The 70,445-nt window shown below is 48.7% G+C and overlaps 2 protein-coding genes, 1 long non-coding RNA gene, 1 other non-coding gene and 1 pseudogene across 8 annotated transcripts; 1 reads left to right on the top strand and 4 right to left on the bottom strand.

Annotated features, from left to right (window-relative positions):
• Nucleotides 1–3,908: 3,908 nt before the first annotated feature.
• TRNAE-CUC lies at nucleotides 3,909–3,981 on the bottom strand. Its single transcript has one exon. It is a non-coding gene; the product is annotated as a tRNA-Glu (tRNA).
• Nucleotides 3,982–14,126: 10,145 nt separating this feature from the next.
• LOC102392687 lies at nucleotides 14,127–19,930 on the bottom strand (annotated as a pseudogene).
• A 150-nt stretch (nucleotides 19,931–20,080) lies between these two features.
• On the bottom strand, nucleotides 20,081–48,273 carry SLC2A1 (solute carrier family 2 member 1). Of its 4 annotated transcripts, none has more exons than XM_006068311.3 (10): nucleotides 48,079–48,273; nucleotides 36,462–36,557; nucleotides 25,666–25,826; nucleotides 25,249–25,489; nucleotides 24,104–24,266; nucleotides 23,833–24,020; nucleotides 23,467–23,571; nucleotides 22,921–23,022; nucleotides 21,548–21,751; nucleotides 20,081–21,168 (listed from the first exon to the last, which is right to left on the bottom strand). In XM_006068311.3, the coding sequence occupies exons 1-10, from the start codon at nucleotides 48,094–48,096 to the stop codon at nucleotides 20,968–20,970; spliced, it is 1,479 nt and encodes a 492-aa protein (XP_006068373.1). In that variant the 5' UTR covers nucleotides 48,097–48,273; the 3' UTR covers nucleotides 20,081–20,967.
• On the bottom strand, nucleotides 45,213–48,072 carry LOC112585700. Its single transcript, XR_003110239.3, has 2 exons — nucleotides 46,776–48,072; nucleotides 45,213–45,671 (listed from the first exon to the last, which is right to left on the bottom strand). It is a non-coding gene; the product is annotated as an uncharacterized LOC112585700 (long non-coding RNA).
• Nucleotides 48,274–48,419: 146 nt separating the features above from the next.
• LOC102392042 (histone H2B type 1-C/E/F/G/I) lies at nucleotides 48,420–58,099 on the top strand. Of its 2 annotated transcripts, none has more exons than XM_044945150.1 (2): nucleotides 48,420–48,749; nucleotides 57,599–58,099. In XM_044945150.1, exon 2 carries the CDS (start codon nucleotides 57,708–57,710, stop codon nucleotides 58,086–58,088), a length of 381 nt encoding a protein of 126 aa, XP_044801085.1. In that variant the 5' UTR covers nucleotides 48,420–48,749; nucleotides 57,599–57,707; the 3' UTR covers nucleotides 58,089–58,099. The 2 variants fall into 2 exon arrangements, with proteins under 2 accessions (XP_044801085.1, XP_025145140.2); XM_025289355.3 differs by lacking the exon at nucleotides 48,420–48,749 and adding an exon at nucleotides 51,008–52,234.
• Nucleotides 58,100–70,445: the final 12,346 nt, after the last annotated feature.

Genomic DNA, 70,445 nt, shown 5'->3' with positions numbered 1-70,445 from the left:
TCACACCATCGTGATTATCTGGGTCATGAAGATCTTTTTTGTACAGTTCTTCTGTGTATTCTTGCCATCTCTTCTTAATATCTTCTGCTTCTGTTAGGTCCATACCATTTCTGTCCTTTATCAAGCCCATCTTTGCATGAAGTGTTCTTGGTATCTCTAATTTCCTTGAAGAGATCTCTAGTCTTTCCCATTCTGATGTTTTCCTCTATTTCTTTGCATTGATCGCTGAGGAAGGCTTTCTTATGTCTCCTTGCTATTCTTTGGAACTCTGCATTCAGATGCTTATATCTTTCCTTTTCTCCTTTGCTTTTCACTTCTCTTCTTTTCACAGCTATTTGTAAGGCCTCCTCAGACAGCCATTTTGCTTTTTTGCCTTTCTTTTCCATGGGGATGGTCTTGATCCCTGTCTCCTGTACAATGTCACAAATCTCATTCCATAGTTCATCAGATACTCTGTCTATCAGATCTAGGCCCTTAAATCTATTTCTCACTTCCACTGTATAATCATAAGGGATTTGATTTAGGTCATACCTGAATGGCCTAGTGGTTTCCCCTACTTTCTTCAATTTCAGTCTGAATTTAGCAATAAGGAGTTCATGATCTGAGCCACAGTCAGCTCCCGGTCTTGTTTTTGCTGACTATATAGAGCTTCTCCATCTTTGGCTGCAAAGAATATAATCAATCTGATTTTAGTGTTGACCATCTAGTGGTGTCCATGTGTAGAGTCTTCTCTTGTGTTGTTGGAAGAAGGTGTTTGCTATGATCAGTGTGTTTTATGAGCAAAACTCTATTAGCCTTAGCCCTGCTTCATTCCGTATTCCAAGGCCAAATTTGCCTGTGACTCCAGGTGTTTCTTGACTTCCTACTTTTTCATTCCAGTCTCCTATAATGAAAAGGACATCTTTTTTGGGTGTTAGTTCTAAAAGGTCTTGTAGGTCTTCATAGAACCATTCAACTTCAGCTTCTTCAGCATTACTGGTTAGGGCATAGGCTTGGATTACTATGATATTGAATGGTTTGCCTTGGAAACGAAGAGAGATCATTCTGTCGTTTTTGAGATTGCATCCAAGTACTGCATTTCATAGACTCTTTTGTTGACCATGATGGCTACTCCATTTCTTCTAAGGGATTCCTGCCCACAGTAGTAGATATAATGGTCATCTGAGTTAAATTCACCCATTCCAGTCTATTTTAGTTTGCTGATTCCTAGAATGTCAACATTCACTCTTGCCATCTCCTGTTTGACCACTTCCAGTTTGCCTTGATTCATAGACCTAACCTTCCAGGTTCCTATGCAATATTGCTCTCTACAGCATTGGACCTTGCTTCTATCACCAGTCACATCCACAACTGGGTATTGTTTTTGCTTTGGCTCCATCCCTTCATTCTTTCTGGAGTTATTTCTCCACTGATCTCCTGTAGCATATTGGGCACCTACTGACCTGGGGAGTTCTTCTTTCAGTATCCTATCATTTTGCCTTTTCATACTGTTCATGGGGTTCTCAAGGCAAGAATACTGAAGTGGTTTGCCATTCCCTTCTCCAGTGGACCACATGGACTATACAGTCCATGGAATTCTTCAGGCCAGAATACTGGAGAGGGTAGCTGTTCCCTTCTCCAGGGGATCTTCCCAACCCAGGGATCAAACCCAGGCCTCCTGCATTGCAGGTGGATTCTTTACCAGCTGAGCCACCAGGGAAGCCCTTAATAGCTTAAGGGAGGAAAATTATATGATTGTTACCCTCCATGCAAGGAAAGCATGCAATAAACTTCCATGCCTTCTCAAAAGTAAGAAACTAACTTCCTTAATGTGAGAAACAGCATTACAGCACAACCTCTATCAAACCTCATATGTTTAAGTACGAGTATCCTTATGGACCTCAGAGGCATTTCCTTTAACACTGGTAATGAAGGAGACCAATAAGATGGGGGGGTACCTCTATCACCACTAATGCATGATGTTGGAGGCCCTGACCGATATAATAAGACCAGAAAATGAAGGAGTAACTATAAGGACTGGAAAGAGAGAGATATATTTGCAGATTATATGATTATTTGCATAAAAATAATGATAAGAATAGCTAACATGCATTGAGCACTTAATATATGCAGAAGCTGTTCAGTAAGCATTACATGTATAAATGCCACTTCATCCTATTTTAAAACAACCCTAGGAGATAGGTATAACTATTATCCCCATCACTGCAGATGGTGACTGCAGCCATGAAATTAAAAGACACTTACTCCTTGGAAGGAAAGCTATGACCAACCTAGATAGCATATTCAAAAGCAGAGACATTACTTTGCCCACAAAGGTTCATCTAGTCAAGGCTATGGTTTTTCCAGTGGTCATGTATGGATGTGAGAGTTGGACTGTGAAGAAGGCTGAGCACTGAAGAATTGATGCTTTTGAACTGTGGTGTTGGAGAAGACTCTTGAGAGTCCCTTGGACTGCAAGGAGATCCAACCAGTCCATTCTGAAGGAGATCAGCCCTGGGATTTCTTTGGAAGGAATGATGCTAAGCTGAAACTCCAGTACTTTGGCCACCTCATGCGAAGAGTTGACTCATTGGAAAAGACTCTGATGCTGGGAGGGATTGGGGGCAAGAGGAGAAGGGGACGACAGAGGATGAGATGGCTGGATGGCATCACTGACTCGATGGATGTTGAGTCTCAGTGAACTCCAGGAGTTGGTGATGGACAGGGAGGCCTGGTGTGCTGCGATTCATGGGGTCGCAAAGAGTCGGACACGACTGAGCGACTGATCTGATCTGATTATCCCCATTTTACAGATAGTGATACTAAGGCATAGAGAAGGTAAGAAATTTGCTCAAGGTCAACCTAAGCGGTCTAATTTTAGAGCTTTAAGTTTTAACCACTCTTTGATAACTTTACTGTGATCAACACAACTTTCGACAGACAGAGGTATTCAAGAGCCAATGTGATAAAATTAACATATAGTCTTCCAGTCTTTATAGCTGGAAGAGAAGGTGCAACAGTGATTTTCAATGTTGGCTGCATATTAGAATCATTCCGAGAGCTTTGAAAAATCCTAATGCCCAGGCTGCACCCAGAGCAATTACAACTGAATCTTGAAAGAATGGTGAAGTCTCAGGAGTTTTAAGGAACAGTTGCACTAACATGTCTTAAGAGAACTCAAGAATCCACTCAAATTGTGGTGTAAATTTCCTTTCTTGCACCCTTGCACCTTTCACCTTGGGTGAAGCTGCTTACTCCAAGCAGATGAATTACAGAGGGGTGTAATTTGAATCCAGGAGAAGGACAGGGACTTGAAGTGCCCCGATGTAGTGGAGACTATAAAAAGGGCTCACTGTATCCATATGTGGCTCAGGTGGAGTCATCCTGGAAGGAGGTGAATTTGGGTTGTAGTCCCTAGGGTCAAATCTCAGACTGATAATGACCTTATTGGGCTAATAAATTGTCAACCCAATAGCATTGACTTCTTTAAGGTATCAACCTCAGCCAGATCCTAAGAAAGTAACTATATCATGGCCTGGATTGTTGAGCCAGTCACCTCAATGTTGCCCTGCTAGATGCTAACTCTATCATGATTGTGAATTGTTGACTCAGTAATCTGAACTCCCTAGAGATGTTAGAACTTCTTTCTTGGTGAGTAAGTGGCTTTTCAAGTCTGAAAAGGTTTAGAATTAAATTTAGACATGATAAATAAATCAAACCCATCATTTAAATACTTCTGTGTTTAAAATAATTTTGAGTGTCTGGTACTTAAAATGTAATTTTGAAATAATGTGACATATTGAAAAATCGGAGAGGTTAACCTAATTTGATAGATTAGATTTATTAAATGCAAGGGAATTTAATTGTTTGTAAATAATATTATTAAAAATATTTTTTTTGGCCACTCCACATGGCTTGTGGAATCTTAGTTCCCTGACCAGGGAATGAACCTGGGCCCTTGGCAGTGAGAGTACAGAGTCCTAACCACTGGACAACCAGGGAGCTCCCATGTAAATAATGTTAGAATACTAGATTATTTAAAGAGCCTCTTGATGAAAGTGAAAGAGGAGAGTGAAAAAGTTGGCTTAACATTCAGAAAACGAAGATCATGGCATCTGGTCCCATCACTTCATGGGAAATAGATGGGGAAACAGTGGAAACAGTGGCAGACTTTATTTTGGGGGGCTCCAAAATCACTGCAGATGGTGACTGCAGCCATGAAATTAAAAGACGCTTACTCCTTGGAAGGAAAGCTATGACCAACCTAGATAGCATATTCAAAAGCAGAGACATTACTTTGCCCACAAAGGTCCATCTAGTCAAGGCTACGGTTTTTCCAGTGGTCATGTATGGATGCGAGGGTTGGACTATGAAGAAAGCTGAGCGCCGAAGAATTGATGGTTTTGAACTGTGGTGTTGGAGAAGACTCTTGAGAGTCCCTTGGACTGCAAGGAGATCCAACCAGTCCATTCTGAAGGAGATCAGCCCTGGGACTACTTTGGAAGGAATGATGCTAAAGCTGAAACTCCAGTACTTTGGCCACCTCATGTGAAGAGTTGACTCATTGGAAAAGACTCTGATGCTGAGAGGGATTGGGGGCAGGAGGAGAAGGGGACGACAGAGGATGAGCTGGCTGGATGGCATCACTGACTCGATGGATGTGAGTCTGAGTGAACTCCGGGAGTTGGTGATGGACAGGAAGGCTTGGCGTGCTGCGATTCATGGGGTTGCAAAGAGTCGGACATGACTGAGCAACTTAACTGAACTGAACAAATTTTTGTTAAGTACTTGGGAAGAATTTGCTTATTAGAAATGAAACTTGATTAAGCATGCATATGATAGGTATAAAATGAAAAGAGAATATATGAAATTTATATTTGGTTTACAATACTTAATGAAATTACATTTTATAAATTTTAAAATGGGATTAATTGTTTAACAGAGTTTATATTGTTCTGCCTGAGTACTCTGAACAATAAGATCCTCTTAGGTCTAATCATTAGTTTTATATAAATATAATCAATTTATAAGTAGAATAATACATTTATAAGTTGAACTTTCAAGTCTTAAACAAAACCAAAGTTTTGAGTTTATAGATGAAAAATTTAATATTGATTTAAATTCAAGATGCTGTCATCTTTTGTGGCTCACAAAATCTGCCTTTAGACATGGAAAAAAATATACCAACACTATTATTATCTGCATTTAAGTGATGCAGAAATAGAAGCTCAGAAAGGTTAAGAAACAAGGGATCCACTCCATGCATGTGTGTGTTTAAAAACCTGTGCTCTTAACCAGTATGCATGTGGTTTCCTGATGGACCAACCTCCTAAAAAATCAAGTGACTTCAGAATAATTAAATATTTTGAAGTGACTTAATCAGTGTCTGCTTACGTACATTTTAGGTCGACTTCACAACTAAGAGTCAGATCAAGGAAAGAGACTTTACTGGCTCATATGACAGAAAATTCTGGCTTCAGGCAGGGCTGCTACAGACTCAAACCCTGCTTCTCTCTGTCCATCTGTCTGTGTTGGCTCCTTTCAGACACAGGCTCTCTTTTTCCTCATTGTGCAAGATGACTGGCACTGTACCTCTGGGCTCAAGGATAACTAGAAAATGTGGCTGCCTCTCTTCCAATGTTCCCACAAAGGAACCAGGGCATCTCACTGACTCCGATTAGCTCATAACTATTTTGGAACTAATTACTGTGACTGAAGAAATGTGATGGTTTAACTGACTATGCCTTAGGTCTCAGGTTGACCACAAGAGTTGGAGGTGGAGTCAGATCCACCACAAATATGTGGGCTAAGAGTAGGGAAGGGGCAGTCCTCCTCAAGAAGGCTGAATGGATGACAGGCAGCAAAAACAGATGTCCACGGTGGCATCTTCTTAGTTAAGTACTTCACTATATCATTCAGAGGTACTGCTGACATAGACTCTTCCTTTCAACCAGGAATCATGATACAACATTATAACTAAAGTGGGCATCCTTTATTCTGCCCATTATTTCAGTTTTCAGGCAGGGATCTCTGTCTTGCTTTTCTTCAGTGACTGACATAAAAGTTGTCCAGGGACTCGTCTAAATGAATGAAACCCAGATTACAGAAGCCTGGGTTTGTTACCCCAGAAAAGAAATAAGGAAGATGGTAACATGTTTTTATGGTATTGTGGGGTGGCTTCCATGGTGGGTCAGATAGTGTAAGGAGGTAAGTACAATTCACCAGACACTTACGATAACCTCTTTGTGTTAGGCTGATCCCTACTGGGGACAGTGTTCCAGTGGCCCTCAAGGAGCAACCAGTCTAGAGGAAGAGACACGTGGAAGGTGTTGGTTACTGTGATTTGGTTTTGGCCCAGATCCAGGTTAGAATGGGCCACCACAGAGCCCTTGGTAATGGGTTGGGGTTATCATGTGTAATGTTGGTTGGGTTTAGGGTTTTTAGTTTCCATTTATTTGAGCCCCCCCTATTAAGTTCCTGCTATCCAAGGCCTGGCACTTGGGGGTAGGCAGGTCAGAATCTCCCAGAATAGGCCCAGATCCTGGCTTAGGGTTAAAACAACCACTTCAGAGTGTGAAGAACCTAGCCACAAATGGACCCAGATGCCCACGAAACCACAGACATGGGGGGCAAATTGGGCAAAGCAGAGACCATGCTTCCAGACACCCATGGGAATGGAGCATTGTCCCAGAGATGGCATGTCTAAAGATATGGAAATGGTACTGACTAGTTCCAGAGGGAGGGTGTGCAGGGTGCCTGAGCTTGAGACTCTGTGAAATGCAGTTGGTTACACTTTTCACCTTGGCTGTTCAGAGGAAGGACATCTTTGCTAAACTGCACCCATTCAGAAAACCTGACTGTGGTCTTTCAGAAGCCAAGGCTTGTTTAGGAAGTGTGGGAAAACGGGAGCAGAGCTGGAGAAGGAGTCATTAGGCTCTATGAGAGTGTAGCTCATTCCTTTGCCCTCTTACTTTCCTGGAGGGAGAGGCTAGTGATAAAAGGCCTACCATGATACTCATTTCTCAGTGTCTGTGGGTCTGAAATAAACACGGAGGGCTTCTTGAGAAGAGGGAGTAGCCTGTCCTCCAGGTCAAATGGAAACCCTGCTGTTGCTACACATGAGCCCAGGACAGCTACCCAACACTCATCACTCGCTGCCAGACACTCCCTTGATCCAGATGCCCCAGACAGAGGATAGAAGAGACCCTGGATAGGGAGCTGGCACCCTGTTGGCAAAACAGAGGCAGAGTTAGAAAACAAAACAAGGGAAGCAGGGGAATACTAATCTGGACCCTCCAGAAAAGTGGTCTTCAGACTTGGTATGCATACTCCTGGTGGTTCACAAAAACTTTCCATGAGGATGTGAGCATATTTAGTTTAAAGGGAATCAGTGTAAAGATCCTCAGCTTCCAAGTGTACTCTTTACAAAAATGGATCTAACAGGAGTTATGTTAGCAAGATGGTATAATTGGAAGCCCATTCTTTCTTCCCCAACAGAGACACTGACTTAAAAACAGTATTCAGTCCAAAAAGCCTTTATGAGAATTCTAGAAACCAGTTAAGAAGTCACAGTACCCAGGCAAACTAAAAGCCAAGAACAGCTGCATTGAAACAGATAAGAGGAACCATTTCATTTCATTCACAATAGCCCTTCTCCCAAGCTGGCACGGCTTAGGACACTCAGGAGCAGAATAGAAATCATGGAGTGGGTGCTCTCAGACCACAGTGGAATTAAACTAGAAATCAACAGAAAAGTAGCTAGACAATCCCCAAATACATGGAAGTTAAAGTATTAAATAAACTTTAAATAACACAAAACTTCTAATGTGGGCCAAAGAAGAAATATCAAGAAAAACTTAAAAAATATTTTGAAGTAAGTGAAAAACACAACTAATCACAATTTGTGAGATGTAGCAAAAGCAATGCTTTGATGGCATTGAAAAGAGGAAAGATCTAAACTCAATAGTCTAAGCTCCACCTTTGGAAATTAGAAAAGGAAGAGAAAATTAAATCCAAAGTAAGCAGAAAAATTAGAGGATGAATTTGAAAATGGGATATCAACAGAAAAAAATTAACAGAGCCAAAAGCTGGTTCTTTGAAAAGATGAATAAAATTGATTAACCTCTAGCTAGTAATAAATAATGATAACTAATAAAATAGAAGACATAAATTACTAATATCAGAAGTGAAAATAGGGACATCTGATCCCATGGACATTAAAGGATAATAAAGGAATATCATGAGCAACTCCATGCCCACAAATTAACAGATGAAATGGACCAATTCTCTGAAGGACATAAGCTATCAAAACTCATGTAAGAAAAAACAGACAATGTGAGTAGGTTTATAGTTATTAAAGAATTCAATAAATATTTAATAGCTTCCCCAAACAGAAAGCATTAGATCCAGATGGCTTCACTGGTGAAGTCTATCAAATATTTAAGGAAGAAATTATATCAATTTTCTACAATTTCTTCCAGAAGATAGAGTCAAGAAAGACTATTTCCTAACTCATTCTATGATGTCATCATTAAACTAATACCAAAACTATACAAAGGCCTTACAAACAGAGAAAACTACTGAAAAATATCTCATGAACACAGATGCGAAAATTCTCAAGAAAATATTAGTAAATAGAATCCAACGATGTATAAAAAGAATTACAGAAGGAGGATTCTGGGAAGATGGCAGAATAGGAAGCACCTGGGATCTGTATCCCCACCAAGACAACAATCAAACTGGCAGAATTGGTCTGATGTAACTTTATATTGGGGAGATCTGGAGTCTACTGAAGGCTTGCAACTTCCTTGGGAAGGCTTAGGTGATAAATAGTTAATTTCAGTCAGTTTCAGCTCTCGTACAGCAGTAGGTTCTCATCCTCCACTCTAGCCTCATGGCAGGCAACACACACATTTCTTGAGTAACCTACACACAGCGAGTGGGAGCCATGGTGATCAAAAAGGACACTGTCCTCCAAATACTGGGGATCTGTGCTCTGATTGCTGCTGCTTCTTTTCATTTTTATTATAGTTGGTTTACAGTGTTGTGTTAGTTTCAAGTATACAGCAAAGTGAATCAGTTATACATATCTATCTATCTCGATATATATCGCTCTTTTTTAGATGCTTTTCCCATATAGGTCATTACATAGTACTGAGTAGAGTTTCCTGTGTTATACAGTAGGTCCTGTTTTATATCACTAGTGTGTATATGTCAATTCCAATCTCCCAACATATCCCTCCTCCTCCTTTACCCCCAGTAACCATAAATTTGTTTTCTATGCCTGTGACTCTATTTCTGTTTTGTGAATAAAATCATTTGTATCATTTTTATTTTTTAGATTCCACCTATAGCAATGTCATGATATTTGTCTTTGTCTGACTTACTTCATTCAGTATGACAGTCTTTAGGGCCATCTATGTTGCTGCAAATGGCATTGGATTGCAGTTTCTGCTCACAGAGGTGCAAAGAGGAGGGCAGCTTTTGTTGCTTCTTCCCTTACTATTATAAGCCATTCTCCCTCTGGCTCAAATGACTCCCAGGGGATTTAAAGGACCAGTACTCTTTTTCACACCATTTTTCTCTCTCTCCTTTTGGGGCCAAAACATTAAAGATTAGGACACTCAAAAACAACTGCATATATGGGGAAAATTAGAATGTGACTGCACATACCCAGGGAAAGATGAAGGCCCAGAAAAGACCTAAGGAGACCTTAGATTTATATCTCAGGCTGATGTTTGGTAGAGAGATAGCCCATAACAATAAAACAAACAAAGAAAGGAGCAAGTCCTGGGCAGGGGGAGAATATAATTTCCAAAGTTAAGACATTATTAGATTCAAATGTTTGGTTTTCAACAACAACAACAAATCACAAAGCATACAAAGAAACAGGAAACTATGGCCCATTTAAATAAAGTAAATAAATAAACTAACAGAAACTATCCCTGAAAAAAGTCTGATGACAACTCTGCCAGAAAACCCTTACAACAACTGTTTTAAAGATGCTTAAAGGAAGATGCGGAGAAAGTCAAGAAAATAATGTATGAACAAAACAGAAATATCAGTAAAGGGACAGAAAACCTATAAAGAAGCCAAAAAGAAATTCTGGAGCCAGAAGGTACAATAACTGAAATGAAAAATTCACTAGAGGATTCAAAGGCAGATTGGAGCAGGTGGAAAGAACCAGTGAACTTGAAGATAGGACAATAGAAATTATTAAGTCTGAGGAATAGAAAGAAAAAAGATGAAAGAAAAGTGAACAGAGCTTAAGGAACCTGTGAGACAACATCAAGCAGACAACATGGAGTATGCATTGCTCACAATGCATACTCTCAAGTCCCAGAATGAGAAAAGAGAGAGAAAGGGGCAGAAAGAATTATCTGAAGAATGTTAGAGTACTTTCCAAATTTGGTGAAAAATACGAATATAAACATCTAGGAAGCTTGATGAATTTCAGGTAAGATGGACTCAAAGAGGCTCATGTTGAGATACAAAAGCAGTGGGACAGAAGCAAATTATTACACACAAGGGATCCTCAATAAGATTTTTGACATATTTCTCATGAAAAACTTTGGAGGCCAGAAGGCAGTGGGCCAACATATTCAAAGAGTTCAAGGAAAAATATTGTGAACCAGAACCTTATAGCTGGCAAACCTATCCATCAAAAGTGAGGGGGAAATCAAGATATTCTCCAACAAACAAAAGCTGAAGGAATTTGTGATCTATAGACTTGACCTGCAAGAAAGTCTCCAGGGAGTCCTGCAATATGAAATGAAACAACATTAGACAATAACTTGGAGCACAACACATGGGCAATTACAAAAGCTAGCATTATTGTAACAATGGTTTGTAACTGCATATTTAGTTATCAACATGATTTGAGAGACTAACACATTTAAAGGAAAAAAACCCATTTATTAGTCTAAAAGCTAGTACTGTTCTAACTTTGGTTTGTAACTCCAAATTTTGTTTTTGACATCATTTGAGAGACTAATGAACTTAGTTTATGGTTTTTCCAGTGGTCATGTATGGACGTGAGAGTTGGACTATAAAGAAAGCTGAGTGCTAAAGAACTGATGCTTTTGAACTGTGGTGTTGGAGAAGACTCTTGAGAGTCCCTTGGACTGCAAGGAGATCCAACCAGTCCATCCTAAAGGAGATCAGTCCTGGGTGTTCATTGGAAGGACTGATGTTGAAGCTGAAACTCCAGTACTTTGGCCACCTGATGCAAAGAGCTGACTCATCTGAAAAGACCCTGATGCTGGGAAAGATTGAGGGCAGGAGGAAAAGAGGACAACGGTGGATGAGATGGTTGGATGGCATCACCAACTCAATGGATATAAGTTTGGGTAAACTCTGGGAGTTGGTAATGGACACAGAGGCCTGGGGTGGTGCAGTCCATGGGGTTACAAAGAGTCAGACACGACTGAGTGACTGAACTGAACTGAGGTATTCTTTCTAAAGTGTGCAGTCACTAAGGTCATCCAACCAGGGAGGGGTTTAATCCCCGACCTGAGTGTGAAGAATGAAATGGGAAGAGCACTGAGAAAGTGAATTTGGTTGAGATATTTTAGTTTACCTAGAGAACAATACACCTTTTCCCATAAATGTCTTGATATAAAATATTCCTAAATAGGGCCTGCCTCTGAAAATATGTCTCAGAGTTAGACATGATTTTTGAAAGTATATGATGAAAGGCTAAAGTTTGCCTAAGTTCCAGAACCTATTGGTCCAAAATAAAAGAAAAAACAAATTTATAGATTTTGACCAAGTTGCTTTGAATCTAATTGGTTTTTAAGAGAACCAGCATAGTTTGGCTGTGTGACAATATAATAATCATAAAACTAATACAACACTATAAATCAACCATACCTCCATTTACAAAAAGAATTAAAAACAAATAAAGTGAAAAAGTCGCTTAGTCATGTCTGACTCTTTGCGCCCCCATGGACTATACAGTCCATGGAATTCTCCAGGCCAGAATACTGGAGTGGGTAGCCTTTCCCTTCTCCAGGGGATCTTCCCAACCCAGGAATTGAAACCAGGTCTCCCACATTGCAAGCAGATTCTTTACCAGCTGAGCCACAAGGAAAGCAAAAACAAATAAACAACAAAAAAATTATAGTAACCACTGAATGAGCGCTTGCTATGAGCCAGGTACCATAAGTCTTTCCTCTTTCAATACTCACAGCAACCCAGTGACAAAGATTCGCTTATTATCCTCATTTCATAGATAAGGAAACCAAGTCTAAGATAGGCCTGAGTCAATACACAGCATCACTTGGATTAAAATGCTGTGCTTATTTCAAAATCACGTCTTTACCCACTGCGGTTCATGTACCTAAGCACTTGTGCTTGGCAGGAGCATATAGCACTACCCCCAAGGATGATGACGTGACAAAAAAGAACTGCTTGACTTCTCTATGTTTGATTTGTTCAGCAATAAGTGCAAATAATAACTGCCTCTTTAACAGGCAGAGTAATGGGAGATAAGACTGGTTTTCCCTCTTGGTTTGATTGCAAAGAAGGCAGCTAGGCCATGTCAGTTCATAGCTGTGAATGGAAATTAGAGGCCACTTACAGAGTGTGGTTTATGTTGGTGGCCCAACTGAAGTTGCCTCATCTATACAATGGGTATAATAATAATAGTACCTACCTCCTAGGGTGTTGCTAAGGATCTAGTGTACTAATATATGTCATAGATTTAGGACAGTGCTTGACAAATAGCACTCACTATCTAAATATTAGCCATTGTTGGTATCAAAAATAGAAACTTGGCTACCAGGGATCCCTGTGGCCATAAATATACGTAACCACCAAGCAGAGATAGGGGAGAAGTCCCCTCTCACCCTGGCTTTTTCTCAGTAAGCATTTAGTCAGGATGATTGGCTAGCTATAATCTTGGCCAATGGTAAGCAGAGCTCAAAGAATATGACAGGGATGGAGAAATAAGGTTATCAGAAAATAATAATAGCTCTTAATCTTTACCATTTTTATAATCAAGCATCACATTAAGAGTATCCCAACTTGGGGAAACGGAGAAGGCAATGGCACCCCACTCCAGTACTCTTGCTTGGAAAATCCCATGGATGGAGGAGCCTGGAAGGCTGCAGTCCATGGAGTCGCTGAGGGTCAGACATGACTGAGTGACTGCACTTTCACTTTTCACTTTCATGCATTGGAGAAGGAAATGGCAACCCACTCCAGTGTTCTTGCCTGGAGAATCCCAGGGACGGGAGAGCCTGGTAGGCTGCCGTCTATGGGGTCGCACAGAGTTGGACACGACTGAAGCGACTTAGCAGCAGCAGCAGCAACTTGGGGAAAAAAAAGAGTATCCCAACTTGGTCTTGCCTAATCCTCACAGTTCTGTTAGGGTAGGTTTTCGTAGCTTTTCCTTGTCAATTTCCACTTCTACCTCTGTGAAAAGACAATAGGAAGTGATGGGAGAGGTGGGGGGTGGGGGGTGGGGTGGGGTTCCTGCGGGGTTCCTGGCTGCACTGCTTTTCTACACTCCCAGGCAGTAAGTGCCTTTTCCAAGGACATCAATGCAAGCCTGAATAAGAAAAATAATTTCTCCCTCCTAAGCCCTGGCACATCAGCTGTAGAAAAATACCAGTATGGGAAGCAGTCTTTGGAAGAGCCTCAATGAGCTCATACTGTCTAGACACATTACCCCCCAACTTGCCCTTCAAGTTCTACTTCAGTTTGATAAAGCTGTAAATTCAACACTGGCACAAAAGGTCAGAGTCAAGTTTCAGGCCTATGTATGTTTGGCTACCTTCCCTGAAGAGTTACTGAGATTTCAAACATCTGAGACATTATCTGCAGGACTGAAGGGCTCTCTAAATACACACAGATTCTGCAATAATGTGTAGACTTTTGAATTGAATGATGTTGAATTCAGAGAGGTGACAGAATTTATTAAATTGGATAAAGTGAAAATTGTAGCCTGTAATGGTAAAAACACTGGCTCCAGTACTACAGAATGAATAGGGAGAAATGGCTTTTTAATGACATCCTGTTACCATTCATGGCTTTTTGAAGAAAAGCATAGAAAACATTTTAAAAAATGTATCCTAGCATTGAGGAAATGACTATACTGTGCCGTACTATCAGATAATTCCAGTAGAAAGAAGCTTATCACTCTGTACCCTCTTATATTACCTTTATTATATAGCACAAAGAAGTAGAATTTTTGTTAAAATGACAAATCAAACATTGTTGCCTTCCTAAGACCATTCTTTAATAAATTCATTTTAAAACTCAAAAAAAAAAAAAAAAAAAAGTGATGAGGATTCCTGCCTGGGCAATATGACACATCATAATTACATCACAGGTTTGTGGAAATAGATTATAGGCCCCCCAAATACTTTGAGTTCCCTCCTTTAAAATTAGATTTTAAACCCTAGGCCACAAGAATCAATGGTACTCTGAGAAACTCTGAGTGAAGCCTGTTGACACAAGTGCATTTGAAAGTTCAAACACCAACAGATTTGTACTCTCTGTTTAGAAAGAAAGGAGGGAGGAGGAAAAATACCTACCTCCCAGTTTTTATAAAGTTTAGGTTAAATTTATACTTATTTTTTTGCTGTTGCTGTTTTTTAATTGCTTTATTAACTTTACATTTTTCCATGCAAATGGTGAAACTCTACTGTTGACAGAAACTTAATCTCTAATTATAAGCTGGTAACACAGAACCCACCTGACACTTAGAAATTACATAAGGTTCACAGCCAATGTATCAGTAAAGGTGTATCAGGAAAATGCAAGGAAAAAGAGGACAATAATGGGAATCACATTATTAATCTCATGGAACATGGCAGGAGTCAAGGCATAAGGCAAAATTCCTCATGGTGGTCAGGGTGATTAGAGAGCTTCCCCATAAGAATACGCAGACAATTCCTCAGCTGCAGCTGCCTTAGTTTTCTCATCTCTGCTATGAATATTTCCATATCATCTCTATCTCCATCATCACTGGGTATGGTCTGTTGGAAATTAGGGGCAAGATGGCAAGCCTGTCCTCCTCTATTATTTCCTGCTGGCTGGTGGCCCTAGCCCCTGCCCAAAGGAGAGTCTTCCTCTCCAATCTGCATGGGCTGTTCCATTCCTTTGTTTTCCTGGGCCTGTCCTCATTGTCTCCTGCTCCTCTGATTCTCATCACAAGTGCGCTGCCACACCACTTAATCCTGCAGACCTGATCCTCTGCCCCTGGCCTGATGCCAGCCCACCGTGCACAGAGCAGTAGGGAGTTGGTACCCAGGTAGGAGTCTGTGCTTATTTTTTATACTTATTTCTATCTTGGAGAGCTAAGATAAAAAATTAATTGAAATTTCTAACACTTGTTACTGGAAATGCCAATGAATTTTCTGTAAGAGTCAGAAGTTTGTTTTCATAATTATCTTTATGGGTTGTTTTCACCTTACAACTATATTTTTGTTATAGAAAACTAAATGTGTTACAATGTAGGTCCTCTCCAAAGTTGTAAAGTAGGTCATAGGAAGATGGATTTGCTCACTAACCCTATGATAACTAACCTGCTGAGCATAACTGCATATTATAATGCATGCAAACAAAATATCAAAACTGGGAAGTTTCTTCTTATATTAAAAAAACCCCAAAACGAAACCCAAAGTCCCCAAGTGACATATGAGGCCCCATAGGGTCTAGTGTCCTGCCACCTCTTCGCCCTTATCTCCCTGTTGCCCTGGTCCAGTTGTCCTGACCTCCCTGCTGGTCCTTTAACACATCAGACATGGTCCTGCCTTTGTACCTTTGGACTTGCTGTTCTATTGGCTTAGAAAAGCCTCTCCCCCAAATTAAGGGTCTGATTTGCTCCCTTACTTCATTCAAGTTTGTTATCACTTCTTACTTCATTCAAATTTATTATCACTTAACACTCCTTCAGGGCGACCTTCAAATGATCTCATCTAAAATTGACCCACCCACCCCATGCTCACATCTATCATCTTCTATTCTTCGGTTTGCCTTTTCTTCCCCATAACACAAATCACCATCTGATACTTTATTATATACCTGTGGATTGTTGATTGCTGGTTTCCCCTACCAGAATGTAAGCTCCATGAAAGCAAATCTTGGTTTTGTTTACTGCTGTATCCCCAGCACTAGAACAATGCCCGGTGCCCAGCAGGTACTCAGTAAATGAATGAAGTGAAACTAATCAAAAGATCTGGGTTCCATGACAGGAAAGAGCTTGCTCTGGGAACTCTGCACCAGGTAGTTTAGGGGCTGCAGATCATAGAGCCAGACATGACCTTGAAATCCCTGGGGATTCACAGAAACCTTGGGGTGAGTACCAGACTTTATGAAAGGAGTGGAAGGGGAAATATGGAGTAACTCTAACGGACATCTGTCTCATACATACATTGTCTTATTTCATCTTAGTATCACAACAGATGAGGAAACTGAAGATCAGAAAGGTGAGGTGACTTACCCAAAGATTTTCAGCTAAGTAGCAGGGCTGGAATCTGAAATCAGCTCTATCTGACTCTAGAAACCATGTTCTTTCCAAGACACCACACAGCTGAGGAGAAAGTTTGGCAGAGTATTTGTTCAGTTAAGTAACTGTTGAATAAATGAAAAAATGCTTCATAGAGAAAGTGATTGTTCATTTGGTCTTTTTTGATATCAAACAGACTTATGGAGAGACCAAAAGCAGACCAAGAGAAAGAAGAAGCTTGGACAGAACATTTTAAGATTAGGCAGTGAGGTGAGGGGCTGTCCAGGTAACACTGAGTATCTCAGCTTAGCTGGGTCTTAAAGTGTTGAAGGAGCATTTGGGAAGATCAGGTCTCCAAAGACCTGAATGTGAAAGATCTTGACAGCTTGGTTAAGGAATTTGAGCTTTACCACAAGACAACAGGGAGCATTAAGCTGTAATGTGGTCAGACACTGCTCTAGGAAGTCACTCTGGGGTGCTGGGGACAGGTGAAAAAGCATCTTTTGTAATTGTCCCTGTGAAGGGTTATTGCCAAAGAAATCAATTCTCTCAATCCATGAGAAGTTGAGGTTAAAACCAGCCCCCACCTACACATTCACACAATAGCCACTAGTTGGCAGCAATGTTCCAAGAAATCAGTGAGCCAACCCCTGCAAGTAGCAGCTTCCTCAGCCAACTCCTTGGGCTGTCCTGGGATATGGTGGAACACAGTTAACTGGAGGATCAGTCTTTGTGGAGGGAACCCCAAAGGTACATAGGGGAAGGAGTATGTGGAGGTCAGAGGACAGACTGATCAATGCCTGAAGGATGGTTGCGGTGGGGCGGGGGTAGGGGGTGGGGGCTGGAGGCAGTGGAGAGAGAGGAGGCTACATCTGAGAGCTAGAAACACTGAAAACGGCCTTGAGTTCCCAGGCTAAGAAAGCTGAATGTTACCCTGAGGGAAATGGGAGCCCAGGAAGGGTTTTAAGTAGAAGAGAAACATGCCGAGATTTGCCTTTTAGAAAGATCACAAAGATTGCTGTGTGGAGAATGAAGGGAAAGAGACAGGAAGTAAAGAGAGCAGTGAGGAGGTGCCGCAGCGATCTCTGTAGAGAAAAGTGGTCTGAACCAGGGCCAGCAATGGCAGTGGACAGAACAGGTCAGCTTTGTAAGAGACTTACATAAAAACCATAGAATGAGAAAGAGGGCATCAAAATGTAGTTTTCACAGAAGAGAATGAATATTCTCTCCCTATTATTAAGAACACATTATGAATTGTTGGATTTTCTCCCTAAAACTGCATTGGGAGAACTCAGATCGTGGAACGTTTAAATTCACTCAGCTATCCTGATCAGTCTGTGGTGGGAACTGGCAACAAAGGAATGATTTAGCAGTTGCCTCCCCAGTCTGGGGGAATAAGTCAACTCCTGTACAGCGTGGAGGGGGCTTTGCTGAAGGAAATACAAGACGCTGTGAGGTCCAGCGGGGGAACCTGATACAGGGATCCAGGGAGAATAGACTTTTGAGCCTGAGACATCAGATAAAGGTTCTCACAAAACTGTAAGCTAAGCACTGGAAAAGAAGGGAGTTTGGGAGGAGCCCCGTTACCTATTTACCCCTTTTCGTCACAAGGCGTCACCTCTTGTGCTATAAGGTATCCCAGGTGAGCTACATTCCTCAGGATGCCAGCGCTAACCCAGCCACGGTCGCCAGCTCTTAGAGCAAACGCACCTCCCTGAATACATAGCACCATAGAGTCCCTAACGTGATCCTGGACCACCGCCCGGAGCAGCCAGGCTGTGATTGGTGGGAGCCTGGGGCCCGACCCTCACCAGCCCAACATTGCTGTTTTGATTGGTGAAGACACTGCGTAGCCCCGCCCTCCCCGCGTAGACAATGGAGGCTAACCACGTGGGTGCGCGAGTGCCCAGCCGGCCTTGAAGCACCAGTGTTAGGGGTCTATGGGGAAGATGAAAGATCGCCCTGGCACCAAATCTTCTACACTCGCGATGGATTGCGGCCTCTAGAGAACAGGCGTCAAGGGACCGGAAACTGTGCCTCCTTAAGAATTGTGGACCCAGGCTGGGGCGGGCCGGGACTCCAGGCGCCTACGTGCACCTCGCAGTTTGGGAAATGGTGGCATCCAGCACGTTGGTGCAAGCCTTGTGAAGGGCGGGAACCCGGGAGTGGATTCACGGACCTTTTCAAACCAAGGTCTGGAGCCCTGGGCTGTGGCGGGGCTAGAGTGTTTCCGGGCTCTGCCCTATTTCGGCGCCATCTGCTTTGCATCCCTAAGTTCTGGCCGCTCGTGCCTCTTCGGCCCTAACCCCACCCCTAGTCCGTTTCCTTCCATCCAGTGGGACAGCCAGTGTCACCATAGGTTTTTAAGAGCCCTGAGTGCACACCTGGCAGCAGGGGTCTCTGACTCTGCACTAACCCTCGTAGGGCCCCTGCGAACTAACTCCTTTCAACAGAAGACTTTTGAGGACATGGGTATGTGATAACGTCCTCCTTCATGGCACCTGGCCCCTGCCCTTCATTGGTTCACCACCCTGCCCCCCTGCTCAGGCAAAGCACACCCCTTCTCTGAACTTCTTTGTGAGATGATGCCTAACTCTTCAGATTCTTTATACCTAATGATAATACAGATAGGCACTGCCAACTAGCATGTACTTTCTTTCCCTTCTTGCCCTCTCTTTACAACCCCTCTTCATGCCAAGCAGATTTTACAGTTTCACCTGTGTGCAGTTATGAAAGCTTCCACAGCTATAGCGCCCCCCCCCCCCCCAAGATTTTGTCAGATGAACCTCTAGGGACAAATATCTTTGGTGCTTCTATTTCATCAACTGGAGACCCAGAAGAATCAAATTGACTTCTTTCTGTGAAATTGAGGCTAGTGGAAGAAATAGGAACTTGTGATAAAGATATAGTGCCACAGGAGAGAAACAGTGCTCTTGAAATTCAGGGATTGGGAGAAGGGCATGAGAAATCTTTCCAGAGTGTGCAGTAGCCTATAAGCTGTATCATACAGGGCATTCTGAATTAAATAGATGGAAAAAGGCAGCTTAACAGCTCACTTGGCCCATGCAGTGAACATGGTTCTTTGAAGGGGATGGGAGTTTGAGGGGAGGACTGAGGTATAGAGTAGGGGGTGTGCAGTATAATTTTTTTTTTTTTGGCCACACCATGTGCCTAGCAGGATCTTAGTTCCCCTGACCGAGGACTGAACCTGGGCCACCACAGTGAAAGCATCAGGGAATTCCTGCAGTATAACTTAAAAGCAGGGGTTTTAGCATATTTGCTGTGAAACTTCAGGCACGTTAACTTCTTTGAGCCTGTCAAACGTAGAGAGATAGTACCTACCTCACTTTCAAGATAATACATATCAAGGCCTGAGCATCAAGGTCAGCACATAGCTGTCATTCTTTTGAACACCAGCTATCATTTGTGAAGAAAAATGGGAATGCCGCAAATGCCACAATTGTTAGGTAATCTCTAGGTAATAGAGATCAAACAGATTTTTAAGCAGTAGAGGGTGTTGACCAATGGTGCTTGGAAATAACTGGATCTTGGAGTCAGAAAGTCCGAAGCTGTTCTAAGAGTGGCTTCTCTCCCATTCCCATCCAAATCTGCCTACCCTCAATCCACACGCATTTCAAAACCATGTTTCTAAAAACCAGCCATTTATATCTGCTTAGGTAAGTTACAGAGGGAGTAAGGCGGTGTATTTACAAGTTGGTTTGTCCAGATATACTATAACTTAGTGTCTGTATTTAATATTGACAACCAAAAAATATATATAAATATCTTCCAACTATACACAGCAGGGCAGGAGTGTCCAGGTCTTCTTGAATAGTGAGTTCTCGGTTTCCCATGGCCCTCCTCCTCTCATGGTGATCGTCTGGCCCTCAGTGCAAAGGAGACTAGCACCTGGCAGCCCAGTATGGCCCTTCCCCTCTCCTCCCTGCACTCCAGTGCTCCCAACTGGTCTCAGGCAAGGGAAGGTTAATTTGAGTGGTTGGATAGGAAGAGACGGGAATAGGCAAAACCTAAGGGAGCCTGACCCGTAGGTTTGGGAGACCCAGGCCCACAGAAGGGTGGCCATAGCCACCTCTTGGGGTAGAAGACTCATAGTTTGCAGTTCGATTAGTGTGTCCTTAGGTCATAGGTCCGGCCCTACAGATTAGCTTGGCAAAGAAGGCAAGTGTCTAGGCAGGGCTTGGTCCCCACCCTCAGGCACTGAGCCATTTAGGGTGAAGCCAGGGATGTGGGTGAAGGAGACTCTGGCTGATAAAAAAATAATAACAAAATCAGTAATAAAAAATTATAAAACCTGTTGCTTGTCTGAATAGATCTGAGCAACAGTCTTTTGTTAAAATCCTGGAGCCGTTAATGTCCTGAATATTCTTCTGGACATCACTGCTGGCTGAAGGAAGGAGGCCCCAGGCCCGGCTCTGCTGAGATTTATCAGTTTGAGAGTCTCATCCAGCTGCCTGTGCTCTGAGAGATCCTTGGGCCACTGGGAGCAGACCGGGCTGGCGGTGTGGGGCACCTCACACTTGGGAATCAGCTCCCAGGGGGTGGAACAGCTCCTCAGGTGTCTTGTCACTTTGACTTGCTCCTCCCTGCCGGAAGCCGGAAGCAATCTCATCGAAGGTCCGGCCTTTTGTCTCGGGAACTTTGAAGTAGGTGAAGATGAAGAACAGAACGAGGAGCACGGTGAAGATGATGAAGACGTAGGGTCCGCACAGTTGCTGAAAGACACATAGAAACACTTGGTTGGAGACCTGCCCCTACATCCTGACCTTAAGATGGACAGTCACTTTACCTTTGGGTCCTTGATCTGAAAAAGGGAACACCCACCTACAACCCAGCAGCACTACAACCCAGGACTCTGCTGCACCTGGCATGTGATAGAAGCAGATTCTGATGGCAGAACAGAATAGACAATTCAAAGCTAAGGGAAGAACCCTGGAGTGGAGGTCAGGGTTCTGAGCCCATAACCTGGCCTTCTGAGCCTGTTTCCTTCCCAGTGATTCCAGTAAGGACAGCAGAGACAGCATTTTGCACAGCACTATGGGGTCCTGTGTGCAGGAGAGAAACGCTGAGGTGTGGGGACTCTGGGGCTCTCACCTCCACATACTGGAAGCACATGCCCACAATGAAATTCGAGGTCCAGTTGGAGAAGCCAGCGACGGCAATGGCAGCAGGGCGAGGGCCCTGGCTGAAGAGTTCAGCCACGATGAACCATGGGATGGGGCCTGGGCCCACTTCAAAAAAGGCCACGAAGCCAAAGATGGCCACGATGCTCAGGTAGGACATCCAGGGCAGCCGCTCCTGATGAGGATGAGAGGGGAGGCAAGTTAGGCTGGGCTGTGCTGGGTCCTCAGAGGAAACCAACTCCAGGGGCAGCCCAGGGCAGGCAGGAGGCCTCAGGCTGGCCCTGGATTTGCCATGTGACTTAGGCACCCGGGGCCAGCTCTCAGTGTTCTCATCTGAACAAAACAGCTGAAGCCCCACATGGTGGTTGTCAGCTTGCATCTGCGTCCAGGAACGGTCACGTAGCTGCACACAGGAGGTGCTAAGAAGAGGTCCCTGTGGTCCCCTGGCTCTGGCTATGGAGTAGTCTGCTTATGGCTGGAAGATGTGGAAGAACATTCCTGGGGGTGGCTGCCAGAGGCTTGTAAGGTACCCAGCTCAGGACCAGCATTGGGCAGGCATGAAGTTCCACAGAAAGCCATTCTCGAGGAGACCACAGTAGAAGAGTTATATGGTTTTGTTTCAGATCCCAGATCCCCTGCTTATCACCTGTGGCATGCTGGGCCTCTCAGTCATCAACGTACTCTCTAAGCCTTGGTGCAGCTGTAAAATGAGTGTCCTGGTGTTTTCCTTGCCCAAACACTGGATAAGTGAGTGGTGTGTGAAGTGCCTGGGATAAGGTTATCATAGCGGTTATAGTCACAGGCTTGGGGCCAGCAGGCCTGAGGTTGACTCCTGGCTTTATCTGCTGCATTACTGACCTCACTGGGAAAGGGGGTGGGGGGACATTTCCTCACTGGAGAAGTGGAAATATTGACTGAACTACTCCTGTGCATCCTGAGGACTGAGTGAGATAAGGCATGTTTCCACGCCTCTGTGGTAAGGAGGCCATTGCTTTCTAGGGCTGTTTACAAGAAGAATTAAGGCTGCGGAGGAAGACTTTGCAGAGCAGCTCCAGGGGCGAGGGAACTGGTGGGGCTGGAGGTGTGGTGGTGAGAAAGCATCAGGCAGGGAGGAGCTGGTTCAAGACCAGGTAAGAGTGGAAAGAGACAGCCCAAGGAAGCCGAAGGTCCGGCCCAAGCCCGGGGCTGTAGGTGGGGCAGAACGAGGCGGAGGGCAGCCCCATCTGGGGTCCAGATGCCATTGGCCAGCCTGGGGCTGAGATGAGCACCTTGGGATGCCCACGTGAGCTCCCCCTTTCCCCCTCCGCCCCTCCCCCGGCCCCCCGTCAGAGCATGGCAACTCACCAGCAGTGCCAGCGCGATGGTCATGAGCACTGCACAGCCGGCCATGCCGGCCAGGCCTATGAGGTGCAGGGTCCGCCGGCCGGCTCGTTCCACCACAAATAGCTGTGGGCAGAGAGTGTGTCAGTGCCTGATGCCCCTCTGAACACACCCCTTCCTCCAGGCGGGTCCCCCCAAGTGCTGGGAAAGCCACAGGACACTGCAGAGATGGAGTGGCAGATGGATCACCTCTTCCCTGGGGCAGGGTTTGGGGACTACATAGGATCCCAAGGGGTGAGAGCTGCCTGCGAGAGCCAGACAGCTGAGCATTCTGGCTGTGGCCTTGGGCCAGCCGTTGCACTTCTCTGACAATCAGTGTCAACTGTTTGATCCCAGTAATGAACTTGACAAGTTGTTGAAGATGAAATGAGAGAGCACTTAGGGAGCACGTGATGCCTCTGGCTTGCAGTAAAGACTGCTGTTCAGTCACAAGGCCCCGAGGCCCTGAGACTGACCACAAGCTGGACCCCAGCTGCTGGCTGGCTATGGGCAACGACGAGGAAGACTCACCGACACGACAGTGAAGGCTGTGTTGACGATGCCGGAGCCGATGGTGGCATACACGGGCTGCTGCACCCCCGCCTTCTCGAAGATGCTTGTGGAGTAATAGAAAACCTACGGGACACGGAGGTAGTCGGGGCTCAGCTGGGTGCCATGGCTCTTCCCCGGCCTCTGTCCCAGTGGGTGCAGGACACACGGTCAGTAAAGCATGAAGAGGACACTGCCCCAGGGCCCTTCTGAGTTTGCGTTCTAAAGGAGAGCTGCTCCTCTGGCAGGGGTCCGTCTGCTGTTTCAGGTGTGGGATCTGTCCACAGCACGCCTTGGGCCCCAGGGATTGGCGGGGGGCACAGGAGAGGGTGGGTACGGAGCACTTACAGCGTTGATGCCGGACAGCTGCTGGGACAGCTGCAGCACCACGGCAATGAGGATGGGCTGGCGGTAGGCGGCCGAGCGGAACAGCTCCAGGATGGTGACCTTCTTCTCCCGCATCATCTGCCGGCTCTCCTCCTTCATCTCCTGCAGGTCGCGGGTCACGTCCGCGGTCCCACGCAGCTTCTTCAGCACTGAGGGGGCCGGAGGGAAGGCAGGGGTGGCTCAGCGCGGGGAGGCGGGGGCCAGGGGCGGGGAGGGGCAGGGCCCGCCGTACCGCTCTTGGCCCGGTTCTCCTCGTTGCGGTTAATGAGCAGGAAGCGGGGGCTCTCGGGGCAGAAGGGCAGCAGGATGCACTGCAACAGGGCCGGGATGAAGATGACGCTCAGCAGCAGGGGCCACAGTTCCTGGTTGCCCATGATGGAGTCCAGGCCGAACACCTGGGGGAGGCAGGGGTGGGGCAGCGGCTGTGAGCCATCGACTCAGGGCTCGCTCCTGCCCCGCTCCGCCCAGGGGCCTTTCCCTGCTTTAGAGAGAGGGCTCTAGTTCTGAGTCTAGTTGTGCCACTAATGTGAGGCTTAACTCCTCTGAGGGGCTTCCCTCATAGCTCAGTTGGTAAAGAATCCGCCTGCAATGCAGAAGACCCCGGTTCGATTCCTGGGTCAGGAAGATCCGCTGGAGAAGGGATAGGCTACCCACTCTAGTATTCTTGGGCTTCCCCTGTGGCTCAGCTGGTAAAGAATCCACCCGCAATGCCGGAGACCTGGGTTCGATCCCTGGGTTGGGAAGATCCCCCGAAGAAGGGAAAGGCTACCCACTCCAGTATTTTGGCCTGGAGAATTCCATGGACTGCATAGTCCATGGGGTCGCAAAGAGTTGGACCCAACTGAGCAACTTTGACTTAACATCTCTAAACCTTGGTTTCCTCATCTGTGACAAGGAGGAAGCAGGACCTGCTTAACAGCATTGGTTGGGGGTGGGGGGTGCCTAGTGGGATAAGATAGAAGGATGGTAAATGTGTCTGGCAGGGGGCAGGGGGACTGCTAGTCTGCCACAAGATGATTTGGGGATGGAGAAGGGAGAGCCCTGAGAGAGGGGAGCGCATACGTATATACAGATATCAGGGCCCGGAGGTGTGAGAGAGACGGCATGTTGAGAAACCAGTAGGCTGCCCTGTGCTTGGGTCCCCAGGGTGAGAAGAAAGGATGCAAGGCTGACTGGGCAGGGATGAGAAGGGCCAAGGCAATTGGACTTGCTCTCCCACCAGGAACGGGGAAGCGGGGAGGGTGATGAACGTGGTGTGTTCTTGGGACCTGTGCCCCGGATGTGTCCATGAGGATGTGCTCTGCAGGGCTGGAAGGCTGGGCGAGGAGTCGAATCTGGACACACACCCGGGGAACGGAGCCATGGGTGGGTGCTTACCTGGGCGATGAGGATGCCGACGACGATGCCTAGCTGGTGCAGGGTGCCCAGGGCCCCTCGAAGCTCTGTGGGGGACACCTCCCCCACGTACATGGGCACAAAGCCAGTGGTCAGGCCACAGTACACACCGATGATGAAGCGACCCAGGATCAGCATCTCAAAGGACTTGCCCAGTTTTGAGAAGCCCATGAGCACAGCGGACACGAAGGCCAGTAGGTTCATCATCAGCATTGAATTCCGCCTGGGGGGTGCAGGTGAGGAGTGGAGGAGGTCACAGGTCAGGCAGGTCCCTGGAGACCCCTGGAAACCCCAGGGGCTGGGTCATAGATAATTCCCTAGGACAGGCAGGAAGGGCCCCCTCACCCCCTGACTCCAAGCTGGGACTCCCTGGGCAGGGCCAGAACCCCTTCTGCTCACCGGCCGAAACGGTTAACAAAAAGGCCCACGGAGAAGGAACCAATCATGCCTCCCACCGAGAAGATGGCCACGGACAGGGACCAGAGCGTGGTCAGCGTGGCGGGCGGGATGGGCTCCCCATAGCGCTGGACCCACGTCTGGTTGTAGAACTCTTCAATCACCTGCAGGAGAAGCAGCAGCCTGGTGGGTCAGGCCAGGACCCAGTCGTCCTCTTCTCTCACACTCCTCCTCAAAGAGGACCATTTTACCCCAGGATGCTGGAAGGGGCCCAGCCCCTGGTCCCTCCCCTTCTGTGGGCTTCAGTCCCCCCACCCCCACCTCCTCATGAGAAACAAGGGGCTGGACTCTGTCTGCGAGGGAGAGTGGTGCCAGCTCTCACACCTCCCCCAGGTGCAGGTCCCAGGGCCCTGTGGTTTCTGGTGCTCAACAAGATTTTCTGGGGATGATGGAAGTGACCAGCACTGGGAGTTCAGGCAGTGCAGAGGAGCTCAGAGACAGTGCTTCCGCCTGCATGCCCCCTTTTCCTTCAAGGCGCCTAAGGCCACTGGCCACTCTGGCTCTCTCCCCAACCCCCCCTTCCTGGGGAGGAAATACAGCTGAACAGAGGCCCTGGGAGGAAGGGAAGAGCAGGCCCACTTTGCACTCAGGGCCTGGTTGTGAGCACCTTGCACCCAAATGCTCGTGACACCAAGCTGCTGCTTTCTATCCACCAGGCCCAGCCCCTCCCGGCTGGCCTGGGAGATCCCCCCTGAAGGACCCATGCCTCGTCCTCTCTCCCAGCTGGGAGGTTCGGGGAAAAGCTACAGACAAGGAAGCAGTTCCAGGAACTGGAGACACCTGTCCTAGAGCAGGCCTGCCCGCTAGCCCTGCCCCCACCAAGGGGAGGGCCTGGCCGCCCAGGCCCAGGAATGTGGCAGGCGGGCAGCGCCGGTTCTGCCTGCGCACACTCAGTCTACTCTCAGGTGGCGCAGATACGTGCCCAGGGCCTCAGGACTGGCCAGACCCACCCAGCCATGTGTGGAGCTGGGCACAGGGCCAGTGTACGCAGAAACAACTTCCTGTGTACCCATGCCATCACACACTCACACACACTCATGCTCACATAATCTGAGTATTTCCGGCTTCAGCAAGTCACAAACCTGCACGCCCCTGCGGCCCTCACCACCTGCAGCTCAAACTCAACTCCACACCAGCCCATCTCAGGCGCACCCCTCGCCACCTCAAGTTTGGGTACACTGGGCAGTATGCAGTCTCTCACACAGTACGATTCCCGTCGACACTGCTCTTTGACTGTCCCTAACCTTCCCAAGCCCCACGGTCCCAGGAATGCCCACTCAGTGATCTATTCATCTGTCCAGGGAAGCTGGACTCAACCAAGTTCAGACTCAGCTCTACCCCTCATCTCCAGGGCAAGTATCTGTATCTCGAATGATGACATTAGCAATACCCACTTCATAGTGCTGTGGGGAACTAACGAAACACACTTGCAGTGCTCACACGGCGCTTGGGACCACCGCTGAGCCGAGGAGCCCGCCACGTTTCGGTTCTGACTCAAGGGCAGGGCAGGCCACTGACAGGCTGGCGGAGCCTGCCCATGGGTCAAAGTCACGGCGCCTGGTGGTATGTCTGCCTTTGGCCTCTGTGCTGTTTTCCCACCTTCCGCGGTTACTCCCCCTGAGGGCCCGCCCTGCCTTACCATGCCGAAACCTTTTGAAATCCAGCTCAGAGGGTTCCAGGAGTCCGTCCTCCCTGAGGGCAGGGACCCCAGCGGATTCTCCCCAGGACCTGTCCCAGGGCTCACGCAGGATGAAGGAAGCCATGAAAGGGTTTAGGCTCTCCTCCTAGCAGCCCTTACTTCTACCAGGGGCACAGAAAGCAGATTTCAACCAAACAAACACAAAGTGCTTGTGTTCTTCAAGGGACAAACCCAACCCCAGAGGAGGACTGCTTGGGCACAGCAGTGCTCCATTTATCAGGCTCTGCAGAGAGCAAGCTGTCCTGGATAAGGGAACTGCCCAGATAAGTGACCCTCACCCCTCGGGGGCCCATTGTCAGGGTGGAAATCTCTCTCCCTCCTATCCCTTACCCTCTGCTGCCCTGAGCAACTGGACGTACAAGCAGGGCTCGAGGGCACTCCTGACCTTGCGGCTCTGCAGGGCCAAGGTGAGATGTTTGCAGGTGGCATTTAATTTTTGCATTCTGTAGTTTACCCCCACCCTCTGTGGTTCAGATGCTTGTCTCACGGAGCTCTCTACACATCCGTTTTAAAATCTGCCAAGCCAGTTAATGAAGCTCGTTGGAATTGTGTGTAAAGAGTCAATATGTATAGTATTTAAGTACTAAGTGCTTACTGTCTAAATGGGTTTAAGGGCATGAGGCTGAGGTCTTTAACCTTCTCCTTGGGGTTTGGCTGGAGATGTAGAGGACCCATATGTAAGTGAGGTGTCGCCAGAGCCTCCCCAGTTACATCTCCTGAATGTGGTGACAAGTCAGAGGGACCAAACCCTGTCCTGGGCTCGCTCTTTCTTAGCTCTTGAGCCCCTTGCTGCTTTGACCACTGTATGGGGTTGAGGGAGGCTGAGCAGCCAGCCCCTTCCACCCTGGCCCCAGGTTCATCCTCTTCACCCCCAGCAGTACCTCCTGGCCGAGTGGAGGCTGCCTAGTAGGTTCTTGCCTCTGGACCTGGTGCTTGAGATTTGTGGGAAGAAGCCAAGTGAGGTTTTCCTTTCCCGCATGTGGTGTACAGGCTCTCTGTCCTCCCCTGCTGGGGGTCCATGCCCTATGTAGGGGGTGAAGCTGACCCTTGGCTCAGGAAAGGCAGAGGATCCCTCAAGAACAGAAGAACCCTACACGGGGAGAAGTTCTAGGGTCACCTCTCCCACCCAGCCACTGCCCTCAGCATCATCCAGCAATGGCTGGGTGGCCCTCAGGGAAGAAGAGCCTCCTTAGTGTTAATCACTCAGTTCTATCTGACTCTGTGCAACCCCATGGACTGTAGCCTACCACGCTCCTCTGTCCATGGAATTCTCCAGGCAAGAATACTGGAGAGGGTTGCCATTTCCTTCTCCAGGGGATCTTTCCCAACCCAGGGATTGAACCTGGGTCTCCTGCATTGCAGGCAGATTCTTTCCTGTCTGAGCGCCTCCTTACTGCTTTCTTTAACTGGGTCCCACAGACCCAGTCTCCACATTGAGGCTCCTGGCAGCCTCCTCAGCCCTGGCTCACATGTACATCTTCTGAATGCTCCAGCCTCACATTCTGGTTATGAGTCAGGGAGATACCCTTGGTCCTGCCACTGCCCTACCTCCCACTCAGCAGGTCCTGTCCCCCAAATTCACCTCCTAACCTGTCCTCCTCTCTACCCACGCAGCACCTGTCCTAGGTCTCACCTGGATTCCGCTCCTGACTCCTCCCACCCACTGAAGCCAGATTCCGATTCCCACCATTACTCCCAGACTTGGCAGTCAAGCCCTGGATGTCAAGTGGACCATGCTCAGCCCTGCTTGTCTCTGCTCCCCGTCCCAGCTTATTCCCAGTCCTTTCCCACTGTGTGCTGAGGAGAAAGGGCGGGTCCTGGTCGGCCCTGGTGCCAGACTCTGTGTCCAGGCATCCCCTTATTGGAGCCAGAGGGCAGGGCTCACTCGGCGATACTGTTGGGGCCAGCGTGGAGAAGCAGGATGCCCTGGGCAACTGCCATCCCTTTCCAGTAACAAGCTTTTCCTCATTCCAGCCCTTCTCCTAGGGGTGAGGGTGGGAAGAGGTTTGTATCACATCTGACACCCTCCTCCCTTCCATGCCTGAGTAACTGTGGGTGAAGGACCACACATCTGCCCGTCTAGAGCGGAAGTTCTGACTTCCTCTGTGTCAGGGCAATGTCTGTAGTGAGGCTCTGGGCGTGAGGCAGAACCCACTGTCTGGCACTTGGAGTAAGCTGTTCCACGTGTCACTGTTGTCTCAAGGAGAGAAGCCAACTCCTTGAGAGGAGCATTAGGGACAGAGTTTTCCATTTTTAAATTGCTGAAAAACAAAGCATTATCCTAAGGAACGTATAGTACGAGAAAGAACTTGAATAACTAGGCGCTTGCCTTGGGGAGTAAAGTTCTATCTTCAGACCTTGCTGGCAGCCCCAGGTCGAGGGACCCAGCAGGTCTGCAGAGCCCCAGGGCACAGACTTCATCTGGGGGTGGGCTGGGGGGATGGTGAGGAGAGCTTTCAGGTAAGATTACCCATGTTACAGGTAGTGAGTCCCCTGTCAGCAGGAGCATACAAGTCAAAATTTGGATCAGGGATTGGCATAAACAACACATATAAAAGGCTAGATAGAAAATATTAGGGTCTGCTGACCACATATGGCCTCTCCTCTGTTGCTTATTTTTCTTCCCTTTCTCTTCAAACTTCTAAACATGGGAAAAACCATTCTTAGCTCACAGGCCCTACAAAAACAGGGTGCTGGCTGGATTTGGTCCCCCTGCCAACCTGTGTTCTAGAATTCCAGACTACTGCCAAAAGAAGGGGTGTATGTTTTGGAACTTCTGGCTGGTCTCAACTTCTTCCCTGGAGAGGCCTGGTCTTCTAGATCATCCGGAGAGGGAAATCAATGCTCTCTAAACCCTTTCTTCTCTCTTTTAGACGTACTGTCAGGATGAGGGGGGTTAAACAGCCACTCAGTCTTTGAGCTCCAGTTAGAAAGAAGAAAGGACTGGCTTGTCCAGTTCAGTCCCTATTTCCTATTCCTTCCCCACCTCTCCCCCACATCTGGGGCTGCCCCCACCCCTCAGCCCAGAGGGAATGTCTCCACAGCCGGCTCAGCCATGCCCCAGGGTCAGCTGGGAGTTCAGAGACAGATGCTCCAGATGGGGCTGGACAGATAGCTTCTGGGTCCCCCAGGGCCTCTCCCTGGGGCCTGGGGAAGAGGTCCAGGCAGCCAGATGGAGCTAGAAGCTGGGCCCCACCCCCAGAGCAGATGACTGGACCACCCAGGTTGCTTTTCTAGAAGAGTCCTGACCTGGCTTCTCTCCAAGTCTTCACTCTGACCTCCTCACCGGTCCTTGGCCTCTAGGGTCTCCCCTGCAAACACATCTTCATCTCCCCTGCTCACAGCTCACACCCTCAGGATGAAGTGTCTCTTCCCACCCCATGTGGCCACACCCCCACGTGGCAGTGCCATCTGAGCACCCCACACCTCTGCACCTTCACCTTGCCTCTCCTTTGCCTTCTGCCTGGTAAGCTGTTGGGCACTTTCCCTCCTCTGGAGAGCCTTCATAATCACCTCCTCATTACTGCAGTGGTTCCCAAACAGGGGCAACTTGGTCCCCCTCCGCCCTGGGAGCAGGTGATGTTTGGAGGCATTTTGGGTTGTCACCCTGGTGGGGATAGAGGCCAGGGATGCTGCTAACCATCCTACAATGCATGGCACAGCCCCTGTAATGCCAAAGAACGATCTGGCCCCACATGTCTACGATAGTGAGAAAAACCCTGCTCCAAGGGCTGGTACCCTCTCCCTCCCCCTTGTCTGCTTCCACCCGTCTGTCTGCATTTCCACTGCTGCCCTGGACAGCTAACTAGGACAGGTAACCGTGAGGCCCTGTGTCCTCCCTCTACACTAAATTTCAACATGGGCGCGGCCTGACTCATCTGGGTCCCAGCGCAGGGCTAGAGGTTGAAAGCACCATCACTAATTGAAAAACAAGCCATGAATCTGAGGGACTTGAGAGATGACGGAGCTGTGACAGGCTGTCATGGTGTAAGAGGCTGTGCAGCTGTGTGTGGGAAACGGAGACGTCTGTGCGTGACTAAGCTTGACTCGGCCTGAAGTCGGAGCGGGGAGGAGCAGCTGGGTAGCAGTTGTCGGCATGTAAGAGTGTTTAGGCGTCTGTAGTGCAACTGCCTTTTCTTCTACGGGTGGTCAAGAACACAGGCTGGAGCCAGGCTTCCTGGATTTAAATCCCAGCTCTATCGCTAGCTGTATGTCCTTGGTTTAATTGCTTAACATCTCTGTTCCTCCGTTTCTTATAAAACAGGGATTACTGTGTCTACCTAATGGAGTTATTGTAAGTAACAATTAAATCACTATTTCTAATGCATTTGGAACAACAGCTGGCACATGGTAAGTGAGCTGTAAGCTGTGAGAGTCTGTGTAAGTGGAGACGAGTGGAGGGGAGAGGGGCCCAGAGCTCTTTGGATCCAGGAGGAGATGCTGCCTGGAGCCTGGGCTGGGAAGCCCATCTTGCCTCCAAGTACTTTCACTCACCAAACTGGGCTGTCCTGGGCAGACCTCGCCTGCTCTCTAGACCAAGTTCCTCCTTTGGCAAACAAGGAACGTTGAGCCAACGGCCTGTCAAGGCCCCTTCCAGCCCAAACGGTCTGGTTTCTGAGGGTGCCTCAGACTGCCTGACACTGTCCCCTGGCCAGGAACTCAAGGTTCCTCAATGGCCTTTAGTCATCCCTGTTGGCAGCTCGGCCATGTGGGGAGGCGAGGCGGTCCTTTCCACCCAGTGCGGTGGTCAGGATGCCCTCGCTCGTTTGTTTGCTCTCTGTGTGGCTGCGCTCCCCTCTGCCCCAGGAGAGACAGGAGGCCTGGCGTCCATCTGTAGTTCAGTCTCTCACTCCCTGGGTGCCTTCAACCCAGCCTCCCAGGCCTCCTTTATGAGCAGGAAGATAACCTTGGCCCTACCCACCGTGTGGGGCTTCTGTGGGGAGATAATTTATGAGAAGGTGCTTTGTAAACATTTAAGATAATGTTATGATTAATTAACCACTTCCAGGAGGAAGCCCTCTGGGGCCTCTTTTATGGGGGAGACCGAGCTCCTGGTAATTAACAGCAGCACTGGCATTCTCGGCTCTGGTGGGGCAAGGTCTCCTCTGCTGAGCAGGCCACCCCGGGCAGCGCAGCAGTTTCCCAAGAGAAGCGCTTCTACGAGTGGCCGGCCTCGTGGCGTGGGCCGTCGGCGGGACACCACGCCACCGCATCTCTGCACAGGCCTGCGATTCCGCCCATCTGTCCCCTGGGGCTGGTTTGCCCTCCAAGGTCTAGCACAGCTGCCAACTCCTTTGCTAAGCCCTTCTTGTCTCTCCAGTCGGCCCTACCCCCAGCATTAGTCATTCCTTTTTTTCTGTTCCCATAGCACCGAGGAGCCCTCCACTATTAATACTCTCGCTGTTCCCAAGGAGTCTCCCCTCCCCACCCCACCCCTGCCCTCTGGATGGTTTTGGAGGGCAGGACAGGGCTCAGCTCTGACCGTGTGTCAGGCAGCTTCCTGAGGGCTGGGAGGTCTCTGCTGTGTTCACAGCTCATCCCGCCTCAAGTCTAGAACACTGCCGGGTTCATCCCTGTGGAATGAAGGTGTTGGCAGAAGCACTGTGCCGTCCTAGAATGATGGCTTTAGTGCCTCCCGAGGCAGGACCGTTGCCTCTGAGCCCCGCTGTCATCTCTCACTCTGGTGTCATCCTCTATCCCCTCTTCACTTGTTAAGTTTATCACATTTGCTCCTGGTTGAGAAAATCTATGGCCAGGCTTATGAGAAGTTGTTTGTAAGGCGCACGAGTAAACAGGCAGAATGCCCAAGAGCACGCCCCCTGGAAACACCACGCAGGTCTCTCGCCTGGGTCCCCAGAGGTTGGCTGCCCAAGTAATCTGGACAGGTGCCTGCAAATGCTCCCGTGAACGTTTACAACTGGGCCTCTGTGCTGCCCATTAGGCTTCCAGATTCCCTGCCCACCTGCCACTGAAATTCTCACCTTTCACCAGTAGCTGATTAGATGGGAGGCCCCGAGAACAGAGGACATCACGCTGGGTTTGTCCACGCTGCGCCCTTGGAAGTGTCTTAGTCCCTTCAGGCCAAATGCAACCCCACAGCCTCTGCTCCACCACCACCTGCCTCCTTAAGGACCCCCCACCCCCCGCCCCAGCTTCACCCTCTCCTCTGCCGATTCCTGACAACCCCTTTAAAAATGAAGTTTTTGTATTAAAAAAGAAAAAGATCCTAGCCCCACAACCCCTCTGGTAACCACTCCTTTCCTCCTCCTCCACCAGTCCCTGGGAAGGGCCATCTCTGCTCTTCCTACCTCCCTTCTCCCTCTTCAGCCCACCGCAGGGGGCTTCTACCCACGGGACTCCGCTCCATCAGCCTTGGCAATGCAAGGTCACCATCGGGTCTTCTACATTCAGCCACACCGGGCTGCTGTGCCCGGGTCTGCCTCTGGAGCCCGACAGCATTCCCTCAGTTGTCCACATCTGAGTGCCTGTTCTTACCGACGGGTACTGCTCTAGGGACTGTGGACCCTCGTCCTCAGGCGCTTCCATTCTTTCTCTGGCTCAGGAGGATCTTGTCTCCCAGCTTAGAGGGGCCTGCTCTCTTCCTCCTCCTTCCCAGGACCTTCTAGCAGTGGGGCTGTGATCCAGGGCTTGACCTTCACTTCTCTTTTTCACTCACAGTCTCTCCAGGAGATCCTTCTCTACCACTAGTTGGATACCAGTGACCCAACTGTTGGCTTTCTTCCCCTGGCTACCCTCCGAAGAAACAGACCCCTGTGTCCAAGTGTTTGTATGCTGTGTCACCAAACCTCAGTTCCTGCGTGTCCCACAGCCCCTACCTTCTCTTTCTCCAGCCCCAACATCAGTCAAAACTAGAAGCCAGTTTTAAACTCCACTCTCTCATCCTCAGGCTGAACCAATGACCAGCTCCTACTCAGTGTTTGTTTTTCTAACCCTCTTACAACAGCTGCCTTCTCACTGTTGCCTCGTCTCCAGTCTCACATTCTCAGACCCAGCCCACTGCACCAGACGCCTGAATCATTTCCCTAAAATGCAAATCTGACCCCCTCTGTCCTCTTCAATGGGACCCTATTGTTCCCACCCTGAAGGCCTTCCTCCCCAGCTCGGCCTCCGCGCTGGTGCCCGCGTGCCCATTCTTACTGTGCCCTGCCATGCCGGGGGCTGGAGATTCTGCATATGAAACTGCCGACCACAAGGGCCCTCTGTGGTCTGCTTCTGGCTCACCTCGTCAGCCTCCCATCCTTCTGCCTCCTCCCATTCTACCCTAGCGACACACAGACTTTCTCTCCTCTGGGCACTTTCTTCCCACCTTTGTGGGCCCCTGCTTACTACAACCTTGTTCCGTTTCTGGAAAACTCCTCTATCCTCTACTCCTGCCAGAGTCCTGGTTCTGTCACTCCGTGTAACTCCCTGTGTGATCACAGTCAAGTGATCACTCCTGACATAGTGTCATCACTTAACCCAGTGCTGCTCATCTCTGACTGTACACGAGAACCAGCTGGGGAGCTTTAAAAATTTGATGCCCAGACAGCACCCCAGACCAGTGAGATCAGACGGTGAGTGTCCGGGGACTCCGGTGTGCAGTCAAGTGGAGAACTCAACCTCCCTCTTAAGACAGTACACACTTTGTATCTGAAAGGATTCCCAAAGGGAGCCGACTCTGGGGCACACACCTCAGCATTCTGCTCAGAGCACTTAGCAAAAGCAGGCTTGGGACTGTTCCAAGCATGGGCCTGAGGTTGCCCATGGAAAAGCCCCATCACTTCCACTGCAGCTGAGCATGACTCAGCAGGCCCAGACTTCCTGGTGACCTGCTCCCGAGCTTTGGGCGTGGCCCCCACTGCCACCCTCCGCCTCTTTGGAGGAGGCCCCACTCTGACTCCTGGTTGCCACCCCACTCCCCCAAACAGGCCCACATCATCGGGAGCCAGCCACACTCACTTTCTGGCCTCACCCGTCTGGACCGTGAACGTGTTCAGAGGACTTGTCCACTCTCACTTTGTCCTGCCCGGGGAAGGTATGGACTTTTAAACTGACGAGGTGGTTGGTCAGGAAGACGGCCCGAGATTGTATAAACAAGAGAGTTTGGCTTCTGACTCCACATCCCCTAGCTATGTGACCTTGAGCCCGCTGGTCATTTCATCTGCCCTGAGCCATGATTTTCAGGTCTATAAAGTGGAAATCACAGCCCGATGTTATGAATGTACACAGCAAGCCTGGTATAGAGGAGGGACTTGTCACAGTCTCCTCTCCTGCCCCCTTCCTCTCCCCTCCTCCCTAAAGCAGTGGGCTGGCTAGGCTGGAGGTGCTCACTGGGGTCCCTCCCTGTCCGGACACTCAGGTGAACAAGTGAGGACAGATCTGGGTGTGTTGTGGGAGAAGGGAGTCAACAGATATGTACCCCGCCCTGGTTCCTAGGACAAGAAGCCATTTTTGCTTTGCCTGGCCCTGGGGCCTGCAAGGAGACAGGCAGTTTCAGCCTAGAGTGGGCTCCCTTACAAGGGAGCGTGCCACGTATGGATGGGTGAGGGCACGGGTTCAGGGACCACCTGGCAAGGAGGCCACCGAGGCAGACTGATGTTGCTTCCTGGCTCCATCTCTTACTAGCTGGTGATGCCAGGCAGGCTCTGGCCATTCCCCACACCTGCAGGGTAGGAGTGGGAGTGGCTACCTGCCTGCCTGCCTTACAGTGTGGTGTGAGCAGCAGGTGAGAGAATCACCAAGGCAGCCTCTGTAACCCAAGGGCCACGTGAATGCAGCACTACACGGAGCATGGCTGTGTTGGGTGGGAGGTTGGTCGAGGTGATCTGTAAAGATCCCGCGACTCTGTGGGCCTTAAGATTCCAAGGCCAAAGCTATTAGTCTGTAACCCGTTCAGGGTCAGAATATTCGCTGGTGATGTCTCCAACAACCAAGAGGCAGGGTGAGCGTGTATGTGGGGCGGGGGGGGGGGGGGGGGTGTGGCGAGGGTGCACAGCAGAGCCTGCTGGTGTTGAGAAGCCAAGGACGGGACAGCACTCACCTTCTGGGGGGCGTTGATGACTCCAGTGTTGTAGCCAAACTGCAGGGAGCCAAGCACTGCCCCTCCCACGGCCAGCATGAGGCGGCCCGTCAGCTTCTACAGAGGAAAAAAACAAAAACCCACACTGTTACAGGCATGTCGGGGCCCAGGTTACTAGAGGGCAGGGCTTGGCTGGCAGGTTCCCATTCAGATATCTTGCCTGATTCCTGGTACCACACCAGCCTTCTCCCAAGAAACTTGGCCACTTCCTGACCTCAGGTGCCCAAACCAGCCCTGCCAACTTCTAGACACGGGGCTGGCCAGACTCATTCCTGGGGAGAGGGGAATTAGGGTCTTCTCCCTCTCTGTAGCCAGGGCCTGGCATTCACCTCATTGCCCTGGTGAATCCTGGGGTTGAGGTGGCCCCAGATTCTGATTAAGAGGCCCAGGAACCAATGCAAGGGGGTGCTGAATGATGTGGGAAGAGCAGCATAGATGGATGGGGGACGTACCCTGGATTTGGAGATGAGGATACAGGCTTCTAATTCCAGCCCACTGACTTCCTTGCACTGTGAATTCCACCAGGTAGATCCCTGTCCCTACTCCTCCAGGGCCCTGTTTGCTGCAAACACTTGCCTCTAGTCACAGGGCGGATACCGAGGTGGAGACCAGTTCCAACTCACTCAGGGGGTTGCAGAGAACCAGGCTGAAGTTCAAGACAACCATCCCGAGACCACAAGCTTCCCGGGTTGTTTGGACACAGATGACATACCAGCCAGGAATGTGCTTTGCTAAAGTAACACAAGGTGAGTAAGAGTGCTGGGTCAAGGTGTTTCCAATGGGCAAAGGACTGGGGCAGAAAAAGGGCGGGGGTTTGTGTCTCCTGGAAGCCAAGGGCAGGAAGGTGGCAGGCAGGGAGGAGGCCAGCCGGCAGGAGGGCCTGGGTGAGTGAGGTGCCTTGCTAGAGAAAGGGAGAGAACTTTTTTTTACCCTTTGTAAAAATGAAGAAGCCAGTTAAGGCAGGCTCTTAACTAACCGAAAGAACGGAGCCTGGGGGTGGGACGCCAAAGAAACAACGGGTATTCACCAGGTGCATCACACACCAAACTTGGCACTGGAGGGGACGGGTGGAGGCACAGATCCGGAGCCACACCTACCTGTGGAGGGGAGAGCCTCAGCTTGGCCACAGCCTTGCTATGGGCCTCGGCCTCCCCTCCTCCCTCCCAGAACCCAGAAGCAGCCCTGACTTCAAGATCCTCACAGATATTGCTGGGTTTAGGTGTTAATAAGACACGTTCCTAGTATGGTCTTTTCATTCTCTAGAAACTGTCAGACCAACGATTGCAAAAGCCAAGGTTCTCACGTCAGAGGCTGAGAAAGAGGAAGGAGGTTTCAGCCAGCCAGAGTTCAGAGCCCATTTCTTGTTGGGGCGGCAGGGGAGAAGCTGGGTCCTTCCTTCCCACGGCCCCTTTCTGGCCAAACTCTGGTCACTCATCCTAGACGGTGGGGCTTTCCTCCTGGCAGGCTGCACTCCTTTTCAATCTGGCCCCTCACGGCCCACCCTAGCACTCCCAGAGCCTCCTCGCAACTGCCTAGGGAGTCTTTAGACCCTGGACTGTCGGTTCCAGTGGGTGGTGACCACCCTACAGACCTCCTCTGGGAAGGGGCCCAGCCGAGCCCAACTCCCAGGGTGACCACTGGGACTAAGTAAGAGGAAGATATCCCAAGGACAGGAGGGCTTGACAGCGGCTGTTGAACCCCACACATGGGAGCTTTCTGCCTGTGAGTCACAGGCGTCAGCTTGGGGCTGGCCTTGGGGTTGGCCATCATCTGATACTAATGGTATTCAAGATATGTATTTTCCTGGTACACACAAGAATAAACAGGAACTAGCAATGCAAACCTATGATTTGAAGAAATGTGGCATGGCTATATAATAGGGTACCTAAAAAAGAAAGCTCTTTAGGTAGAGATGTGGCATATTCCTCTTGTTATAATTAAGTAAGAAGCAAGGCTTCAGAACGGTGTGTTGTATGATATGCTACCTTTTGTGTGGAGGAAAAAAAGGCCAGGGTTGGGGAGAATATACATACCTATTTACTTAAAAGAATGTACAAGAAAGGTAGCAGTGTACCTTGGGGATCTGGGTGGCAGAGGCAGGGTAGAAGGAACATTTTCATTTTCCATCCTTTTGTACATTTTGTCATTTTGTAGCACATGAATGTATCACCTATTCAAAAATATTTTTTACAAGTCTTGTGGTTTCATATTATTTAGAACACAGCAAATGAAACAAACCTAAGTGAAAAATGATACAGATGATATGCAGATCTGGTAAAAATCGAGCCCTTGCCTGAATGACACCGCAGGAGGGGCTCTGTGGGGGATCAGTACTATTACTACAGGCCCTGTCTCAGTCTGGCTCTAATGTGCCAGGGGTCTCTGGGCCTCTGAAGTCAGGCTTGGGGGCCCCACTGAGCAGCTGTGGCTCTGGGAGTGGGGGCTGCCACCTGTCAAGGTCAAACTCTGCTTTAGAAAGCCTGCCCACCCAACCATGGGGTTATATGCACTCTACCCAGGCAGGCGGTTGCATCAGGACCTACTAAAAGGCTCAGTGATTCGTGCGCCCGGCCCTTTCCTGACATCAAGGAAAAGCTTTAGGTCCATTGGGAAGGGGGAAACTGGTGTGATCTGAGCTTCATCCAGGGCACTACGGGAGCCCTGCAGGGACAAACTTCTAGTTTCACCTGGGATGATCAATCAAAGGTGGGTTCCTGGGAGGTGACACTGGAGTTGGGCCGTGAAGGACATGCAGGGAGTCTGCCAAGGGGAGAAGCGGTGGCAAGACTGCATTCCAGGTAGACAGAACAGTATGTGCAGGGGGAAGCTGGGGGGCCCGGCACAGTTGGATTCATGCTCAGTGTGGCTGGATGCTTGATGCAGGGGAGGAGCATGGCCCTGCTCCTGGGTAGGCACACAGCGCCCATCTCTGCCCCTGCTGCTCCCACCACACTCAGCGTGATCACTACTGGACTAGGAACCAGGAGACCCAGGCTGAAAGGCAGAGTGCTGTTTCCCTTCACCTTGAAATTGGTCTCTGTGGTAGCTTTGACTCTGGGTCTCAGTTTCTTCACATGGGAAATGGGGTAAGAGTGCCTTCCCTAAAGGCTTGGTGTTGAGTTCTGGGTCAATGCCCATCATGGAGCCGGCAGAGTTCACTTGACAGGTGTCTGCTGAATCAGGGAGGGATGCGAAGCCATCTGCCTCCACCAGCCCTGTGGCTGGAACTGAAAGGCAGCAATGCAGTCCATTCATTCAGCGTGTATTTATTTAGATGCCAAGCTGATGGACTAGTTGATGAGAAGGGTTCCAAGTTCCACAGCTCATGGCTTTCTCATGGAAGCCTTTTATACAGGTGGAGGAGCAACACAGAGCCCAGAATCTGAGAGCCCTGGCCACCTATGACCACCTCTGGGGATGGGGCTACCTTCTAGAACACCCGTTGCCATTCCAGACCTTTGCCTTTGCTGTGTCCTCTATAGTCTCCAGCTTCTGCTCCAAGAAGTTGGGGAATACCCAACTGCTGTTCCCCCATGACACTGGGAACTGAATGGGACCTAGAGTGCCCAGAGTAGGATGCAGAGCTGAATGTTTGTACAAAGGTAACCGATCACTTTTGAAATTAGTGTTTTGGGCAAAACTGGCTCTGTGAGTATCTATTCCCCTCAGCACAGCATTCATCCTAACAGATTCCAACTTGATCATGTAGCAAACCCCTGATGAGGACTGGAACATCAGCTCTGAGGGATGGAAAAAGCCTAATAGTAGCTCTCCAGCCTCCACCCCACCCCACAGGGAGGTAAAGGCCTCTGAGTTCAAACCCTGATTCTCTGAGGGGTGCCCCAGGCAAATGCCTGGGCTCAGGGCCCTGCACAGAGGCGGCTCTCACACCCCCATCCCTCGCCATCCCCACCCCAATTCTGGGGGTCCTGAGGCCCACTGAGAGCTCTCCCTCTCCCAGGAAGCCACCCATGAGGTGCCTGCCAGCTTTGGGACCTCTCCTCCCACACACGGAGATGCCGGGGGGCCTGGCCAGGTCACATAATTTGCCGAACATCATGCATGGCCTTTTGACCTGAGCCTGTGGGCCGGGCCTTTCCCTGGCACACACTCCAGCCCTGGGCTCTCCTGGTCAGTACTGGCAGAGGGAGGGCAAGTGGCCACGCCATTGAGGTAGGTCACTCCGTGTGGGAGGAGGGTCTATGGGGAGGGTCCCAGAGCCGGGATGAGCCACAGGTGGCTTGTATCCCTTCCTCCTCCCACAGCTCCCACATGGGGTACACTGGAGCAAGGAACAATGACTGTATGGCCCCCAGTTCTAAGGAGGGTGGGGCAGGGGCTTATTGGATCCATGACGGCTCCTTTTTAATTTATTTTGTGTACATTTCTTTTCTAAGATTTCATTTGAACAAAATTCTGGTCAATACAAAAAGAAGCCCAAGAAATTGCAGAATTGCTGTAATGCTCTCCCGTGATAGATGGGGAGCCTAAGGCCAGAAGGTAGGGGCCAGGATACTCAGCAAACAGAAGCCAGTCCCGGGACTTGAGTTCTTTGGATTCCTGGACAGACATTTTACTCTTTGAACTCTTCCAGCCTTCCAGGTCTTTTCAAGAAGTGTGATAACCCTGGGAAGTATGACCTTCAGGTGACCTGAGGCATTTATTTACTCCTCTCCAAACCCTTTTCTTCAAACCTTCCAGGGATGTCAGGACTTCTGCGTGGCTGAGCCACCCCTGCACCCCGCGGTGGCCCTAGAAGCAAGAAGGTGTTCATCAATCTTTAAAGCAGAGAGTAGAGGAGGGAGCTGCGGCTTTTATCAGCGCCGGCAGCACCAGCCAGGCCCCGGGCAGCATGCCAGGGCTGCTTCCACATCCTGATTTAACCACCACCACCAGGCTCTGGGGGAGAGATTGCTCTCGCTTCACAGAGGAGAGCACTGGAGGCTCAGAGAGGGAAAAATGGATGGCCAGAAGGCCTTTGGCTGCTGCGAAGCCTCATTTCGAGGGGTCTCTGCTGCCAAATCCTTCCTGCTCACGTCCTCCCTCTGCTTCCCGGTACTGGTGCCCGAAAGGAAACAAGGTTTCTACCTGGTGCTTCCTTCCTATGTAGGTCACATTTCATCCCAGCAACTTGCTGTGCCTTGCCCTGTCTGAGCCAGGACAGCTCAGACCCACACTCAGAAACCTCTTGGCCACTTGGGTTGATTTTGCTCTAAGCCCAGGTTAGTCAACTACGGCCCGTGGTCATGGTCAAATCCAGCCTGCCAGCTAAGAATGGGTTTTACGTTTTTAAGTGGCTGGGGGTGGGGGGCGGGGAGAGAAGACCAAAAGTTTGCGATACATGAAAATTATATTAAATTCAAATTTCAGGGGAGTTCTCTGGCGGTCCAGTGGTTAGGACTCAGCACTTTCACTGCTGTGCACCTGGGGTTCAATCCCTGGCTGGAGAACTAAGATTCTGTAAGCCACACGGTACAACCAAATAAAAAAAAAGGTTCAAATTTCAGTTACCATTAATAACATTTGATTGTAACACAGCCTTACTTGTTTGTGAAGACTGTATTGTTTATGGCTCCCTTTGTGCTACAACAGCAGACCATGCGGCCCACAGAACTTATAATATTTACTTACTATTTGGCCCATTACAGAAAAAATTTGCCAATCTCTACTTTAAGTCCCAGGTGCTCTGAATGGCTGTGTGCAAACCCAACATATGATAGCTGTGCAGGATTTTTCAAAGCCTTCCAGGCAAAACCAAATCACCTTTCAAAAAGATGTTAAGTGCAAACAAACAACTGACTCCTTGAGCCAGCACCTGGGCATGTAGAGAAGCCAACATCCCAGAGAGGGACCTGTTCAGTGGGGAGGTGTGCCCCTATTTGACTATGAAAAGATTAACTTGATAAGACTATGGGAATATGCAACCCCAACACTCTCAGCTGACAAGGTTAAGTCACAGCTCCCCTACTTGTATGACCTTGAAAAAGTTCCTTCTCCTAAGATCTCCTGTTCTTCATAAAAGAGGCTTCCTAAGAATAAGAAGTTATATTACTAAGGAAAGGCAGTACTTGAGGGCAGGTCCCCAACACTGTTCTGGTCAATGGAGATTCAGCAACAAACTAAACTGAATCCCTGCTTCATGGAAATTGATATTTTAGATGGGGCAGCAGTGGGTGGAGTGGAAGGCAGAATATAAATACCTAAAATATATTAGGTAGTGAGTGGCATGAAGAAAGAAAATGATGGGGACAATCACTTAATTAGGCAGGACATCTTATAATGGAATATTATGCAGCTGATGGAAAGAATAAAACACACCTATAGGTACTTGATATGAAAAGAGTAGAGTGCTAGGGAAGAAAGAAAAGTAGTAAGCAAGAATAGAATGTACACTGTGTGTAAGTAAGGAGGAGATAATCACTTTATATCACAGCAAGTGCTTAAATGTGCAGAGACAAACACCATAGGTATTGGTGGGTGAACAGGATGGAATGCACAGGGCTACACAGAACTATGTAGAAAGTGTGATCCAAGTACACTAAATTCCATTTATAGGCGCATATATACACATGCACAAAAAGAGGTCTGTGAGGGGTAAATACCCAATGATTACAACTGGGAGAAGATGTTCACTCTTACTTTGCATGCTTCTCTATACTTGGCTCCATTACTTCTGTAACTTAAAAAAAACTTGCAACCTGACCTAGAGAGGTAGGTATTATTTCTGTTGTTGTTTAGTTGCCAAGTTGTGTCCAATTCTTTGAGACCCCACGAATTGTAGCCCACCAGGCTCCTCCCATGGGATTTCCCAGGCAAGAATATGGCAGTGGGTTGCCATATCCTTCTCCAGGGGATCTTCCTGACCCAGGGATTGAATCTATGAGTCCTGGATTGGCAGGCAGATTCTTTACCACTGAGCCAGTTACAGTTGGGGAAAAAAGCTCCAGCAGGAGGAATGGCTGGCCTGGGGTGAAATGGTAGAGCTGTTTCCAGTGGAGCCCTTTCCTCCTCACTCCCCAGTGAGCTCTGGGCTAGGTGATTTGGGCAGATGTCCTGTCCAGCAGAGGCCTCAGTAGCCAAAGGTTCTCTAAGCTGGGGTCTGGCAAGAGCTCTCTCCCCTTCCAGGGTGCCAAGGCCCTAGGGAAGCAAAAGCCAGCAAAGCGTTGGTGCTGAAGTCTTAGAAAGGGTCAACTGTCCTCAGTCTACCAGAGTTCAAGGTGTGGGAGCCCTGCTCAGTTACTGCAAAACCCCAATGTTTATGCATTACCTACTGCTTCCCTGGCCTGGAGGTTGGACAGTAGAGCCTTAGGCTCCACTCCACTCCTCCCATGGATGAGGTGGGTAGCAGCTGGAGGTTTGTTGTGGTGGCCAGGCCTAGACACAGCCTCTCTGAGCCCAGAAGTCCAACCAGGAGGCTTCTCAGCCTCCACTATTCTGGGGATGCTGAGTGACTTTGTTACCTCTCTGCCCAGGAGTGAGGTGGGGGAAGGGTGAGGTTGCAGGTCCCAAGCCAACGCTGCACAGTTCTCCTTTGTCCTAGGCCTCCCCAGCTCTGCCAGCTAAGGTGGGGTGGGTTGGGAGTTGGGGGAGAACTGGATGACTGTATCCCTGGAGCTGGAGCAGAGCTCTAGGCCCTGACATCCTGTGATCAGGAGGCGCTGGGTAAAGCTGAGCTCCTTGAAGTCACAAGCTGATTATGGGAGGATTTGGGGTTGACCCAGCTCCAGGCCAGTTAGGGTTGGTCCTGAAACGGCTCAGCATGGGACAAGGATCATCATAGAGATGTTTACAATGTCTGCACACCCAAACTGATGTGCAAAGGGTCCTTCCATTTAAAATAGCCACCACCCTGGTTTAGGGCACTGGACCAGTCTCACCACAAGCACCATGGGGAGTGAACCTCCATTTTATGGGGAAGAAACCCAAGGCTAAGGAGAGTCACATCCCCAAGGTCATAGTGTTGTGAGGATGTCTTGTTTCCTTTCACAGAAGGCTTTCAATTGTCAAATTATATCTAACCCAACTATTAGACTGCACCCAGAAAGAGCCTGGAAAGTCCTGGAGTCTGAGAATTCCTGCTCATTTGGGGTGAACAGAGGGTGAAACAGAAAAGATGGGTGTGGAAGAGGAAGTATTTTAAAAAAAAATTAGCGAAGAACATCTCAAATTTTTGGACAGCTATATCTTGGTTAAGCTTCTTTCCTTCTCTGGCCTCCGTTTTCATCTGTTAAACAGAGGGTTGGGCCATGCACTGGAAGGTCCCTGCTGGGGACTTTCCTTTATCTTCTTGGGCCATCCCAGAAAGGCTGGCAGTGTGTTTTGTGGTGAGAGGCTAGTTTATGACCTTAGAAAAGTCATTTTCCATTGAACCGTGATGTCATCATGTCTTGGAATCACCCTCACAGGGAAGCCAGGGCAGCCCCATCAGTGGACCCATCTCGGGGCTTGGCACTCTCACCCATGTTCTGCTCTGCAAACCAGCTTCCTGACAAACCCCAAGTGGAGAAGAACTGGCCAGTTGGAACTTTAAGGATGTGCCTGAACAAGTGATACAGCCCTGGTATGCTGGGGCTCCCCAAAGGCTCCAATTGCCAGAATGCCAGACTTCTGGACAGAGGCTGCAACCTAGGTAACCCCAGGTCACCTAGGGCCCAGGTAAGTGCAATGCATCATGGGAGTCCAGAGAAGCAAGGGATATTTATGGAGCATCCATGGGGACAGACAGACACATTTATTTCTGAGTTCTTGCAGACACTCTAATGATGAAAATGACATCATTCTGTGGACGCGGTAATTGAGCTAAAGCTGGAATTCAAAACCACAAATGCAGGACTTCAAAAGCCTATGCTCTTTGTACCTCTGAAGGGCTGAGGAACCCCGCAGATTTCTCATTTCTCCTTTGTATGGAGGGTGGAGTCGGCAGAGGTCCTGGCGTGTGATTAGGGTGCCAGGAAGGACTAGTTGAGGGGTCTTCACAAAGGGCTGGGCGAGATATCTGGGGGCAGGACTCACCCTTGTCTGCTGCCCAGTAGGGAGTGTGAGCAAACTCCCGGCTGGAACAAGAGGGTCTTCGACTTGTCTCCTCCCTACTTTTCACTCAGGTAAACATCACAATGAGCCACAGAGAAGCACCACAAAGTGCAGGGAAGTCAGATGAGTCAGTTCCCAGTTCTAAGGAGATGAGGAGGAACACAGCAAAGCGAACTTCAGAATCAGACACCCCTAGATTTAAGACCTTGGGCAAGAGATATATATATAACCTCTCCAGGCCTCAGTTTAACCTCCTGCACAAAAGGACTGGGTGTGCTGATTGAGTCAGCAAATCCAAAGGGAAGGGCTCTTTTCTAGAATGTATACAGGATGGTCTGTAGAAGGTTTAGCCAAAAAAAAAAAAAAAACTTTTTTTTTTTTTTACTATAATTGCTATCTGTATTTACCTTTTGAAATTTCTACTTTATGTTCTCATATAATCAATTATTATAACAGTGCACGTATATGAATTTATGTGTGCATGCTCAGTCGCCTCTGACTCTCTGTGACCCCACGGTCTATAGCCCGCCAAGATCCTCTGTCCATGGGATTTCCCAGGCAAGAATAAATGCAGATAAACCACTGGAAAGGAGGCACTCCAAAATTATTTATTGATGGAGCAGGTAATCAAGAGTTTGGAGGGTACTGCATGAAAAACACCCACCTGCTACAGCATTTAGAACTGGCTGGCACATGGGCAGCCCTGGAAGTCAGGCAAACTCTCTCCCCTCCATTCAAAATTCAAGCAGGCTCATGGTGAAAAGGAACAGTGTACACTGAAAGCCCTTTCTGATTAGCCGGGGTTCAAATCCAGTTCAGCCACTTACTAGATGTCTGACTTCAGGAAAGTTACTTCTCTTCTCTGAACTCCCTCCCTGAACCATATGGAGGGTCAGTGATACTGAAAAGCATTTGAGCCCAGAGCCTAGTAAACTATTAAGCAGCTTTGAATTTCTCCTCCACTTTTTTTCTCCACTCAGAATATTCACTTATCCACTCAACAAATAAACACCCAGGTCCTGCATCATATGCTGAACAGACATTTCTTTCCCTTGAAGGAGTGAAAAAGATATCCTTCTCTTACAGACAGTGAAACTGAAGCCCAGAGAGATTAAGTGACCTGCTAGAGCCCTGAGCTAACACAGCAAGCAAGTATTTAAACTTTGCAGTGGTAAGTTCTTACCATTAGCTAAAAGAGCTTCTCATTTTATTTGTATTTTGTTATACCCCAGCATAACGGCTCACCTATGACTGTCGGGAAATGTGTTCTGGGCTCAGCAGGGTCTCCCTTCAGGCCAGGGCGGGCTGGTGAAGCAAGTTGTCTGGATTCCTCAGGCACAAAGGAGCCTTTTCCCGCTGAGGGTATAGCTTGGCCACACTGTCACGCACCTCTCTGCCCAGTCAAAACCTTGCTCAGTTCCACCGGACACCTCCACCGCCCATAGGAAGGGTAGTGCGCAATTCAGTGCTAACCCACACCAGGTGAAAAAACGTACACCCTCGCGCCTTCCATGCCGAGTTTCCAAAAAAAAAAAAAGTGACTTGAAATATTCTACAGAAGGGGGAAGGAGGGAGGAAAGAAATAAAGCCCTACACAAAAGGTGGGGCCCAGTAAATGTTGGAAAGGAGTCATTCTGGGAAAGTCACAAAGAGAGAAAAAAAGAGATCGTATCGAGGCAGTTTGCTCCCGCGGGAAGAGTCCTCATCTATTCAGTCCCGTGTCCCCCAGCTCCCTGGCGCGAGCTCCTTGCACTCAAGCCCGGGGCCCCTTCCCGAACCCCTGTCCCCCCCGGGATCGGGGCGGCGGCCCCTGGTGTACACTCTCCACGCGGCCCTCATCAGCCCCGCCTGAACAGGGAAACGTGCCACCTCGGAGCACATCACCCCACTTGGCTAAAGCTCTGGGGCCTGCCCTACGCGGAAAGAAGGGCCTCGTACGCGGGTTTTTCGCCTCAGCCCTGCAGCCAGACATCCTGGGGTTAAAGCCCGGGCCTTAGCAGACTGCCTTCCGCCTCGGAGCCCCAGAGGGCTGGCGCGGGGACCACGCGGGGAGGCGAAAAACGCCCAAAACCAGGCCGCGCGCCTAGTGTGGCGCCCGGGAAATGAGAGCAGCGGTTCCCAGCCCGCCGAGCGGGGGCGGGTCCCTCCTCCTCCGCGCTCAAGGGCCGGGGCCCGACCGGGGGCTCGGCCGGCTCAGCCAATGGGTGCCGCGCTCGGACCCCTCCCCCGCCCCGGGAGGAGCCGGCGCGGGGCCGCAGCCGGGGAGGATCGTGAGCGACGTGCCGTGCCCGGACCTGGGTCCCCGGGCCCTGCCGGGCCGCGTGGACCTCGCGGCTCCCCGGAAGGAAGCCAATTACTCAGTGGGGGCGCCACCTACGCACGCGGCGCCCAGGCGCCCGCCAGATCCCGAGCCCATCCCTGTCACCGTCCCCCGGCCCGGCAGGGCGCTGCGCTGCCGGCCGGAGGAGAGGCCCAGGCCGGCGAAGCGATCAGCGGGGGTCCGCGCCTTTGTTCCCGGCAGGAAGGGCCCGCGGGCGCGCGGACTCACCTTGCTGGTGGGCTCCATGGCCGCGCTGCGCTGGAGGCTTTCGCGGCACCGGGTGCGCGGGCAGGCTGCGCTCTGTGGATCCCGCTTCGGCTTCGGTCTCGAGACTCCGTCTGCGACTCGCTTGGCCTCCCTCTGCCTTGCGAGCTAGTTGCTGAGACCTGCGGCCCACTGTCTGAATTCTCGCATTGGTTACCTTTGAGCACTCCGACTGTCGCCTTTATAGGACCCCAGCCATTGGCTAGCGAAGCTGGGGGGCGGGGCGGAGGGGGTGGGTAGAGCCTGGGGGCGGGGACTGGGGCACGTCCGGGGCGGGGCTCCGCGAGGAGGGGTCCAGGCGAGTGAGGGGGTTGGGGAGGGAGGGCGCCCGCTGGGTACCTTGTTCTGGCTGCGGATCTCCACTTCTCCCTGAGTCCTGAGAATTCTCTGGCTGTGTGACTCTCTGCAAGTGTGCGCACCTCTCTGGGCTTCAGGGCCAGGAGCAAAATGGAGGCGCTTGTACCGGCTGTGAGACCAAACTCGGAGCCGCACACGGTAGCGCGTGGGAGTGAGGACTGGAGTCCTCACTTCGCCAACGGATAACTTCGGGAAACTAGCTGTAATGATTGTACCACCTCATAGGTTTGTTATGAAGATTAAGTGAGTTAAGTGTTTAGAGCAGCCTCTGATATGTGGTAAGTGGTATTTAAGCATTTGTTAGACTACGGGAGGTCTCGCTCCGTGATTTTCTCCCTTACCCTCTCCAACCCCACATTCCTGTTTGTAAACCAAGCCTGGCTTTAGCACAGGCTGGGCCCTCTGCCTGAAAATCTATGCCCACCTCTTCTTAGGACTTAAATATCACCTCCTCTGTGAAGCTTTTCTCTACTCCTGAGAGTACATGTGACTCTATGGTGACAGGTAAGTGTGAAAAATATGAATGATAAGAACATAGAAGAACTTGGATTTGAACCAACTCCGCTGTAGACCAGCCCTGGTATGATCCTAGGCAAGGTGCTAGCCTATGAGGCTCTGCTTTCTTCTGGTTAACCGGGAATGAACATGCCCACCAACTTCAGGTGCTAACATGAGAGAGACATTGTCGAGATCAGCCCATGAAGTACTTAGCGCATGTTGACTTGCATGTAAGGCCCCCTTTAGTGGCAATGGTATTTTTTCACCTTATTTCATCTGATTTCACCTTATTTCTTCTTCTGGAGTCGTGTCTTACTTGAGACACAGTGAAGGGAAAGACCCCTAGTCCAAAGGTCTGGACAAGGTCTGGACAAAATCTTGAGGTTAACCTGAGGGTCCCTTTCTCTATGGAAGGGGTCAGGAGGGGCTATTTTCTCTTGGGAAGGAGGAGCCTGGGCATGACCCCTGGAGTCCTCTGTCTGGGCTGTGGGTCCAGTGCTGGCCAAGGGAGGGGGCTCCCTGTCTGGGCAAGAAGCCCTGGCAGGGAAGGCAGGCCCCTTCTTGGTGCACTTCTGCCCATGGCTCCTATTTCTATGATCTCCCAGTTGCTCAGCCTGGAAAGCTTGGGGCCACCTCTCTCTTCATCTGGTGCCCAAGCCCCTAAGTCCCGTCGATTTCACCTTTCTGTACCACCTCGTCCTCCTTCTCTTCTGCTGCCTGCAGGGCTTCTGGCTCCTCTGGCCCTCGTCCTCTAGTGCTGACCATCATTCTTCTGTTTGTATGTCCCATGTTGCCATAGAGGCAGCAAGGTCCAGCCTGGCTAGCAAGGCCTTCAGGGCATTCGTTTAAAGGCTTAGCCTCACCCCTCACACTTGCACTTGCCACATCTGTACCTTTGTTCAGATTGTTTCCTCGGCCTGACTCCCTCCACCCCCACCTCATCAAGCCAAAGTGCTTCTGATGGCACAAAGCAGCTCTAGAAGGGGCCCCTTCCAGGAGGCGTGCCTGAGTCCTCCACGAGGGAGTTGTTCTCCCTTTTACCTTTTGATGTTTCTTAGTGTGCTGCTGTGCTTTCTCTCTTCTTCCAGGCTGAGCACCTTGAGGATGGCTTCTATAGCTGAGATACAGAGGTGAAGGAAGAAGGCAGAAATGAATGAACACATGAGCAGTTAGTCTGCTTGTTTCTTGCCAACACAAGTGTTCCCTGAAGTACCTTTTGGGTTTTGCCACTTCCCTGCTCCAAGTCTCTCCATTGCTCCCTGTTGCCGAATACATTCAGTCGACTGTGTATACCTCTTCCCAGCTGTGGCTATGTCCCACCTAGCTCACGGGGTACCCTTGCTATCAAGCTCTCTTTCCTTCTCCAGGCCAGCCCTGTCTGTGCTGGCTGCTTCTCCAGGGACAGAGACAACCAAGCCTGTTGCTAACCTTATGGATTCCCCAGACTGGAGAGAATGAAGAGGGGAGGTGCACAGCAACAATACTGAGTTGGGTGTGCATGGTTAAGAATGTGTATTGGAGCAGATCTTGTACTACAAAGGAAGGAGAGGGAGTAGAGAGAGCTTCAGGATAGGGAGAAGGCAGGCTGAACAGGGTTTAGTAGGCTAAATATGAGTTCAGCAGGTGGGTCAGAGAGAAGGCAATTTTTGGCAAGGGGAAGATCACCTGCAAAGACAGGAGACAGACAGAGAGTAACTGCTGAAGGGAAGAAAGAATCTCTTGACCACATGCCTGGTGGTGGAGTCCTGGATTCGGTTTCCTGAGTCCCAGTTCTGCTGTTTCCCTGCCAAACATCGCTGAACAAATCCCTTCTCTCTGTAACCTCAAGACCTACATCTGTAAAATGGACATAACAATCCCCTCCTGAGTTGGCCAGAGGAAAAACAGATTATGTACAAAAGTTTATGCTAATAATGTATGACTTCCCTGTAGCTCAAAAGATAAAGAATCTGCCTGCGAGGCAGGAGACCAGGGTTCGATCCCTGGGTTGGGAAGTTTCTCTGGAGAAGGAAATGGCAATCCACTCCAATATTCTTCCCTGGAGAATTCCATGGAGAGAGAAGCCTGGCGGGCTACAGTTCATGGGGTCGCAAAGAGTTGGACACGACTGAGTGACTAACACACACACACACACACAATTTGTGATGTCAGAAATTCAATCAAACGGCCTTGCAATGGTCAGGGTGGAACTTGAAGACAGAGGAGAGTAGCTAGAAAAACAGCTTTGCCTTCACCTTACCCCATCATACTTGCCCCAATAGACCCCTATCATTTGCTTGAAATTCCATTTCTAAATATTCCCATTGTAAAAGCTTTATGATCCCTAGAAGGTACTGTGTAGAGGTAAACTCATCAGACACTATTGACACTGGCCAGATATTAGATTCGCAGGTTGACTAGTTTAGTTTTTGGATGGCTGAGTCCTCCGCGACCAAATTTAACTCCAGCCAGGGAGGGAACATCAGAGAAAGCCTAAGGAAGTGAGCCTGGAAGGTTGGGTTGCCTGGGGAGACAGAGCAAATGCCCATCACCAGGTCATAGAGGTGCAGCTTATGGCAGATGGAGCCAGGCTAAGTAGCCCCTGTGGCGGGAGTGCAGAGGGTTGGGAGCGAGAAGGGGATGAAGTTTGAGGAATCTGAGTGGGAGAAGAAGCTGAAGAGGCGGGGTCAAATGCTAGGCATAGGAGTTAGGGCTTTATTCAGTGGGCAGTGGGGAGCCATCGAGGGTTTCTGAGCAGGGAAGGACCTGAGGAAGTCTCAGCCCTTTCTCAAGGCTACCCTACACCAAAGATTTAAAGGGGAGTGTAAGGAGGCGGTGAAGCCCTAAGGCTCCTCTTGGAAGGACCAAGTAACCCCTCCCCAAGCTACTCTCACACTGGCAGCTTTGTTTGCAGGAGGCTGCATTTAGCCTTGGAAGGAACTCGAACTTTTGGATTCCAGGCAGTTCTAGTCCTAGCCAGTCCAAGCTCCCTGGAACTGGCGGGGCGGCCTGGTGCGTGCCTGCGAGCACGCTAGCACGCTGCTCTGACCGCTGTGCGGGGGCGGTCTTAGCAACTCCGGAGTTAGGAGTGAGTAAGGCCGCCCGGGGAAAGACTTTTTTTTTTTTTTTTTTTTTTTTTGCCTTTAAAGGCAAGCGTCCTTGGCGGCCAGGAGAAAAGGCTTTGCTGAGTCAGCTGCCGCTGACGCAAGTGGGGCTGACAGGGGCTGAGACGGGAGAGCCCCCAATCCGCGGGATGTCCTGCAACCCCGATCCTCCCAGGCTGCAGGTAAACACTGTCTTGGACTCCTGGAAGGCCTGATGCACCAGGCAGGACAGTCTGGTGTGTTTACTATTTTCATTCTGACTTGTGCACCTGTTCACACCGCTGCTCACAGAGCACTTTTCAGCTCCTCCTTCTTTATCCTTACACCTGCCTCTCCCCAGCCCTCTGCTCTCAGCAGGGCCACCACCTGCTCGCCAATGCTGGGGGATATTGAGGGGACACTTCCCCCGTTGTCTCCTGCACCAGGCTTGTCTGTCCAGGTGCCTCCAAGACAGCCGTTTGAATGCCCCACAGGTCCCTAGCCACAGGTAACTAGCCTTCACCATGATTAAGTCTAAAATCATCAGCCTCTCCCATCTCTCCTGCTCCCCACCGAAGAGACGTTCCTCTATCCATCAAATAGCCCAAGCCAGAGATCTGACATCTTCCTCAACACTTCTTTCTCCCTCCTCCTCAATACCCAGTCAACCCTGTGGACTCTACCTTTCCAAAACAGGCACTGAACTCCATCCCCTTCTTTCATCCCACTGGCCCGGCTATAGCTCTGCTTGTTCGTCCTCCCACCTGCCACCTCTATGGTCTCGCAAACACTCAGCCAGCACATCATCATTTCCCTTTTTAAGCATCTTTCCCTGGTATGCAAGAATGTGGCTACGGCTCACAGATGTGAAAGAAGCCAAATGCAAAGGAGTGTGATTTCATGCATGCAAAGTTCAAAAACAGGCAAAACTTATCTATGGATTAGAAGTCTGGATAATAGTTACCCTTGGAGGGATGGTAGTGACCATTGGCGGGGCTGGGGCTATGGTGAGGCAAATGAGGCAGGATCGGCCTTACAGATATTTCCCTTTGCCCTAAGCTTTCTTTTTTTTTTTTTTTTAAATTTTATTTTATTTTTAAACTTTACATAATTGTATTAGTTTTGCCAAATATCAAAATGAATCCGCCACAGGTATACATGTGTTCCCCATCCTGAACCCTCCTCCCTCCTCCCTCCCCATTCCATCCCTCTGGGTCGTCCCAGTGCACCAGCCCCAAGCATCCAGTATTGTGCATCGAACCTGGACTGGCAACTCGTTTCATACATGATATTTTACATGTTTCAATGCCATTCTCCCAAATCTTCCCACCCTCTCCCTCTCTCACAGAGTCCATAAGACTGTTCTATACATCAGTGTCTCTTTTGCTATCTCGTACACAGGGTTATTGTTACCATCTTTCTAAATTCCATATATATGCGTTAGTATACTGTATTGGTGTTTTTCTTTCTGGCTTACTTCACTCTGTATAATAGGCTCCAGTTTCATCCACCTCATTAGAACTGATTCAAATGTATTCTTTTTAATGGCTGAGTAGTACTCCATTGTGTATATGTACCACAGCTTTCTTATCCATTCATCTGCTGATGGACATCTAGGTTGCTTCCATGTCCTGGCTATTATAAACAGTGCTGCGATGAACATTGGGGTACACGTGTCTCTTTCCCTTCTGGTTTCCTCAGTGTGTATGCCCAGCAGTGGGATTGCTGGATCATAAGGCAGTTCTATTTCCAGTTTTTTAAGGAATCTCCACACTGCCCTAAGCTTTCATGTGACTCATCACGGCATTGTTACTAATCCTGTCTTTACCTAACATTTTGATACTCTGTCATCATGAATTTTTTTTGCATTAGTTTTGCTTTTTAAAAAATATTGCATTAAAACGTTATTTGTCTTGATGACTGAGCTTTTTGGCACCCCCTTACATTTTACTCAGGAGGTGAGCGTCTCACTTGCCCTGGTCCTGACCCTGCCGGTGGAGTTTTGCAATGAGTGCTGGTTTCGTGTGTGTGTTCAGTTTGTGACAACTCATCAGGTTGGACAGTTCCAATTTTTACCATTTTTACTTTATGCACATTATGCTTCAATTAAAAAAAAATTTTTTTTAACTTAAAAAAACCTTTCCATGATTCCAAGGAAATGATTGTTTTCTGCTTCTTCTAGCATCCCCAGGACCCAAGATGGTATCTGACACACTCTGGGATGTGATACATAGTTGTTGAATGAATGAATACAATATTCTTCCAGTTAATCCCAACAAGAATTCAGTGAAATGAATCTTTTTTTCACTCCATTTTCTAAAGGAGAAAACTGAGATTTAAGGGAAGTGAAATAATTTGCTCAAGTTGACATAGGTAGTAGTGTGAGTTCTAGCACCTCGATTAAAAAAAAAATCAACAAAAACTCCGACCTGTAGCACCTGCTCGGGCACCTGATCCAGCACTGGCACGAGTGGTGCACCAGCCTGGCTTTTATCCCTGAGATTACAATTCTTTGAGCCGTATCTCTCTGCAGATGACCTCCTTGGGATAGGGGCTCAGGCATACCTGTCTTCTCTCTGTCCGGCTAGTACTTAGGACAGGGAAGAGGCTCTGAATATTTAATAAATGAACAAAGCAAAGAATGAATGAATGAGGAGATGGACAGTGATAGACAGTGAGTGGAGCACAGGTTGGGGAGGAAGATCTGCTAGCTGTGTGTCTTTGGGCTTGTTACTCAGTCTTTCTCAGCACCAGTTGCCCCAACTGTAAAAATGGGAATAATATCAGTACTTACCTCAAAAATGTAATGAAAATATGAAGTGAGGAAATGATCGTTGGGGTGACTGGTATATAACACATGGAAAATGTAACTGCAGTAGGATTCTTTCCAGTGGTTCACATTCTCAAAGTCTGGTTTACTGCAGGGTGTCAGGGATCTACCTCTTTTGATTTCCATGTATTACTTTCTTGGGGGTCTCTGAAGTTGGAAGGAGGGGACCTGATGCGGTTCCCCAGGAGCTTTCCTCCTTGAGCTCACAGAGAAGACCAGTGCTGAAATTTTCCAGAAGTCTGGTAGCCCAACTCCATCCTGCTGGTGGTGTCATCTGTGATGAGTTGCTTCTTTGTGAGCCTCACTTTCCTCTCTGTAAAATGGGACTCAGAGTAATCTTGACCTTGTGGGGCTCTGGGGAGGATTCCCCAGAGTCTCACATGTTCCTTTAAGGTTGGCACCCTGGGGAAGAGCCAGGAGACTGGAGGCTCTTAGAGACTGTGGGAACTCTAAGGACTGATGGGAAAAACAACTAAATAGCCTGGCTGGGCTCTGTTTTGGTCTTAGAACCTTATTACTCCCAGTGAAATAATACCATTTATGCTGGTGCAACTTTTTAACCGTGCCAAACACCTTCTCGCATGTCATTCCTCGGGTCCTCCTCACACCTCATGAGGAGGTCAAGACCAGATTTATTCATGCACCCATGGCACAGGTGAATAGACTGAGGCATACCAAGGTTAAAGCCATTTGCTTGAAATTACACCAAAGGAGGAATTGGGTAGCAAATGGAAGGTGAGAGATGGAGACCTGGACCTCTTAACCACCACCATGCAGCAATTTGGAGTCAAAAGAAAGCAGAGAGCTCACCTTCTGAGTGAGAGGCTATGGCCCGACCGATGTATGGCTGTGCCCGCTTCCCCCACTCCCAGCCCCACCTGGATGCCACCTGGCAGTCACACGTACATTCATCACCGAGGAGCTGGCTGACTCACCCTATTATACCGGAGCTGACTCACACTTTAGAAGATGGAAAGTGAGAACCTGAAAACCTGGAGAAGCTCTCCCTTCCTCATGAGGCTTTAAATTAATGTCCCAAACCCACAGCAGTTTAGCTGTTAAGAAAGAGAAAGCACTGTGCTCTGCCTGGAGGCGGACATCCCTGAACTCAGAGGGCAGTGGTTCACGCCACTCTGGGAGGTTACAGGCTTGCTGGGTGACTTCAGGCAAGTCATTGTCCTTTTCTAAGCCTCAGTCTTTTTGGTTTCATAATGAAGGGGTTGCAACAGGTGACTTCCAAGGCCCTTCTAGCTCTGGGTTGACAAGCCTTGTCATGAGAAGTGGTGTGTGTCAATAGTTTGCTGTGTGCCAGGGGCAGAGCTGAGTGACTGATATAAAATTGTCACTTTTAACCCTCATTACAAGTCCTAGAAATACTGCCTCTATCCCACTTCATAAAGGAGGAAACCAAGGCACAGTTTCAGGGGCATTTGCCCCAGGTCAAGCAAGTAAGCCCGTAGCAGATCTGAGAATTTAACCCCATCTGTCCACAGAACTCGCATAAGTGGGTTTATTCTTACTCCTTTTATCGTGCTAGAGCTCGGTTTCTTCATTTAAAAAATTGTGGCTAAGTATACATAACACGAAATCTACCATTTTAACCATTTCTAAGCTTACAGTAATTCAGTGGCATTAGATCCATTCACACTGTTGTGTAACCATCACCACCATCCATCTATGAAACGTTTCATCTTTCCAAGCTCAAATTCCTTACTCATTAAGCAATAACTCCCCACTGTCTATCTCCCCAGCCCTCTGGCAAACACCATTCTACTTTCTGTCACTATGAATTTGACTACTCTAGGTACCTAATATAAGCTTTCCTTGTCTTTAAAACTGTGGCAACAACAAAACTATGACAGCAAAGGTCAAATAATCCTTCCGTTGTGGGCAGTTGGCTTTGAATTGGATTTTAAGTTCCAGTTCTTCCATTCAACAGCTGTATATCCTCAGGCAGATTGCTTAACTTCTCTGCCTCTTCATTTCCACATCCCTATAAGTGGCCTACTGAGTCCAGCCCTGTAGGGCTGTTGGCAGGCTCACAGAAGACAATGGATAGGGAGGTGTTTGGAAAGTCTAATGCCACTTCTGCACCTTGTTATATATGCCCTCTTCCTGGAGTGCTGGGATGGGCTTAGATCAGTAGATGTGAGAGCTGGAGAGATTTTAGAGTTGTGCTGTTCAACCCTTTTACAGATGAGAAGACTGAAGCCTGGAGAGGTGGATATGACTTGCCTAAAGCCACCTATGGAACTTTATACATCCACGGGCATCTATATGGAAGGTGCCCAACAGATGTTAGCTGCTGAGGCTGGAAGGTGGGGGCCATGGTCTCAAAGGAGGCCCTGACTGCTCGGCTCTGGAGCCCTCCCCTCGAGCAGCTGGCATTCCAGCCTGTGTCCCCCAACTTGTAACGTGGCTTATAGAAGGTGCTGGGGCAATAGTCTTCTATTTTGTCTATTCTTTTTTTGGTTTCCAGAGACCTGGTCTTGTGGCTGAGAGTCTCATCTTCTTTATTTCCTTAGAGTAATGATTGCTAGGAATTTTTTGGTTGCCAGAGTCAATATATTTAAGGCAACTTCAGCTAATAAAGGAGACTTTATTAAGGGATACAGAGGTGTCCCACAAACAGTGGTGGGGTGCAGTCAGATGCTGACTAAGCTCCGGACTCAGAGTACACTGCTGCCAGGATGGTCGGCATCCCTCCTTATTGCTTTATTTCTCTTTCTCTTCACAGACAGGCATGTCTTGTTCCACGTGGCAGAATATGACCACCACACAATGCCAGAATTTACCTGGGACCATTTCAAGATCTTTCTGTGTTGTTGGGTGTTGTCATCATAGACATGTCTGAACCGGCTAAGTCTGCTCCTGCCCCTAAAAAGGGCTCTAAAAAAGCTGTGACCAAGGCCCAGAAGAAGGACGGCAAGAAGCACAAGCACAGCCGCAGGGGGAGCTACTCCGTGTATGTGTACAAGGTGCTGAAGCAAGTCCATCCGTACACCGGCATCTCATCCATGGCCATGGGAATCGTGAACTCCTTCCTCAACGACATTTTCCAGCGCATCGCTGGCGAGGCATCGCTCCTGGCGCATTACAACAAGCGCTCGACTGTCACATCCAGGGAGATCCAGACCGCCGTGCGCTTGCTGCTACCTGGGGAGCTGGCCAAGCATGCCGTGTCCGAGGGCACTAAGGCTGTCACCAAGTATACCAGCTCCAAGTAAATATAATATGCCCAGCCACTGTTAACAGAGATGGCAATGGCACCCCACTCCAGTACTCTTGCCTGGAAAATCCCATGGACGGAGGGCCTGGTGGGCTGTAGTCCATGGGGTCGCTAAGAGTCGGACACGACTGAGCGACTTCACTTTCACTTTCACTATTTCAAGGCTGGCTCAACTCTCTCCTGGTCTTGATTCTAAGTTTCTAGACAAGGAAAGTAGACTGGGCCAGTTTGGATGAGATGTTCATCCTGGGTCCTGTTGGCTATGGTTAGGTGATGGTGTCATAGGGAATGTACGAGGCTGACAGGACTCAAATCTGTGTGAGGGTGGGGCAGAGGAAGGGTGTGTGACTCCCTAATGGAGTCACACAGGCAAACACATGCATCTGTTGAAAATGCTGTGAAACAGGCATATATGTTCATTGACATGGAAAGATAGTCAAGATATTTTTGAATGGAAAAAGTGGGTTACAAAACAGTATGTGTATCACAGTTTAAAAAGTAAATATGCATATGTAATGTGACTGACTTTCCTACAGAGATGATAAATGTTCATTGAAATTATGGGTAGTAGAATTCGGGGTAATTTTTCATTTCTTCTTTTGTAATATCTGCGTTTTTCTGATTTTTCTCTCATGAATGAGTATCAGTTGAGTAATAATAAAATGATCATTCTTTCCACATTTGGCTGCAGTGTGTGTTAACTAAGACGTTTATTCACTTATTTAATAAATATTTATTAAGCACCCAGTACGTGAGAACGCTTGTGAAAGTTGCACAGTGACCGGCCAGCAGTAGAGGTTCAGTCGTTGGGGCCCCCCAGGGCTCTGCCTTCAAAGTTTGAACAATAGTCTGGGTGCTCAGACACAGGTGTTTCTGTTCAAATGATCTGTACACATTTTGAAAATCTAGGAAATGGAAGACAGGGTGTTTCAGCTATCTGTTGCTATAGAATTAGCACTCCAAAACACAGTGGCATAAAACAGCAATGATGTGTTCTCTCTCTTGATATAGGGAGTTGGGCACTTCTGTTCCCCATGATCAGCCGAGGTTACTTATGCAGTTGCATTCAGTGGGGTCCTTGGCTAGGGCCATTCTTCACACACAGTGTTGCATCCTCCTCTGTATCCAGCAGGATAACCTGGACTTCCTTTACAACATGATGGCTGGGGCCAAGAGGGAGCATTTTGAAAGAGCAAGTCCAGGTGTAGAAAATTTTACCATGACTGCTCATACCAGTGCAAATCATTCTGGATATGACTTGCTTTGTCTCTAAATCTGTAATGAGCATTTTCTCTATGAGTAAATATTCTCCCCAGCATGATTTTTAATGACTCACTGATAGCCCATCATTGATTTAACCAATCCCCAACTGATGAATATTTAGTTGCTTTCATTTTGGGAGCAGTTATAAACATCTCTGTGAAGGTCGACTTTGTACCAAAAACTAGGTACAAATCCTTGTAGGAAGGGGATTACAGGGTCAAAAGAGGGGGGATTTTTTCAAATTTTGCCAAATTGCCCTTCAAAAATGTAGTACATGTTGTATTTCCATTGACTGTAAAGTAACCAGTCTCTTCACCATCCTCTGGTCAATCCTGGGTGTGGTTTATCTTTCTAATCTCTGTCAGCTGGATGGGTGAGAAATGGTATCTCATCATGGTCTTCAAAGTGAAGATTAAAAGTAAGTTGCCCAGAGCCAGATCCTTAGGAAGAGTTCTTATCTTTCTCTGGGAAGCAGCACTAATAAATCCGCAGGCTCGAAGGCAGTGCCACGTGGTGTGTCTCTGCCTGCTGACTCAGGCTGTAAAAAGGAACACAGGGCTGACAGCTGAGCTCCCGACTGTGGAGGTGAGTTTGCTGCGTCCTCATGGGGCAGATCAATTGCAACAAGTATGCTGCTTTCCCTTCCTGTGTCTGCAGGGTTTCCGGTGCACACAGGGCACATGGCCCCACCTGCTGCACCTGCCTAGCCCATCTTGACTCTGACCCTGTCCACTCTGACCTGCTTTGGAGGACCTGAAGCTGAGACCTGGGACCTGGCCAGCTATGACTAAGGAGGGTTGTAAGGAAAGGTGTATAAAGAGATCAGTCCTTGGCCTGGAGCATCCAGAGCCTTACCTCCTGGCCTCAAAATTCATGAACTGAGGGACACCTTCCTGTGTGGAAACAGGGGTCCTGGACTCTAAGGCGGCCCTGCTTGTTACTAGCTGTGGAGCAAGTAATAGGGCTTCTGAGCCTCAGTTTCTTCATCTAGAACATGAGGGTAATAGAGCTTTAAGGATTATAATTTACTTCCTCTATGTCTGATCCTTGTAACTCTCATGGAACCCTCAAAGGTTATTATGTATATTATGTATTACACCCACTTTGCAGTATTATGAGTGTTATTAAATAAATATAAATGAGTATTCTGCCCACTTTGCAGATGTGAGTGGGACATAGAGGAAAGAAATAACTTGCCCAAGATCATGCAGCAAATAAGTGGCAGAGTTGGAAATGAGCTCAAGCCAGCCTGAAAACAAAGCCCATATCAGCAACATTTATAGATTTTGTAAAGGATTGGAGGAAAAACATGCATGTGGAAGAGTTTTGCAACATGTGTCCAGAATAGCTACAGTCACAACTTGCAGTGGCCCTCTAGATGGTTTGAGTCCTTCTCAGTGGATGGGATGGCTATGCTGGAGACCTACCTGAGAGAGCCAAGTTTCCCACCAGAAAGGTGCCTGATTGTACAGCTACACGTCGGCTTTAGTCTGCTCTCTCCACGGAGGGAGGCAGGGCCCTTAATTTTATAACTGCTATTATTTACTTATGGAGTATTACTCTGCAAAGTATGTTTTACGTATATGCTTCGGTTGTGATCCTGTTTGTTACGTGGGCTGCGGGGACGTTAGGTGGGCAGGTAACAGTCAGCCAGGGCGGCAGAGTTGGGTTCCAGGCAGACTGAGGATCCCACCCTCCTGACCAGGCCCTGGGAGTGAGATGCTCAGGCCTGGACCACCAGAGATTACAATGCCTTTTACTCTGTGATCATCAGAGTCTCCTTTTAGCCCTGCCATTATCTGCCCGACAGATGGAGAAACTGAGGCCCAGGGAGAGGAGGCTGCTTATTCCCCACACCTGCCTCAGCCTTCCCCAGCTGGAATGTGGAGGGGGAAGTGACTGGGAAAAGCTTGCTAGCGGCACTGGACTTGTGCCTGCCAGCTGAGCTGTGGCCTTTGCAAGGGCTGGGTGTTCCTTCCAGGGAACTCGAGGTGGGGCAGGCTGGCTAGAAATGAGATCAGAGGGCAGATAGGGCCGGGAAGAGGAGAGGGCAGGTCTCAAGGGATGGAGGGTTGTGGAAAGAGGAAGGGAGCCTGGTAAAGGCCAAGAATAGGGTTGATCTGGGGATGGCTTAGCAGAGTTTAAACTGGAGCCACATGGGAGTGTGGAGCTCTGGGATCAGAGGCTACTGGGTGCAAATTATGACTGTGCAGGCGGCGCTAGTGGTAAATAACCCACCTGCTAAGGCAGGAGATGCTTAAAGAGTCACGGGTTTGATCCCTGGGTCGGGAAGGTCCCCTGGAGGAAGACACGGCAACCCACTCCGGTATTCTTGCCTGGAGAATCTCACGGACAGAGCTACAGTCCTTGGGGTCGCAAAGAGTTGGACACGACTGAAGCAACTTGGTAGCACTTATGAGAATGGTGTGTTTGGGCAAATAGTTCCCTGAGCGCCAGTGTCCTCATTTGTAAAAGGGTTGGAGCATTTCCTGGATTAGATCCTGGTTCCACCACTTACCAGTGTGACCCAGGGCAAGTGTATTCACCTCTCTGGGCCTCTGTTCCCCGATCTGTAAGATGGGCCTGATAATAATGGTAGCTGCTCACCCAGTTGTTGTGAAACTTCAAAGGTCTAGCAGCATATGTAGAAGGCGCCAAGCATTTCACAAAATCAGTTTTTGCTGCCATCGTCATTGTCATCATCTACCTCAAAGGATTCCTGGGAGGCTGCATCAAAGCTATAGATGCAAACTGTTTTCCAGGGCCATTGCTGGATACAACGTCCCTCAGTATCCACAGGGGATTGGTTCCAGGATCCCTGTGGATTTCAAAATCGGAGGATGCTCAAGTACCTTATATAAACTGGCATAGTATTTGCATACGACTTATACGCGTCTTCCCAGAGGTAGTAAAACATCTCTACATTACTTATAATACCTAATACAATGTAAATGCTATGCAAATAGTTGCTAGCATGTGGCAAATTCAGACTTTGCTTTTTGGAACTTTCTGCCATTTTCTTTTTTTTCCCCTGAAATACATTGGTTGAGCCATGGATGTGTAACCCATGGATTGGAGGGTTGATTATAATTATGGGGCAGAGTGACAGTGCTCTGATGGTGTGGGTGGTGCTGTGAAACTCAGGAAAAAGATGAAAGTTCTGCCTGGTTGGAAAATAGGTGTGGAAGGCTTCCTGGGAGAAGTGGCATTTTCTGAACCTTGAAGGAAGGATGTGTAGAAGTTCTCAGGTGGAGGAAGGGAAAGGCAGAGAGATGAACTTGAGTGAAAGCTTGGTGGTGAGAGAACCTGAGTATGCCTGGGAAGGTGAAGCCTTTCCATTAGGCTGCATGTCTGGGGTGGAGGGCAAGGCATGAGGCTGCCCTGGGGGGAGGGGAGGTGCCAGGTGCAGGAAGCCTTGCCTGGGGTTTAAACTCACACCAGTAGCTGGGAAGTTCCTATACCTGCCTACCTGGCAGAATCACCTGAGATGTTTTAAGAGCACAGAATCCAGAATTCCCTGGCTGCCCAGGGGCTAGGGCTCTGTGCTTTCACCGCCAAAGGGCCAGGTTCAGTCTCTGTTTGGGGAACTAAGATCCTGCAAGTCTTGAGGCATGGCCTAACAAGCAAACAAACAAAAACCAAACAAACAGACTCCTGGTCCCATCAGGCAATATTCTAAATGGTAGGTTTCAGGTGGGACTCAGAAATCTATACTGTTTAAAGCTCCTCAAGAAATTCTAATGCCCACCCAGTTATGGGAATCCCAGCCAAGGGAAAGGGGTGTCTCCAAGCATGTAAAGGCACTATTGGAATGCTAGATTTGAGCAGAGAAATTGAGAGGATTGGGGTGTGTGTGTGTGCAAGCGACCCCTGACTTTGATCCCCAGCCTCCCACCCCTTTCCAAGGACATCCACGCTCTGATAGTCACATTTGCAACCAGAGATGGACCTTGGAGATACCACTGCCCTATAGCCCTCTGGCTTCAAGAAAGACAACCTTCTTTCTCTCTGTCCATTCATTTATCTGTCCATCCATCCACCCGTTCAACACAGTGTTTGAGCTTCCCACCCTACAATTGCACTCATCTCACATGCTAGTAAAGTAATGCTTAAAATTCTCCAAGCCAGGCTTCAGCAATACGTGAACCGTGAACTTCCAGATGTTTAAGCTGGTTTTAGAAAAGGCAGAGGAACCAGAGATCAAATTGCTAACATCAGCTGGATCATGGAAAAAGCAAGAGAGTTCCAGAGAAACATCTATTTCTGCTTTATTGACTATGCCAAAGCCTTTGACTGTGTGGATCACAACAAACTGTGGAAAATTCTGAAAGAGATGGGAATACCAGACCACCTGATCTGCCTCTTGAGAAACCTATATGCAGGTCAGGAAGCAACAGTTAGAACTGGACATGGAACAACAGACTGGTTCCAAATAGGAAAAGGAGTACATCAAGGCTGTATATTGTCACCCTGCTTATTTACTTCTATGCAGAGTACATCATGAGAAATGCTGGGCTGGAAGAAGCACAAGCTGGAATCAAGATTGGCGGGAGAAATATCAATAACCTCAGATATGCAGATGATACCACCCTTATGGCAGAAAGTGAAGAGGAACTAAAGAGCCTCTTGATGAAAGTAAAAGAGGAGAGTGAAAAAGTTGGCTTAAAGCTCAACATTCAGAAAACGAAGATCATGGCATCTGGTCCCATCACTTCATGGGAAATAGATGGGGAAACAGTGGAAACAGTGTCAGACTTTATTTTTTTGGGCTCCAAAATCACTACAGATGGTGATTGCAGCCATGAAATTAAAAGACGCTTACTCCTTGGAAGGAAAGTTATGACCAACCTAGACAGCATATTCAAAAGCAGAGAAATTACTTTGCCCACAAAGGTCCGTCTAGTCAAGGCTATGGTTTTTCCAGTGGTCATGTATGGATGTGAGAGTTGGACTATAAAGAAAGCTGAGTAACAAAGAATTGATGCTTTTGAACTGTGGTGTTGGAGAATACTCTTGAGAGTCCCTTGGACTGCAAGGAGATCCAACCAGTCCATGCTAAAGGAGATCAGTCCTGGGTGTTCATTGGAAGGACTAATGTTGAAGCTGAAACTGCAATACTTTGGCCACCTGCTGTGAAGAGCTGACTCATTGGAAAAGACCCTGATCCTGGGAAAGATTGAGGGCAGGAGGAGAAGGGGATGACAGAGGAAATGGTTGGGTGGCATCACTGACTCAATGGACATGGATTTGCATGGACTTCGGGAGTTGGCGATGGACAGGGAGGCCCAGTTCGTGGGGTCGCAAAGAGTCAGACATGACCGAGTGACTGAACTGAACTGAACTGAACTGAACCCTACCATTTGCCAGGCATGATGCTGGGTCCTGGAGATATAGGGGGAATAAAGTGGACACTCTGTGTCCTCCTAGAGAACTTTGCATCTGTCCTGACTCCCTCAGCTGACTGAGCTTAGAGAGCATTGGGAATGTGGCTAACTATAAGAGAGCTTGGACAGGGGACCCACCCATGGGCTCAGACAGAAACAGCAATGGTTCCATCTTCCAAATCCCACAGCTTCCTGGTTCCCCCTGTCCCACAGGCCCAGTCTCCTCTCCCATGTGGCTCAGACCTTGCTTGCCCAACTCCCAGCCGTCCCTGCCCCCTGCTAGGAGGGTCCTGGTGCTCAGGAGAGGGGCAATCTATGTGATGTCCCTCTGCACCCCACCTTGCTGCCCACAAAGAAGGCAACAGCCTTGGGTAAGGCCTGAGCATTTCCTCACAGTGGCAGCAGAAATAACAAACAGGAGGAAATTACAGGGATTCCCGGGATTTCAGAGCTCACAGCTACCCATACAGGATGGACCCATGCAGAGAGATGAATTTAGAATGGTGTTGGTGTTGCCACAACTTCCCTGGCTTCATGCTTTGGTTCTGTTCTTTTGTTTCATCACTCTCCCTTGCTCACTCCATCCTACCCACACCATCACCAGGGTGGGTGCTGCGGATGTCACTGTCACTCACTGCCATCCATTCATTTCTTCCCTCATTCATTCAGCATGTGCATACCAGGTGCCAGACAATAAGGGTGAAGCTGTTGGCAAAACAGGGCTTCCTATAGAACTCCCAGTGGCTGGCGAAGTAAACACAGTGAAACAGCTCTAATACAATGCGATTATGGCCATTGTGGAGTTGTGTGCAGGGTGTTGTGAACTCAGGGGGGAACCAGAGTAGGACTGATGCTTGATGAATGAGTAGGAACTTAAGGAAAATGTGCCAGGCAGTGAGAACAAGTGTAAAGAAGGCGTGAAAAGATGTTACAATGGCTCTAGCACAGAGAAGGGTCAAGGGGCAGACAGAGTGGAGGGCCCTGAATGCTGGGCTAAGGAATTAGAACTTTCTGTGATAGGTAATGGGGAGCCATTGGAAAATTGTGAGCAGGAGAGGGACATGGTTAGATTTGCCTCTGAGTACGTGGTGTGGAAGCTGGTTTGGGGGAATGGGCTGGTGTCAGAGAGGCCAGGCAGAACATCCAGTGAAGAGGACCAGATGTAGTCCAGGGAGGAGTAGCCAAGGCCTAACCTAGGGCAAGAGCATGTGGCTCAGCAGGTGCGAGCATCTTTGGGTAGAAGAACCGAGGTGGGCACAGGGCAGATGGGCTGCAGAGCTGGCTCCACTCAGGGCAGCTGGGCATTTCCAGGACTCAAGGTCAAAGAGAAGCTGAGGCAGGCAGGAACTTCAGGAGCTCCTGGGTTTTGATCTTGAGCAGGCTGAAGTTCAGCAGATGCAACTAGGGTGTGTCTAGAGACTTAGGAGGTCCATGGCAGGACCCCAGTCCACACAGAGGAGTCAGGGCCAGTCCAGCCCTAGAGAAGAGTTCCCATGAGCCAGGCTGGGTGTTAGATGGTCCCCTGGCCCAAAAGGGAGAAGAAGCTACAGGCAAGGAAGAGAGGACAACTGGCTCCGGCACCTTCACATTCTGGAAACCTCCTTTCTCTGGCTATCTGTAAAGATGGGCTATGGGGGCACTTGGGGCTGTTTTCTTGCCCAACCCTCTCACATGAGGCTCCCCTCAGGCTCCTTGTCACACCATGTGGCACGAGGGATCTTAGTTCCTCAACCGGATATGCAACCTGTACCCACTGCGGTGGAAACATGGAGCCCAGACCACTGGACTGCCAGGGAAGGCTCAGGGAGCTCCCTCCTCATCTTGATTCCAGTTACCCTCTATCTACTCCTGACCTGGAAACGCGAAGTCCTCAAGGGGTCTGTCCTACCTCTTTTTCCAAGGTCCTTTGAGGATGAATTCTGGCTTGGCTTCACCCGTTCATGTGCCTTTGGGAGTGCACCCACCTCGCCAGCCCCTGTCCAGATACACTCACAGGACGATGATCTCAGGGCAATTGACCGGAAGCATTCACTCCCAGAGCCTACTGAGCTAATTAGTCGCTCGTATTATAGACATTTACCTAAGCACCCACAGGGTGCCAGTCCCCAAAATGAATCAGATTCAGTCTTTGTCCTGGAGGGTTCAAAGTCCAATGGGGACAAACACATTCAATGCAACACCACCTATTATAACACAAACACAACTCAATAGGACTCAGCTCAACACAACACACTTCAGACCTCAGGTCTGTGTTCCAGATCTCTCGGGCAAGATCTGGAACAAAACTCACCTCACAGACAAAAGGGTTGTGGGGGACAAAAGGTGCTTGTAGTAACGCTAGCAGTAGAGGGCAGAGAGGTAAGGAGGCTCCATGGTCAGAATACCTGGCTTCAGTCCTGCCGCTGTGGTCCAGGACTGATGACTTAACTCTGTGCTTCAGTTTCCACATCTGCAAAATGGAGACCACAGCCTTTGACTGTGTGGATCATAATAAACTGTGGAAAATTCTGAAAGAGATGGGAATACCAGACCACCTGATCTGCCTCTTGAGAAATCTGTATGCAGGTCAGGAAGCAACAGTTAGAACTGGACATGAAACAACAGACTGGTTCCAAATAGGAAAAGGAGTACATCAAGGCTGTATATTGTTACCCTGCTTATTTAACTTCTATGCAGAGTACATCATGAGAAACACTGGACTGGAAGAAACACAAGCTGGAATCAAGATTGCCAGGAGAAATATCAATAACCTCAGATATGCAGATGACACCACCCTTATGGCAGAAAGTGAAGAGGAACTCAAAAGCCTCTTGATGAAAGTGAAAGAGGAGAGTGAAAAAGTTGGCTTAAAACTCAACATTCAGAAAATGAAGATCATGGCATCTGGTCCCATCACTTCATGGGAAATATATGGGCAAACAGTGGAAACAGTGTCAGACTTTATTTTTTTGGGCTCCAAAATCACTGCAGATGGTGATTGCAGCCATGAAATTAAAAGACGCTTACTCCTTGGAAGGAAAGTAATGACCAACCTAGATAGCATATTCAAAAGCAGAGACATTACTTTGCCCACAAAGGTCCATCTAGTCAAGGCTATGGTTTTTCCTGTGGTCATGTATGGATGTGAGAGTTGGACTGTGAAGAAGGCTGAGCACCAAAGAATTGATGCTTTTGAACTGTGGTGTTGGAGAAGACTCTTGAGAGTCCCTTGGACTGCAAGGAGATCCAACCAGTCCATTCTGAAGGAGATCAGTCCTGGGATTTCTTTGGAAGGAATGATGCTAAAGCTGAAACTCCAGTACTTTGGCCACCTGATGCGAAGAGTTGACTCATTGGAAAAGACTCTGATGCTGGGAGGGATTGGGGGCAAGAGGAGAAGGGGAGGACAGAGGATGAGATGGCTGGATGGCATCACTGACTCAATGGACGTGAGTTTGAGTGAACTCCAGGAGTTGGTGATGGACAGGGAGGCCTGGCATGCTGCGATTCATGGGGCTGCAAAGAGTCGGACACGACTGAGTGACTGAACTAAACTGAACTGAACTGAATGTGTATCTCATAGGGTTTGAGGGTTAATTGAGATAATACGGATTAAGTGCCTGGCACACTGTCTGGAGAAGACTCTTAAGAGTCCCTTGTACTGCAAGGAAATCAAACCAGTCAATCCTAAAGGATAATGATTGGAATAACTTGAATAATGATTGGAAGGACTCATGCTGAAGCTGAAACTCTACTACTTTGGCCACCTGATGCAAAGAGCCGACTCACTGAAAAAGACCCTGATGCTGGGAAAAATCAAAGGCAGGAGGAGAAAGGGACGACAGAGGATGAGATGGTTGGATGGCATCACCAATTCAATGAACATGAATTTGAGTAAAGAAGGACAGGGAAGCCTGGAGTGCTGTAGTCCATGGGGTCGCAAAGAGTCAGATACGTCTGAGTGACAGAACAACAGCATGATAGCCCTGGCTGTGGTGGTAAGTGGTTGTTGCCTTAGAATTGTAAACTGTATTGTACTAGATTCTTGGAGTCATAGAACCATAGGATCTTACAACCTTAAAAATAGAGCCTAAAGAAAACATGCTGGTAGTGGTGGTGGTGTTTAGTTGCTAAGTCCCCTCCAACTGTTTTAAAATCCCATGGACTGTAGCCCTCCAGGCTCCTCTGTCCACATGATTTCCCAGGCCAGAATACTGGAGTGGGTTGCCACTTCCTTCTCCAGGGATCTGTCAGACCCAGGAATCAAACTCAGGTCTCCTGCATTGCAGGTGAATTCTTTACTGCTGAGCCACCAGGAAAGTTCCAAAGAAAACATAGAGCCTGAATATTATCTGGGCCGGTCTCCTTGTTTCTTTAGATGGAGGTGAAATTTCCTTTACTGTCTCCGGCCAGGGCCGTCACATTCAGTTGTTGAAGTTGTGCACTCTGTGCTTCTAGAGAGAGCTGTCCACGTAAACTTTGATAGGAACGGAGTCCCCTAGATGACTACCCCACCACATAGAGAGGCCCCACCTTCTCTAGAGAAGCCTCTTAAACTCCAGGGGGTTCACACTCACCCCTGTTATCTCTGCCTTCAGCAAAGCATGCTGGCTTTGTCCTGGACAACACTGACTGGAATGTGATGAGACCAGAATTTTATTTAGGTTTCTTATGAAAAATAAAATCACTCCTCCCAAGTACAGAGGATTTGCAATCTTCCACATTGTGTGGAGCTCAGCCCATTGGCGTCTAGAGAGTACTATGGGTTATGTGCTTCCCCACCCACCTGACATCTCTCTCCCCCACCTTCTCTCCCTCCCTTGCTTCCTTCTAGCTCATTCCTCAGAAGTCCAGACTCTCTATGGGCTCTCTCCTCAAAGCCCTTATTAAATCATTTCCCCAGAAACATAGTTCCTTCTCTTCCCAAGAAGAATCCTGGGCCATGTGTTAAGTAATAATTTTTGTATACCTTATTACATTTAGTACAGCTTATGAAACCCGAGACTCAAAGAACATTAAAAGCTAATAATCTTAGAAGATTCTTGGAATAATCTAGTGTAAGGATGGTAAATTCTAAGAATCATGGAGAATTTTAGAACCCCCCACTTCTTACAATTGGAAGGAAAGCCATAGAGGATCACAGAGTCCACACCTTATTCAATGCAGCATCTCCTCCTTAACTGAGTGGCTGGTAGCTGTTCAGACTGCTCTGCCACCTCTATTAGAACACAACACTCACTCTCTGGACCAGGTGGCCCATTCCATTGTTAGATTACGACATCAACTGTCTGTAGAAATGCTTGCAGTAAGGAGGTCCTTAACTAACTTTCTTCTGTACCTGTGATAACACAGGTGGACTCCAGCCCAAGGTGTGCTGAGTTTTGAGAGCAATGATGATTGAGAAGACTAAGATGCAGTAAACTAGCTTGACCTGGGAGCTGGGACCTGAGTGATCCGAGGCATGACAGTCACGGTGAGCTCAGTTATGACTGGCGCAGGGCTGCAGCCAGAGAATGATCATAGCGGTGATGACTATCATGTATTGATGAGTTGTATTTTCATTTATTTCAAAATATTTTAAAGTTTTGCTTAAGATTTCTTGTTTGACCCATGTGTTGTTTAGAAGCGTTGTTTAATATCCAAGTAATTTGGGATTTTCCAGCTACCTTTCTGTTATTGATTGGTAGTTTAATCCCATTGTTGTCTGAGAGTGGATCTTATATGACTTC

This window comes from Bubalus bubalis, chromosome 6 (genome assembly GCF_019923935.1).
Source record: "Bubalus bubalis isolate 160015118507 breed Murrah chromosome 6, NDDB_SH_1, whole genome shotgun sequence".
Classification (NCBI taxonomy): Eukaryota; Metazoa; Chordata; class Mammalia; order Artiodactyla; family Bovidae; genus Bubalus; species Bubalus bubalis.
Note: the sequence above shows the minus strand (reverse complement) of the source record. Positions and strands in the feature narration are given on the sequence as shown.

Excerpts from the sequence above, each read along its gene's own strand:
- SLC2A1 (XM_006068311.3), bottom strand. Across the intron at positions 24,267-25,248 it reads TCGGCATCCTCATCGCCCAG|GTGTTCGGCCTGGACTCCAT; the intron begins GTAAGCACCCAC and ends TGCCTCCCCCAG. Across the intron at positions 21,169-21,547 it reads TGTGCTTCCAGTATGTGGAG|CAACTGTGCGGACCCTACGT; the intron begins GTGAGAGCCCCA and ends TGTGTCTTTCAG.
- LOC102392042 (XM_044945150.1), top strand. The coding sequence starts at position 57,708 with ATGTCTGAACCGGCTAAGTCTGCTCCTGCCCCTAAAAAGGGCTCTAAA.